This window comes from Oryza glaberrima, chromosome 10 (assembly GCF_000147395.1).
Source record: "Oryza glaberrima chromosome 10, OglaRS2, whole genome shotgun sequence".
Taxonomy (NCBI): Eukaryota; Viridiplantae; Streptophyta; class Magnoliopsida; order Poales; family Poaceae; genus Oryza; species Oryza glaberrima.
This window is the reverse complement of record NC_068335.1, coordinates 9,761,864-9,818,511: the sequence shown is the minus strand read 5'-3', so window position 1 is coordinate 9,818,511 and position 56,648 is coordinate 9,761,864. Positions and strand designations below refer to the sequence as shown.

Genomic DNA, 56,648 nt, shown 5'->3' with positions numbered 1-56,648 from the left:
AAATAAACTTATTTTAATGAAGGCACGATGGGCTACCCTTGCCTTCAGGCTAGCACGGCACAGCCCGAAGTGCTGACCGTGCCATGCTGGCTCGACGACCGTGGGCCATGCCTGGGCCGGGCCGTGCCGGGCAGGCCTTATAGCCATCTATACCTTAAACAATGATAATTTCAAAAAAAATATATTTATGAGGAGGGAAATTTCGAAGAGAAAAAAAGAGAAAATGAGGAGAAAAGAGAGTTGATTAGAAGAAGAGGGAGAGGCGCAGGACGATTTTTTTTCTTAGAAACACAGTACAGATGCAGGATCAGGATGATTGGGAGAAAAGAAAAGGAGAAAAAGAAACAAGAAAATGGATGAAAAAAAAAGACATCGATCAAGGGAGGGGGGTGAGGGACGGGGCGATGGGATAGTGTGGGCTGATTGGGTTGGGCTGAGAGTAGGAGTGGTTGGGTTGGAAGGGGTGTATAATAGTTATTCTAGACTTACATTGAATTGGATACATGCAAAATACCAAAGTATGACCAAATCAAACATGGACGGTGTACCAATATTCCGGCGAGAACACCTTCATTTTTTTTATAATAACAGAGATATTAGTACATGTGGTGTTGCCTCCATGGAAATGGATGAGCAACGGCTTTTTTCTTTGGGGGGGGGGGGGTTGTGGGGATCTCAAGGTGAATTAGAAGAGGCATTTGCAACAAATCGTCTTACATGGAGGAATATCAAATTCAGAGTGACATTTGGACTGAATTTTGCAATTTTCCTTTATTAGAAATTAGAAAAAAGCTCACACGTTGTTGTGGGAATTTGTATAAAACAAATAAATAAGTTGAGCAAATATCTAGAATAAATTACATTGGTGATACACAAACTCATCTTTATGTGTACGATCTAGTGTTTGAACATGTAAAATGCTCATTTTAGAGCACAAACTTATCCGGTGCATGTTAACCAAGGTCAAAATGGTAAAACAAGGTTAATCTTGCTGATTTTGTTGTTTTTGAACGCTGTGTAAACATGCCTACCTCCTTCCCATAATTTATTACGTTGGTTTGTCAAATTGAACTAACCAACATCGTAGAAAAAAGAACAGAGGGAGTATCTCAGAAGGATATCAAGTAGACATATTTATTCAGCAAAACATAGGCATAACAATCGCATAAAGAAAGAGATACAAAACTAAATTAGAAATTTGCATATGTGCCATTCTTTGAAACTGGCTTCGTAAAAATGCCATCGTTAAAATGAGATTCGCTACACCGCCACTCTTAAGCCATGGGCATTAGCTACAATGCCATTTTCGCTGTTTCATACAATTGTAAAATAATTTTCGTCCAAATAATTTTTTGTTGGATGTTTTTGCCCCTAGCTGTGGTTGAACCAAACCACATCTTCTTTCTTTTTCTGGTGACCGCGTTTTTCACGAACCGTGAGAGAAGCGGCGCCAGGGGTGACAATGCCGATGGCACCCACCATCTGCCGCGTGCTCGACGGGGAGGCGACGTGGCTCGGCAGCAGGTGACACCGGCGCAGTTGGGGAAGGCGGCTCGGCTCGGCAGGGGGCGGCTGGGGACAGCGTCATCGTCGTCTCTCTCGCTCTGCGCCACCGCCCGTGAACACATGCCGCTGCCTCTCCCCACCATCTGCGCCGCCTCCACCCGCCATCTGCGCCGCCACCTTCCCTGACCACGTCGCCTTCCCCCGCCATCTGCCGATCTTGTGCCCGTCGAAGAAGCGCTCGGTGGCGAGCTCGATGTTGTCGGTAGTGGAAGTCGTGGCTGGAGATGGCCTCCTGGACACGCACCTTCTCATCGGCCTACTTGCGGGCGCGCACCTTCCTGTCAGCCTCCCGGCGGGCGCGCACCTTCTTGTCGCCCTCCCGGCGGGTGCGCACCTCGGAACTTGGTCTTCTCCATCTCGGCGAGCGCTAGCGCCTCCTCCTCTGCATGTTGTGCCTCCTCCAGTTTCAGCAACTGCAGCTCCTTAGTCTGGCTCAGATGGCGGGGGGGGGGGGGGGGTGGGGGGGAAACGGCGGCGTGGAATTGGGGGCAAATGGATGGCATGCAAGGGCGGGGCGGATGGTGGGGAGAGGTGGCACAGCTCGGTTGGGGAAGGCGGCAGCGCGTCTGGCGAGTGGCGGCGCCGGAGTGGTCGCCCTTCTCTCCTCTCGCCTGGTCCTGAGAAGCTTGAGGTAGAAGATGTAGTTTGGTTCAACCATAGTCAGGGGCAAAAGTGTCTGAGAAAAAAAATATTTGGATGAAAAATGTTTTGCAAATGAAAGATACAACGAAAATGGCATTTTAGCGAATGCCCATGACTTGAGAATGGTATCCGAGCGAATCACATTTTAACGATGGCATATATTGTAGCGAAACCACCTTTTAAGTATCACACATATGCAAATTTCTCAAACTAAATAATAATGCAAGGGGTAGAAATAAAGAAGGATAAAGTAGAAACCAAAAGCATTCCACCTCATATAACATGTCATGTACTCCTTTGTGGTCAACTTATTATAATTTGCCTTATCATGCCATTATATGTCTTGGGTCGCACATACGAGACAAGTTCATACAACAAAATAAGCGTTTTACAAGTTCATGAACTAGCTTGCACTCTTTTATAAGTATATACCAGTAATGCATTTTACTTCAATATCTATAATATAGGTGGCAATGAAAAGGAACCATCGAAATAAAAAAAGTATTGGCTCAACTTCTTGACATGGAATCGCACACATATGCTCCCTTAGGGCAAGCGCAATGTTTGTTGCTGAGTTCGGCAATACCGTGGGCCCAGGGGTCAAGCGGTATTAAGCCATCGCACCCTCCACATTGTTTCTGCGCGTCGGAGGGGAATAAGGTGGGGCCAGCCAAAAAAAAAATCACCGTTAGTAAAATTCCGTGACTGCCGCGTGATTCCTTCCCACAAGTTCTCGACCCCCAATTTCTCTCTCGAGTCCGTCGCACTCTCTTGCCGCCGGCGACACGATTCTCGTCCCCATCCCGTCGCACTCTCTTAGCGTCGTCGACACCACCCCAATGTGTCTTACATTTCACGATTGTTCTTTTGCGATCATTACGACGTGTATTGTTGTTAGACTCTGCAGCTACAGCCCTCCAATAGTACTCTGACTTCTTGTCATTGCTATCTATTGGATCCACTGAATTGTTCAACCAAGAACTAAGGAGCCGTAGATTTTCTTCTTCAGTCCAGTTGACCCGTGTCCCTTTCCTCCAAGCTTCTTCATTGTTGCCACTAGACTCTTCAATGTTAACAACACTTTTGGCTTGCGATGTTGCAGGGCATGGAGAAGTTGATTCATATCCATGAGAAGAAGCAGATCCACCAACCTGATTTGGTGAGTGCATCCAACTTTCTTGAGGACAAAAACCTTGAAAGCTTAATGCTGCAGATTGTAACCAATTGCCTTGCTGCTGAAAACCATGAAAACTTGGAGGAGGATTGCCATATAGTTGATAGTTTGCTGGAGGACCAAAAGGGTGGAAGTTATGAAAATTTGGTGCTTGCGATTGTGGAAACTGTGGGGATTGGGGATACTGTGATTGGGTGAAGGTTGAGGGGAATTGAGTAGGAGGGGAGTTTTGGCTACTATTCCCAGAATATTGGCTTGGGGACCCTTGATTCAACAAGTTTGTGAAAACTCTGTTGGAGGGATCCATCTCAACTATCTGGTAGAATGTATCTGTGTTGTTCAACAATCTATATATATTGTGTGTTATTTCTGTAGTATGAGACTGAAGAATGGCACAATGCAGTGACTAAGCAACGGGTAGCAAGCAACGGTTGAAAAGCAACGGCAACTTTCATTTTTTTTTAAAGTACTGTCAGAAACACTGTACAAATAATATTCTTTATCTCTTCTTCATCGGTAGTAGAGGTATGACTGGGTTTTAACTCTGTGCCACTCTCACAATGCTTCCTACCCAGTAGGAAGAGAGCATTAAATGCTTCTTACCGGCTAAAAAGAACATTGTGGATGCCCTTACAAGAGCCGGTCTGTGGTTGCTGCTAGTGGGCTATAGAAACAGAAGACTTGGCACATGGAGCTTATAGAGCAGTGATCTAATATTGATCTTTGGCGTTGAAAGAATTCTAGGATTGGCATCACACCATGATCTGCCAATATAGATCAACTGGGCAGGACACTTCACCAATCTGGAATTAATAATTGAAAGGAGGTCCAAATCAGAGACCAAGTGATTTGCGTCTCAGCACGTCAACAGTAAACATACATATTACAATTGACTCCTGTTAATTCAGAGTAATTTTACAGTTCTTAGTAGATTATCTACAGATACCAAATTTTTTAGAATTTCAGAAAACTCCAAGTTTTGAGATACATCTAATGCAAAACCTTATGTATTATGTTTTGTTTCAATGAATCTCAGATTTTGGGGGTAAAGTGTTTCAATAAACCACATGTTTATCACATACTCATAATTTTATTATTATATATAATATTTTTAGTATATATTTACATTAGTAGGCTCAAAATACATACCCCTCTCGTGCATTTCATCTTTTTCCCTACTCTTACATTGCACGATTGAAAAACATAACACAACCTTACTAATAGTGATGTATTAATTGGTAATTACTTGTATAGATAAACATTAATCATACTACCAATAATTGATGCAAAGATAATCGTTTAAAAGAGGCTAAGGTATATATACTCCGGAATATCTCATATTATTTTTTACAAATATTATGCATAAATATATTAAAATATATATGCTTAAACGTGAGGTTTCTTGAAACATTTTGGCCCAAAACCTTGGGTTCTTTGAAACAAATTATAGTACCTGGGGTTTTATAAAATTTACTCAATTTTTCTGTAAAATGATGGTATCTCAAGATAGATAATTTCTGAAGATTTTATATAAACAATGTGGTACAAGGATAGTAAAATTACTATTACTTCATTCCGCAGTGACTAATTGCATATCTGCACTTTTATTTTGTTTGCCATGGACTGGATTATGCATCATTCTGATAGTGCCAAAATCAAAACCCATTTTAAGTTGCCATCAATTATCTCACATCGCTTGGTAATGCTTTGCCCAAATCTGTGATCATTATGACATTGATTTCCTGCTGGACAAGTAATATCAGATTGATCTCATCAGTAGTGAAACTGAGCTTTCATTTTGGCTAAAGTTTTCACTTTGGAAATTAATCCATGATTGGTCGACAAAAAAGGGGAAGAATCGAAAGAGTCTCCAACAAGCAGCGCCAATTGCATTGAGAAGTCAACCTAATTGCAATGTTTTAAAAAAAAGAGTCCTCTTAAAAGAATACCTCAACTGGAAGTTGCTGGAAGAGATGCCAAACAGATTTCTCTTGAATATGCACAAACCACAGATCATTACGCAGTCAAAACGCTCCATTTGTTGATGTCTGATCAATGAGGGAAGATTTATTAAGATCGAGGTCAACACACTATCAGTTGTTAATACAGACTGATTAGGACGTTTTACCCGCACCACCACGTTGACCTGAGATTCTGCGAGCTCTACAGACAACTGATCAGTGGTCTGGCTTCTAAACCATTGGACCTGATGTTTGCATTGCGTTCGTGAGCATCAATCGTTTTCCTTACAAATTCCACTCCTCCACTTAGCTTCTCTTCACTGTATTCTCTACATGTCTCTCCTTCTTTGCTTCCTCCTATTCTCCCTGTACCCTCCGAGAATCTCTGCCGCCACAGACACCGTGTCACCTGGCCATGCACTCACTGGAAGCGATAGGCTTGTCTCCAACAACAGCAAGTTCGTGCTCGGCTTCTTCAAGACGGAGAGTAAGAACTCCTCCTATGCCAGCCACAACTCTTACCTTTGCATATGGTACAGCAAGCTCCCTATGATAACTCCTCTGTGGTCCGCCAATGGCGAAAACCCGGTCGTGGACCCCGCTTCGCCGGAGCTGGCAATATCAAGTGATGGAAACATGGTCATCTTGGATCAGGTTACCAAGAACATCATATGGTCCACCCATGTGAACACCAGAACCAACCACACCATTGTAGTGTTGTTGAACAATGGGAATCTTGTACTGCAGAGCTCCTCAAACTCATCCAAGGTTTTCTGGCAGAGCTTTGACTACCCGACAGATAGCCTTTTCGCTGGCGCAAAGATTTTCAGGAACAAAGTGACTGGCCAGAAGAACCGTCTTGTTTCTAGGAAAAATTCGATTGACCAGGCTGCTGGTTTATACTCGGTGGAGTTTGATATCAATGGTACTGGTCATTTGTTATGGAACTCAACTGTAGTATATTGGTCCACTGGGGATTGGAATGGGCATTTCTTCGGCTTAGCGCCAGAGATGATTGGCGCAACCATACCCAATTTCACTTATGTCAACAATGACAGAGAGGTTTACCTCTCATATACCCTGACGAAGGAGAAGATTACACATGCTGGAATAGATGTCAATGGTCGAGGTTTGGCAGGTATATGGTTGGACAGCTTGCAGAATTGGTTGATCAACTACAGGATGCCCATACTTCACTGCGATGTTTACGCAATCTGTGGACCTTTCTCAGTCTGCAATGACAGTAACAATCCATTCTGTGACTGCTTGAAGGGTTTCTCTATAAGATCACCCAAGGATTGGGATCTAGAAGATCGATCAGGAGGTTGTATGAGGAATACTCCTTTAAATTGTGGCAGTACCATGAACAAGAAAGGGTTCACAGATAAGTTCTACTGTGTGCAAAACATTATATTGCCCCATAATGCCATGAGTGTGCAGACAGCTGGCAGTAAAGATCAATGCTCAGAAGTTTGCTTGAGCAATTGCTCCTGTACTGCATATTCCTATGGGAAAGGAGGATGCTCTGTTTGGCATGACGCGCTGTATAATGTAAGGCAACAATCTGATGGATCTGCTGATGGAAATGGGGAAACTCTTTACATTCGCGTTGCTGCAAATGAGGTGCAAAGTGTGGAAAGGAAGAAAAAGAGCGGAACCGTCATTGGTGTCACCATTGCTGCAAGCATGAGTGCTTTGTGTTTGATGATATTTGTACTGGTGTTTTGGATGAGAAAACAGAAATGGTTTTCTCGTGGAGTGGAAAATGCTCAGGAAGGCATTGGGATCAGGGCATTTCGATATACCGATTTGCAATGTGCAACCAAAAATTTTTCAGAGAAGTTGGGGGGAGGAAGTTTTGGTTCTGTGTTTAAGGGATACCTAAATGACTCAATTATCATTGCAGTGAAAAGGCTTGACGGTGCCTGCCAAGGAGTGAAGCAATTCAGAGCTGAAGTGAATTCAATTGGGATAATCCAGCATATCAATTTAGTTAAACTGATAGGGCTTTGCTGTGAAGATGGTAAGAAGTTACTTGTGTATGAATACATGACAAACCGCTCCCTCGATGTGCATCTATTTAAGGATAATAATAAAGTTTTGGAGTGGAATATTAGATACCAAATAGCTATTGGAGTTGCCAAAGGCCTTGCTTACTTGCACGATAGTTGTCGAGATTGCATTATACATTGTGATATCAAGCCAGAGAATATACTTCTTGATGCATCTTTTGTTCCCAAAATAGCAGATTTTGGAATGGCAAAGGTTTTGGGGAGAGAATTTAGTCATGCTCTTACTACAGTAAGAGGAACTATTGGATATCTTGCCCCTGAATGGATTAGTGGGACCGTTGTTACATCTAAAGTAGATGTTTACAGCTATGGGATGGTTTTGTTTGAAATAATATCAGGAAGGAGGAACTCAAATCAAGAATATTGTAGGGGTCATTCGGCCTATTTTCCTATGCAAGTTGCCCGCCAGCTTATCAATGGAGGGATTGAAAATTTGGTGGATGCAAAATTACATGGTGATGTGAATCTCGAGGAGGTTGAACGAGTTTGCAAAGTTGCTTGTTGGTGTATTCAAGACAGTGAGTTTGACCGCCCGACAATGGGCGAGGTGGTGCAATTCCTAGAGGGTCTACTAGAACTCAAAATGCCACCATTGCCAAGACTACTGAATGCTATCACGGGAGGTTCACATTCAACGTCACTGCTACCTATAGATTTACAATAAATTTGTTTGCTGGTTTGTAATTAACAGTACTCCATTAAAACATTATAACATATCATGCCTTCTAAGGAAGTAAGGCGCGGCATATATCATGTAAAATGTCTATGAATTTGGTGTTTCTGATATGTAATACTTACATACCACAGACTTGTCAAATTGTCAATTGAGATGCTTTTAAGCAACACAGGGATGATTGCCTTGTATGTTCAAAGATGTTGTAGAGGGTGGTAAATTGGAATCCTAGAGGTAGAGCCTGTTTGGGGAGCTTTAGATTCTGAGAAGCAGCTGTTTGGTAGCCAGCTTCTGAGAATTTGGAAAAGCTCTGAAACCCAGCTTCTCCAGCTTCTGGCTTCTTAGTTCATTTTTCAGAATCTGTAACTACAAATTCTCAGAAGCCATGGACTGTTTGGGGCAGCTTCTAGCAGAAGCAGCTTTTGAGAAAAGCTGCAGCTGGGACAAGCTTAAGTGTAAGCATACTAGCTTAAGTGTCTAGGTTTAAAGAGTGTAGCCCAAGTTTTACAACCTATAGCCTTTCCTTGCAATTCTACAAATTATAGTTGATGAAAAGCAAGAAGCAATAATAATAAGAACACAGTGGAGTTTTTTCCGAGGTATCGGAGATTGGTAATCTCCATTAATCCTCGCTGGAGCACTCATACAAGAAAAATCTTACATAGACGTACTTTTGTAGAGAATATTTAATTTGCCACTAAAATTAGGAGTTCTACAGTTTAGAGACACTTTCAAAATCTCCTAGAATACTTTTAGTCTATAAGCACTTCAAAGGCATTTATAACACATTTTGTTAAATTTATGCCGTAGAGACATTTTTTTTGGCACTTTAAATATTGCCTCATTTGTAAAGGCATTTTAACCTAGCTATGTAGAGGCACTTTTCCAAATCTTAATGTATGCTAAGAAACTAGATATAATTAATACAAGACATATATTCACAAATAATGATTTGAGGTTGAGATGGTTAGTATATTGAAGATAAAAGTTATAAACTCAAGAGGTCATGAGTTCCAAGATTGGCATGGTATGATATTTTTTTCTTTTTTTTTTTCACATTGATTTGCTATAGTTGCTGCACAACGAAGTGCATCTAGAAAGTGTCTCTATTTTCTTATAGATATAAAAATGTATGTACAAAAATGCCGCAAGGCATAGAGATATTATATAAAATGCCTTTTCGTTTATAGAGATAATTCACTAAAAAAAGTCACTTATGAGGCATTTTTTAAAATGTCTCTAAAACATCGTAAAGGCATTTTAAAAATGCCTCCAAAGTATTAGGAAAATTTCTCTATAAGGCAATTTGTAGTGACTCTACACAAATAGTGTTGCTCTCTCCTTTGGTCTGGAAGTCCAAACGCGCTCCCATAGTGGTGATTTTGTTGCATGCGGGAAAGGAAAAACTCAAACCACGCACAGCAACACCGGGTCTCTGGATCGAGGCAGAGGAAGCCTGCACTTCTCACTCTCCCGTCGCCCTCCACCAGGGGCAGCACGGGAGGAGACGAGCTCCGACCACACCCTCCCCCCATCTTCCTCCTTCGCCTCGTCGCCGCCTGAGTGGCCGCCGGCCAAGCCGCGTGGCCGCAAGGATAGCGGTGGCGGTGACCGCCAGATCCACGCCGCTCTGGCCGGATCTACCGGAGGGGGGTGGCGGCTGGCGGCGGGGATGGCGACGGCGACGGTAGAGGCGTGGCTGGGTCGACGGAGGCGGGGATGTAAACGGCGCGCCGGATCCGGCCCCCGGAGGCGGATTTGGCCACCCGGCGGTCAGATCGGGCGAGCTCGCAGCAGGGGCAGCGGAGCTCGCGGCGATGGGTCGGCGACAGCGGGCGAGCTCTCAGTAGGAGCGCCCATCGCGGCAGGTCGATGGCGGCGCGAGGCCCGCGGCGACAGCGGCCGGCCGGCCGTTGGTAGTAGCGGCTGGAGGCGCTGCTGGCGGCGGTTGTGGCTGGCGACGGCGGTGGCTGACGGCGGCAACGGCTGTGAACGCAGCGTCGGTTGCCGGTGGCAGCATGTAGAGGCGAGGAAGGTGTGGATGCAGTGTCGACGTCTGGAAACGGGCTACGACGACTGCGAGAGGAGGCAAGGACGGCCTCGAGCGGCTAGCCAGGGTGGTGTGGCAGATGACAGCATTTGGCCGGCGCGGCAGCGGCGGGAGGAGTGCTCAGAGGCCAGCTCAGTGCATAGAGGTACCGCCGGTGGCAGCGGAGGTCGGCACGGCGCAAGGAGGCGTAGCCAGCGGTGGTGCGGCCGGTGGCGGGAGACCAGCCTGGCGTGAAGAGGCGTGGCCGGCAGTGGACGAGGCCAGTGGTGACACAGGCGGGCACGGTGCAAGGAGAAGGAACTACCGGTGAGTGCGGTGCAGTCTTCGGCGCACGAAGGCTGGCCGGTGGGGGACGCTAGTGCAGTGGACCCACATGCCGGCAGAGGATGGATGGTGGTGGAGCATCAGGGCGCCAGCCGTGGACTCGCAGGTGGTGAGCGGTCGGTGAAAACCCAGCTCAGCCTCGGCCGGGCTGGCAACGATGACGCTCGAAGTGTCATTCCCCTCCCAAGGGCGTTGTCGTGCCGTCTCATCCCTTATGTGTAGATGTCGGGTGAAAGCCCAGTCTCGGTTCTCTTTGAGACCTTGACGGATGGCGGCGGCGGCGTTTTCCGTCGTTTCTCTCCTTGGAGACGTTGTTTAGGCATCCCCTAGTTGAAACCCCCAACCAATTAGTGCAAGCTCACTCTAGATTTCATTCTCTTGTGGCGGCGTCCTAGTCTCTACAAGTTGGCTGCGTCGGAGGGCCTAGGGGGGAGAGGAGTTCCGTTCTCTCTCTCACCCTCTCTCCCTAACTCCTGAAGACTGGATAGAGCAAGGCTTTGTGTTGATTGTAAGGGTTGGGTTTTGTGCGATCTGGGCTATGTTTCTTTGTTGGCCTACCGGTGGTTGGTCACGCTTAGCGGCGGTCGGTCGCGCTTAGCGGCGTCCGGTCCGTTGCTAGCCTTCTCCTAATGTTGAAGGTCGTTAGCGATCAGTTTTGTCCGTCAATACTACCAAAATAAAGGAGAACTAGTCATGCTTGCAAAGCATACTTATGTTAAAATAATAAATATTCCACTAGAACTAGGATTACTAACCTCTTGCAAAGAATGAACACAAAATGGAGGAGAATCGACATCAAAATAGGCGATCAATCAATCGGACGATGTCGAGAATCAGACTTATCAATGAACGGGCCAAGAACTCAAAAATGACACGACCAATTGTTCCAAATTTCACAAGTCTACGAAGAGAAGAAGTCCAGGAGGCCACCTGGCAAGTTGTGGGTTGGTTGGGCCAGCCTATGTTCAGCCGAACCAGCACCAGCTCCGTTGGATTCAGGGTTTGAAGGGAATGGTCGAGATTCACTCCCTATGGCGGTTGGAGGGTATTACTGACCTTTCCAACCACCATAACTGTCATTACCTGCTTATTTAAGGCCATCACTCTCTCTATTTCAAGACACACCTCAAGCAAGAAACTTCATACATCTCTCAAGTTTAGTATAGTTTATAGAGTATAGTGGAATAGAAATAGAATAGAATCTTCAGTCCTCGGAGTCTTCGGAAGAATTTGGGTATAGCTCTAGTAGCTTTTCCTTCTTTTGTAAGACTTGACTTTTATTAAAATATTTCTTTATACTATTTTGGTATTGTATTACTATCCGAGTATATGAATACCAACTTTATTATATGCCCGAGTTACATTTATTATGATGCTAGCTTATCTGGGAGATGCGATGGTGTGGGTATAATGATCGTATTTATGATGACTCTATGTCATGACGATGATATTAGAGTAGCATTTGGTAATTTAAGCATGGTGTTTAGATTACTACATATCATTATTTGAGGTTATATGCTGCAAAAGCGAGGTGGGCCGCTGATGGTGACGGCTCAGTACGAGTATTCCTCCGCGCGTGTATATAGTACTAAGTTAATTTCCTGGGGCGGGTACTCCTCCGTATTTAGCCACAGTTGGATGGTCATGACGGATTGTTGTAAGGAACTCGGCAATCAGGGGTGGCTTCTCGAAGCACCAGGAGGGCATCGGAAAGAGGGTATTAGTTAAGTAATAATATAACTAGGATGTATGTATAATATGTATGTATACTACAACCATTCACCCCCGTTTGGTTGGCTTAGTTCTTGTTGTTCGATCCTTCAGCCGGCGTCACCGACGAACCGGCCGGAGGCTATCAGAGTCACGGAGCACGAGGATGGAGCTGCGCATCAGCCGGGAGACCGGTGCCCGTCATAGCATGTGGCCATCTACTTCGGTGAGCACGAGCTGGCCGTCTACCGTGACGCTGAGCACGGAATGCATAGTGCCAACGGTCGTCTCGCCGGACAACGACTGCTTCGCGAACCACACCACGGACTGCATCACCGGCTGCGACGCATTGCTGCTGGCGCCGAAGGGGAACCACGTGGCGAGGATGAATTTAACTACGTTGTTGTCGGACAAGTTGAAGCCTCGAAGGCGGAGTCGCGGGATGGGCTGGTGATATAGAGAAGATCGTGCAACTTCCGCCACAGTCCACCCTACCCCCGCCGTTCGCTGCTAGAGAAGAGGAAGGCCGAGCGCCGTCCCTGCCCCGCCGTCCACCGCGCTAGAGAAGAGGAAGACCAGCACCGCCCCTAACACCGTCCACTGACATGTGGAGCCCAGGTAGGTCCCACTCACCATATCAGCCAAAACCGGCCGCTATACCGCCAGGATCAAAGTTGATACGGTATTATAAATTGGGGGATGAGTTATATCGTATTTCGGTTTAGGGATGAATTTCAAACTCGACGATAAATTAAGGGACCTAAAGTGAACTTATTTCTCTCCCAGCCGACAGAGGTGGAGACCTCTTCGCTGGGCTCAGGTGCTACGGTGTCCCCTGCTTGTTCCGATGTGGCTAGCTCGTGGGCCTCTCCCAAGTCCCCTGCGTCGCTACCCAGAGGAATAAGTTCATCTGAGGTCCCTTAACTTGTCAACAAATCCGATTTCATCCCTCAACCAGAAAACCAGACACAACGGGTCCCTCAACTATCAAAACCGGTGCAGATTAGGTCCCTCGACGATTTTGAGGGCGGTTTTGACTGACGTGGCGCCAACGTGGCTAATTTGACTCGGTCTTCATCTGACGTGGCATTGACGTGGCGCTTACGTGGTAATTCGAGCCGGAAAAATAATAAAATCTGCGGGACCCACATGTCAATCTCACACAAAAAATAATAAAAAAGTGGTGGGACCCACATGGGCCCCACAAGTTAGTCTCACACAGAAAATAATAAAAAAAATGGTGGGACCCACGTGGGCCCCACATGTCATCCAACTCACCCTCCTCTTCTTCCTCCTCTTTCTCCCCTCTTCTCTCTATCCCCTCTCTCTCCCCAGCCGATGGAGCGAGGCAAGTGGCAGCCGGCCGGCGAGCGAGTCTCTATCCCCTCTCCATCGACTCCTGTTCACCGCAGCATGCCAGCGTCCCCGGATCGAGCTCCCCACCGTGTCGAACCTTTCCCCTCCTCTCCATTCCCACCGCCACGCGGAGTCGGCCGACGCTCAGCCGAGCACGGCTGTGCCGGCGTCGCCCGCGGCAGCCTCTCCTCGTGTCGCCCTTCCCCACCACGCCGGTCCATCCTCTCCATCCCCACCTTCGCCGGCCATCCTCTCTATCCCCACCGCCGCCGGCCTCCTCTTCTCCACACCCCCGCGCCGACCTTCTCAATCCACCGCCACCCCGTGAAGCTCCCCTTCCCTCCCTCCTCTGCCCGGCACCGCCCGATTCCTTCCCAAAATCTTTCTTGAGTTTTGGGCCAAAAGCCTTCCTTACATTTCAATCCTATGCCAGTTCGCTACCTCCCTCTGTTTGGCCTTCTTGTTTCCACCCAGCCACGAGTGAAGCAGTTTTCAGCCCTAGGCTGGTCCGCTACCTCCCTCGTTTGGCATGTTTCGTTCGACCCATCAAATCCGGTCGAATCTTTCTTAATCACCCAAAATTGGTTGTTTTACCCAAAATCAGAGCGTAAAACTCAGGATAAAAACAATTGGGGAAGATCGCTGTCATCATCGGCAACCATTAGATTAAATCCGGCGAAATAAAGCCCAGAAAATCATGGAGAAAATGACGAGGGATGAGTGGGAATCGATTTCTTTTTGCAATCAAATTGAAGTGAAAACGCACGATTAATATGGCGCCAGCACAACGCCAAGGTTCAACTCGGTAGACGTGCCACGAATAAATCGGATTAAAAAATCGTACAAGAAAAACCAAAAGCGCATGGGATAAAAACCCGGTGATAAAAAAATTGATGAAAAAACAAAAGCACCAGGGAGACGCGTGGTGAACCGATCGGATTTAAAAAACCAGACGAAAAAACCAATAGCGCGTGCGTAGGGTAAAACTATTTCGCGTGAAAAAAGTCACCGGTGAAAAAAAAAACAAACGGACTTTTCTTTGTCTTTTTTTACTGGCGAGACCTTTTTTTACCTGAGTCGGACAATTTTTTTCACGACAGAAGTTTTTTTTATCGGTTTTTTGAGTCGGACTTTTTTTTCCCTTTTTTACCCCTTTTTAGTCGGACTTTTTTTCCTTTTTTACCGATTATGGAAATTTCTTGTTCTTTTTAGGTAGAGATAGAGATTAAAACTAAAACATAAAATTACAACCAATTCAAACACGGATGACGTACCAAAGTATCGGCAAAAACATCTTCAATTTTTATAATAGTAGATCCATCCAAGAAAATAAATTTGCACGGGACCGCTCCAATGCTTCTACTTTGAAGGATTCATGCATGCATACAGGCCGTACAATAAGAGGAAATCTACTATATATATGCCACTAAGATCAAGTTTGCACCGGTGGGACAACTTGCCATTGACGAGTAGATTCTCTCTTACAGTAAACAACCAGTTTTTGCTTCGAATTAGTCATTGAATTGTTCACTTTTCTAGAGCTTAGTCAACGTTTGCGGACATAATAATATGAAGATGAAACCTAGTGTTTGCATGCTCAAATAATAGTATGGACTAATTGTTGCTGCACACCAGCTGCAATTAATTTCTTTTGCAGAAGAGCAAGAATATAGCAACAAGCAAGCAGGCCTTCATCTTGATACTCCAAGGAATGCCATATCGACCACTTCCCACTAGACCTCTCAGCAATGGCATGAAGCACAGCACCAGCCACCCACAGGAGATGAATTCACTGATACCAGGGCCACCGGGCAAGCCTTCCGTTGTCACCAAAACCACCCTCCATGCTCCTACAGCGATTGCAATGACACTTAACATTGCAAGTGCTGTCACGGGAATGAACACCGTCGATTCGTCGAAGGTGAACCTCCCTGGCTCAGGCTCATCGGTGTTGGAATCACCATCTGATGTGCTCTTGTCTTTGCGGGTGACCTCGAACACAGTCTCGGAGAAGCCTAAGGTCTTGAGGATGACGGTAAGAAATGCCAGTAGCCAAGCAGAAGCTGAGGTGATCCGTTGCATCCTGTGGTTGTTCCAACATGCACGTGCAGACTGCCCACACTCTATGAACTCCATGAACATGTATGTGTTATAGGCAATGAATAGAGCTAATGCGATGTAGAAACCGTCTTCTGATGTCTGCAATAGTAGAGTTAATAGTTCATATATACCTCACTCTCTAGCCATTCAATTGGAAAGATTTTTTTATCTTTGAATATGCAAATGAGGTGCAACACTGTGTTAAGAAGGCAAGGAGAGTACAGAAGATTATAACCGATGCATTGGTTAGTGATGCAGTAGTACCTTTGGCAAGAAGGATTGGTTTGATAGTAAGCAATAAGGCCCCAACAATGCATAGCACAATTCGAAAGGTGCCCTCACAGGCCACACATAGCTGTGCAGGTATGCAAGGCATTGTCGGAATTGGAGACTCTTAAATGTGCTTGTGAGGATTGGGTTATTCCGACTGATGAGTATTTCCAAAAAACCTGATGCCCATCTCTTCAACTGGGTTAGGCAGGCGGGCCCTCTATTTGGTGCACAACCCATGAATGCTGGTGGTTCGATTTCCATCAGCGTGGATCTCCAACCCGCTGCATGGATCCGTTGTCCGGTCAACACGTCTTCTGTCAGTGATCCATAGACCCAACCAACCTGTGAATATATGGAATGACATTTTGAAACATATAGAATAGTAAATTAAACTGCATAGTAACATCCTATAGACATGTGGCAATGGCTGTACCTCCTGACCCCAACATGTGCCAATCTCGTAGTTGCAGGCAGCTACTTCTTTGGCAACATCAACGCAACTTGATATATCTACTATTGGCTCTGTGGACAAGTTCCCATAAATGACATCCCTGGCTGATTCCTTCAAATTATTTGAACTTCCGAATTTACTATGGAGCTCCTTGTTAGATGAATAACCTGAAGAATTAAATTTGAATTCTCTTACTAGTTTAGGCTGACATGAAAACTAATACTAATAATTGTTGTTGTTTGTGTTTACATACCAAATTATGATTAGATAATTATAATTATTATCATTTCTAACGTAGATAATTAAAAAGAAAAGCGGTTGGCCAACTGCCAAACGTCAAAAAACATTTGCAGCAAACGTGATTATTATGATCTACCGCAATACCAAATGGAGCCCTAATGTATGACAATCACATCAGTGTTTGCCCAATTTCACCTGTGGTGCCTTCTCGCCCTGTCCTCATGCCGTAAATGACTTTTCTGCGGTGAAAGCAGCCTGTTCCACAATAAAATATGCCCTGAAGCCCTGCAACCCCACGTCCAACTTTCTGAAAATCACACAAGATCATCAACCTAGTTTAGTTGGATCATCAACTAAATTAAATAAATTATCGTACAAGCAAGAGCTAGTTGTGTACCATCAAACTAACTTCCAGCTGGTTCCCGAAAGGATCATCCTTCAAGGCACCGTAGAATTTCTGCGGCGTCTGAACAAACGCGCAGCTGATCTCATCGTCAAAACCTAACAGAAGGCACATGGCATGGAGGACGACCCGGGGGTTGTTTACAAACATGTCGCAGTCTAGGTTTAGCATGAATGGGGCGTTGGTCATCAGTGCCGACACCCTTGTCTGACAAAAATTCATGGTAAGAACAATCAAATATCTGAACTTCCCCAATCATGAGTAACACAAACAGTGTCTGAACTTGCCGTGTTGGTGAGTAACAAACATTGTCTGAACTTTCCATGTTGTTTAGTAACAAATAGTGTACCGAGAAGTACCATATTTTCTGGTGTAAAACTTAGTACCTCGATGAATTAAAATTTGTGTTGCAAAATTTCGGTATCTACATATACTCTCTCAATAACCGTAAAATTTCTCTAGTAACAAAAAGAGCTATGTAGCACTGACCAGGGCATTCATGGCGCCAGCCTTGTAGTGATGGTGTAGGTTGGGGCTCTTCTCCCTTGAGACGTATATCAGACGAGGGAAGCCATCTCCTGTCCTGCTCCTGTTGTTATCCCACAGAACCTAAATCATCCAGCAGAGAACCAAACCAAGTTAAGCACAGAAGTTCAGGGTCATGGTGAGAAATGAGTTGAGAAACTCTGTGCAAGGGACACACTTTGGAGTTGGAGGGACCAGAATCCATATTTGAAAGTTTTTATATAGTCAGGTGGGGATCGATACCTTTATGATAGTAGGGTGGTTCCCCCTCTCAACATCCAGAAACTCTGCGAACTCACCACCGCCGTGCCGCAGAAGGGAAGGCTCATCGGCGTCCTCGATCCGGTGGACCAACTTCTCATACTCGCTCTGAAATGTTTGCACATAAACAAGATGGCCATGAACGAATTAAGATCAGGAACCATGACTACTCAATGATAACTTCGGGTCCATTCAGATCGATGCCAAAATAAATCTTATCAAAATTTGGCAATGCTAAAATTTTGATAAATTGGCAACGTTGCCAAAATTTTGGTAGGATTGGCTTAATAGTATTGCCAAAATTCTATACATATTGCCAATATTTGGTAACAAACTAAACGTAGCCACATAATTATACATTTTACCAAATAATGGTATGGTTAAAAATGCCATCAATCTGAATAGGCCCTTCCTTTCGCTTGTGCTGTTTTGGACTCTAAGATAAAAGCGTGCATCCTGTAACCACGGTTCTACATACCGGTTTGCATATATTTCTACCGGGGAACCGATAGAAACAAATTTCAGGAAATTGTCAAAATTTCAGACCGAAATAAGTTGAAATTTGAACAAATTTTGATTAAACTTAAATAAGATATGTGTAATTAAAAAACTATTTCTTTTGCCAACATAATATTCTATCAGGGACCAGTAGACCTGGAATTTCGGAAATTTTGGAAATTTTGCAGTGGAACATTAATAAATTAATCCCTACTAGCAACGAGATATGTGTATTTAAGGAGCAGCAGCTAAAAGATACTAAACTCCTCCTCAGAGGCAAGGGTGGTTAACACTGGTTTGGCTAAACAAGGAAGCTCACAGAATAGCTAAAGAAGACATATCGAAACGCTGCATTTCTGCTTTCGAAAAAGTGTGGAAAATGACGGCCGTTCCAATCGATTATAAGGCCAACTGTACTGGTACAGTGGTACACGGAAGACAAACCGATACGACTCTGCCATTTGTGACGAGTTGTGGCGACGTGGACGCCAAAATGGCCGGGCTGGCCCAATTAATCAGGCTGATTCGCGACTAATCGTCCGATCTACTAATTGACTCCAGCAGCAGCCGAACTAAAGCTCGTTACACTGAGCATATAAGGCAATGGCATTCAATTCTAGATCAATCGACGATTTAACTCTGGCAATGTGACCGGTTTACGTACTCCCTCGGTTACATAATTATTGACGTTACGAACGATCTCAAAAATATATATTTGATTATTTTTATTATAATATATATAATAAATAAATACATTTTTACACTTTGTAAAATAAATCTGTACATGTTGTTTTAGAAACTTTAAATTAAATATTTTAAAGTACTTAAGGGTACTAATGTGCTTAAATATCACCCAAGGTGGACGACCAAGCAAATATATTTATTTGTTTTATGAACGTTGAAATTCCGTATAATTCTGACTAATAATCCATATTAGGATTAATCACTTGACGGTATCCTACCCATTCGACGCTTCTTTTATAAGACTGACTTAAATATCGGTATCCCGGATTTCATCTAATCGATTTTAATTTAGAGCACGAGTCAAATCATGTTTCCTTATATTTTTAAATTTGTTAGTACTTCCAAATTGGAAAAAAAAAGGAAAGAAACTGAGACGTGTTGTGGTTATCATGTTTTCCTTATATTTTTAAATTTGTTAGTACTTCCAAAATGGATTAAAAAAAGAGAAAGAAACTGAGACGTGTTGTGGTTATCATGTTTCCTTATATTTTTAAATTCGTTAGTACTTCCAAAATGGAAAAAAAAAAGAGAGAGAGAAAGAAACTGAGAGGTGTTGCGGTTGCCATAGCTAACCTTCATGAATGTCCAGTCCTCCAAGAACTTGCCATCCGCCGAGCCGAACTCCGGCGTGGAGGAGAAGTACCGGAAGGGCGCCCTGACGGCGACGCCGTGCCGCCGGCAGAAGGGCACCCACGTCCTGGCGAACCGGGCGGCCTCCCGCAGCGCGTAGCACGTCAGCGGCGAGCACCCGTCGTCGGAGACGTAGCACGCCAGCTTCTCGCCGGCGGCCGGGTAGTCGAGGGCGAGCAGCGACAGCACCGTGTTCACGGTCACCAGCGGCGGCTCCAGCACCGGGTCCGCCGTCGTCACGAACATGTCCACCGCCGGGAGCTCGTCGATCCTAACAACAAGAAAGAGATGCAAAACCAACCAGCTCGTCAGAATCATCTTCTTTTTTCTGGATGTTGGCTTGAATCATTCCGGATTAATTCTTGGGCACCTTACCTTTCGGCGAGGTTCTCCGGGAACGTGTCGAAACGGACGGGGCTCCACTTGGCGTTCACGTTGAGCAGCCACATGAAGGTGAACCACGCCTCGCAGGCGAGCGCGGCGCGCCGCCATGGCGCGCCGCTGTCGTGGAGGACGCGGTGGAGGAGGAGGGCGAGGAGGAGGAAGAGGATGGCGAGGTCGGCGAGCCTCCACGCGGTGCGCCGGATGGGCACCCTCTCCTGCAGCTTCTTGTTGCCTCTAGCCGCCGCCTCCATTATTGCCGGCGCCAGAGCACTTGCCCCCACAGTTTTATCGCTCTCTGAAGTTCTGAACTGAAAAGATCACGGGCATAACAGACAGAACGATCCAAACGAAACACTGTAGTTGTCTCCCTCCCCATCCCAAAATAAATTATAACTTCCAAAGATAAAAACTTTATCTAAAAAAATATATTAATTCCTACCCTCCTATAGCTGTTTTTGTTGTACAAATCAAAGAAATTTAATCTATTTAATGCCGCTTAGTACCTACCAGTAAAAGATTATTTGTTTTAGGGACCAAAGTAGTAGTAATGAGAGATATTTTAGTCTTATGTCCTTCTCCCTGTCTTTTTATTGGGATATGATTTTTTTTTCTATGACAAAGAGAGCGACTGTAAAATTATTCACACATGTAAGTCACTTTTAGACAGACCAGATTACACAAAGAATTCTGATGCTATGATGTTAACCTTCTTCATGTTTTCTTCCTTCCACTCTCTTCCCTACTAACGCATAACGCCAGATCGACCGATCATATCGTCACTAAGTCATATCATCACGACCTTCCTGCCTAGGTCTCTCTTCCTCTCCCCATCCCTCCATCCCAATCTTAAACATCTATTCTTCTACTCCGCCCCCAAGCCGAGTGGTGGCAAGATACCCATGTCCCATAATCTTTCCCATCCTTCGAGGCTCAGGCAACGAGATATGCCACTATTGACTTCCATACCCTGTCCTAGACCCTGCTCACCCTCCTTCAACCCTACAATCATGTGCCACTACTACCTTCCTATCCGTTAATAGTGGCGGATTCAGAAAGAAATAGCAGTAGGTCTGAGCAAACTAGATAGAGTTACAGTCCCCCCTCCTATCTACATATGGTAAAAAATTTTAGTGGGGTCTTTGTGGGGCTCTCATAGTCTTCACGCTAGTAGTGGGGACCGTCAATGTCCGCCACTCACCATCATTCCTCCACCACCACCACTATATCTGTCTAAGTGGAGAGAATATCCCACCACCACCATATCCGTCTAAGCAGAGAGAATATCAAGTGCTACTGCACAATAATGTGCTACCGTGCTACCAACCTCAAAAAATACATCCAAAAAAGTCACAAAAAAATGTAAACAAATTATGATATGTGCAACACTTGGCATACACCACCACTAAAAAAAATCAGTTCACAATACGACGTACACAGTGAGAGAATAAAAAGATAAATCTCAGGTGAATAGTAACATAATCTGTTTGAACATTACTGGAGTACAAATTTGTTTTTTTTTCTCATTGGGTACATCATATTTTGAGCTGATTTTTTGTGTGGTGGTACATGTCATATTGTTGCATATCTCAGATTTCTTTTTTCACATTTGTTGCAACCTTTTGATGTTAATTCCAGACCGCCGGCGAGGGTCAAAGGAGGGATCTGGCCACCCCCCTTACTAGTTTAGTTAGGTCGGTTCTTTGTTGTGAAGTATTCACTGCAGCTTGGGTTCTTCCCGAGTTGGGCTTTTGCTAGCATGGTCTCATGGATGCTGGAGTAGATGGCGGTGGCAGCGGTTGGTGGCGATGGAGAAGTGGGAATCGATGATCTGCGGCGGAATCGGACATTGAAATTGTCTCCTCTAGGCAGCGCTGGCTTGCTCATCTAGATGGGTGGGGAGGGAACAGCTCCCCGTAGTTCTGATTTGATGTTCCGGCGCGACAACATCGTCTTCAGCTTGCTAGTTGACTGCCTCGTCTTCCGGACAGCATTTCATTCACCACCATTCATGTTCTTGGGTGTTTATGGGTGGCTAGATTTGGGTACCTTCTACCTTTTGTTTCCTTGCAGCAGTGTGCATGTAAGGTTTGTCATTCGGGTTGAGCTCAAGCTCCTCTGATTCAGCGGTGAACTCCGTGGCGAATTCCTATTGAGCCTGGTGAAACCCACACCAAAATTTACAGCTCAGCAACAAACCTCCAATTATGTCATTTCTGTGAAGGCAACCGAAGGTGATTACATGTTATCAAGCAGTGTGTACGTCAAAGGAGGCCTAAGGATACACAATCGTCATGGCAACGCCACAGTTCCCTATCGATTTGCACCTCTACATCTTGGTTTCAATAAAAAGTTTGCAACCTTGGTGCAGTTTCCCATTCTTTGGAATCGGATGGCTAGTTACTTTCGGCCAACCAATTTGGTGATGTACTAGGATTACCATTGAAAAAAAGGATTACCTGGTGATGTACTAGGATTTCCACATAATCATTGAAAAAAAAGTGGCTCCCAGAAATGAAATGTGGGGAAGCTTGTTTGTGACGATAAATAATTGAGTAGGATGGCGAAATCAAATCCGATTGGATTGTTGTGATCGTGATGTAGTACGGTGCTGACTGTTTAGGGGATTTTTAATTCATCAAGACAGGGGCTTCAAGGAAGAAAACAATTGGTTAATTAAACAACACTTGCTGATTTTTTTTTATTTTATTTTTGAACATACAACTCCACTGCATTAAATTTTGATCCCATGATTTGAATAAATCGTACTGTGCCGTCGCTATGCAGGTTCTCTTGAATTTGAGATTATTGGTGGCTCATGCAAGCTAGATAATGATACCATGGTACCTGCCACCTAATTTTCTGGACTAAAAAAACAATAGTTAGTAGGAACAAATGATATGAAAACAAATTGAAGTTTCGTTTTCTACCCATAGTGAGATAGTGAATGATTGAAAAAGAATCCATGGCTCAATATGTGATAAAAGAAAAAGACAAGAAAAAGCAGTATGGTACATTATTACTGGATAATCTGTTAGTGATATGCCCTAGAGCCAATCATAGAGATGATTATATTACACACTATGTTTACATATTTATCCGACTTTGTTCCTTGAAATAGATAAACTCATTATTTGTTAATGAATATGTGATTCTTTTGTGAGACTCTTTATGTTGTGTGTTGCTATTTCTAAAGGATCCCTGATCAAATATCATATGTGGAACAAATATGTTTAGATGATCAGCATATGTATTAATTGATGATCATGTCTCATGGATCATGGTATAGAGATACCAAATTAATAATATAGACACATGTTATTGAACAGGTTGTTGGATAGACCTAACATGAGACACTGCAAGAGCCATATGTGTTTGTGTCATCAGTGATCTCATTTAGTGTTGGTGTTGAATCCTTAGACCTGAGATTATCATGGTTCCCAACATGTGTAGTAGCTTACTTAGGGACTGCTAAACGCTACTCCATAATAGGGTAGCTATAAAAGTAGTTTTCGGGTATGCTATGAATTACATGTAGTGGGATATGAATAATCAAGATGGGATTTGCCCCTCCTATGGAGAGATATCTCTGGGCCCCTCGATGTTGTAGATTATGAAAGTGCATGGCCATGCCAAAGGTGATTGAGGAGTCAATCACAAGTTATATAATCTATCAACAGGTTCGAATGAATGATTGAGCTATTAGAGGATGGCACATATCTAGCCTTGAGCTTAATCGATATCGTGAGGCAAAGGGGTTCATACAAGTATACACTAGAGGTTCAGCCGATATGATCTTTATGTATGCCCGGTGGGTCAATACGTTCTGCTAGGGGCCGCTGTTGACGCGTGGACCGAAAGGAGTTTTCGGGTTACAACCGAGTATATATGAACCTATAGGGTCGCACGCTTAATGGGCCGAAATAAGGGGATTGCATGGAGATCCAATATGAACTTAATTCGGATAGGGATCCGAATAGGAGTCCTACGGGCCTTGGAGGCCCGAGTGATGGATCCTATATATTCGTGAGGGGTGTGACCGGCGGAGGTATTGTATCACGTGAGAAACCCTAGCCGTCACTTCCCTCCCCGAGCAAAACCCTAACCGCGCGCGGGTGATAGCATATCTGCGCGTGGCGTTCCGTCCCTTTATGTGTGGATACCGGTAGAGGCGCCACTAGTTTGCGGTGCTGATCGGCGTGGGAGTACGGCGAGGAGAACGCACGAGGAGGAGAAGGTCGAGCCGGTGCGATCGACTACTTTCTCTACATCGACGCGCGCTACTTCGCGAGAGTTCCTTCGACTTCTCAGCGTCTTCTTCCGCTGCGCAGCGTGTCGAGTGGTAACGATCTATGATCTAATACTTGCATGGTTCCTGGTTTACGTGATAGAAAATTTTGATTTATGCTATCGTAGCCTACGCGTATCCCAACATAATCCACTCAAAAAATGAACTCAAGTAATACACTAGTTTGAAACACATATATATGCCCTTTTAGATGTAAAGGGGCATACCTCTTGTGCCCAGTTTCTCGAAAAACAATATGCAGATTTCAGACGACTGAAATCATGTACAACACAAATATATGAAACTTTGATTAGAAAATGTGGAAATTCTTATGATTATGTCACTATATCAATGAGAAACCCATTAAAAAGAAACTGAATTAATTTCAAACTTTAAAAAACTGTAAAATCCACTAACAACAACACGCTTACCAGTGACAGCAAATTAGGTATGTGTCTATGTGAAGCTCTAGTTTTCTAAAAAAAACATGAATATGTCTTTACCACGTGATTTCATTAAACATGGCCACTAAAAAATCTTTATAGTAGATGAGATCTACTTAATTTATGTAACATCAAAATTTTGGTTCAAGTTATTAAGTGCCATAATATGGTGTGAGATTTGGGGTACCTGTAACACATTTTTAGCGGCAGCCTGGTCATATCATCAAGGCAAAATTTGCTACAGGGCATCGAAAAAACGTGTAATTAGCTTATGGACACCGTAAGAACGAGAATTTGCTGTCGGGTATAAAAAAAGGTGTAATTAGCTGGTGGACACTTGCGGCCTTATTTTATTATTCCGATGGATTTGGAGGGAGAAACACTAGTGAGAGTACGATTTTGCCCCTGCCATCGTTTCGCTTACAGTAGACTGTGTCTGGTTCGAACCAAGACCCAGTCCAGTCTCACTCCCCCGTAGCCGTCGTGCATGGCGAGGTGATGTTGCTCTGCCTGGACTTGTACCTTGTTCAAGAGGTGACGAGCACGGAGGAGAGCAAAGTCTTCACGAGCGGTCGCCGAAGCCACCGAATCCGACCCCAACTTGATGTCCGCGCTCGCACCGGCGGGCTGATCTGCCAAGGAGCGGGCTTTGCAGATATCCTGATTCCGACCATGCGTCGCCACCAGAGGCAGTGGTGATAGGTGACACCAGGTTCGTGCCGCCGACGCCGCAGTTGGAGAGCGCCTAGAGAAGGGACGACAACAGGATGGTGGTGGCCTGGCTTGCGCTGTGCGCGCCGGCGAGCATGACGAGGTCGCGGGGGTGAGGTGGGCACGCAGCCTTGCGACCGGCGAGGGAGAGTGCCCAGAGTAGAAACGACGGAAACATGCTTGTACGGTACGGCAACCGGCGGCGATCGAGTCAGAGATGAAGTGGGGGGATCAGCGTCTAAGGTTTGCGGGGATGAATCCAATCCAATCCACCACGCGGTGCTCGCCTTCTCGCTCCCTTGTTGTAAGTGGAACAATGACAGGGGCAAAATCATACTCTCACCAGTGTTTCTCTCTCCAAATCTACCGGAAATAATAAAATAAGTCCGCGAGTGTCCACCAGCTAATTACACGTTTTTTGTGATGCCCGACAACAAATTCTCGTTCTTTCGATGTCCACCAGCTAATTACACGTTTCTTCGATGCCCTGTAGCAAATTTTGCCTATCATCAAAACATCAATCTATTTGATTACATCTACATCAAATACATATATTCATGAACCTGCAAGGAAAATTGCTTTAGTTGGGTAGCAAGGCAAATATTTTTGAATATAACATTGATTTACTTGCTAACCACTATATGAAACATCATGCCATCTATCAATATCTTTTAGTTGGGTAGTATGACAGGCAGATTGTCAGTGATGGAGCTAATGAATACAATCGCAAAAATAAAATCACACTAACCAGGGACTGGACTTCGATCTGTTAGTTTCTTCACCCACAAATTTTGCTCGCTTCCCTTTCTCCTCTAAACAACCCTGATACAGAAGAAAGAAACTCCCGTACAAGGGAATTCCATTAATCACCTAAACAAAAAAATAATTACGTTGAACTTGCAAGCATGACATGACAAATCCACATACACTCCATAGGAATGGGCAGATGGGGGTTACGCCGCCCCACCCTTGCGAATCACATGGAAAAACGATTAGGAGAAGAGGACCTTGAATTAAGGAGTCAGTTATATACATTATCAAAATTCAAATTCTTTGGGGCACAGAAACTTCTCTCTCCCAAATACTTTGGGGTAATTGTTGTACAGGATAACCCAACAATGTGATTCGCAACAAATAGGACATCCCAACAAGATGAAAAGTACTTCTTTGTAGAACCATGCATAAGGACATCTTTGGCCATACTTCAAAGATGCGATTGAAGCAATAGATGGTTCACATATTCCAGTGGTAGTGCCAGTGGATGAAACTATTAGCCACGCATGCTGCCATGGATATACATCTCGGAATGTGCTAGCTATTTGTGACTTTGACATGAGGTTTACCTTTGCGGATGCTGGTTAGCCAGGTTCTACACATGACTCGCGCATCCTCAGTCATGCATTGGAAAATTTTCCTTCATTTCCCATCTCTCCTACAGGTTTAAATGGTTACTTCATTAATTTTGATATTTGTACACTAGTATTATTATTTGCATTACTAACTTAGTTTTATAGGAAAATATTATCTCGTCGACTCGGGTTATCCAAACCGAATAGGTATCTTGCACCTTACGAAGGAACCACATACCATATACCAGAATTTCGGCATCGTTCAGGACCTCCTCAAGGAAAGTACGAGGAGTTCAATTTCTTATATTCCTCCCTTCGAAATGTTATTGAAAGGTCTTTTGGAGTCTTGATGCAAAAGTGACGTATTTTGACGGGCATACCAAGTTTCTCACCTACTACTCAGAAGCATATCATCATGGCTTGTCTTGCTTCGCATAATTTCGTCCGTGATAGCAATTTACGTGATAAGGAGTTTGAGAGATGTGATACTGATGTAGACTACTTACTACAAGATACAAGTGACACAACAGCCGATGAGAGTGCAGATGTAGAGAATGATGATACCATGAATACTATTCGTACTAGGATAGCTGATGCTTTGGTTAGTTAGTGTTGATGGCCGTTATCGATCAGTTTTGACCGTCAATATTACCAAAATAGAGGAGAACTAGCGATGCTTGCAATGCATATATATGTTAGAATAATAATATTCCACTAGTATTAGGTTTACTAATCTTTTGCAGAGAATAACCATAAAGTGGAGGAGAATTGGCATCAACACAACGATAAATCAATCGGACGATATCGAGAACCAGACTTATATATGAATGGGCCAAGAACTCATAATTAACACGATAAATTGGGCCAAAATTCACAAGTCTAAGAAGTGAAGCAACGGAGGAGGCCACTTGCCGAATTTGGGTCAGGTTGGGCCGCCCCCGGTTCGGCCGAACCTCCCCTAGCGCCGTTGGATCCAGGTTTTGGCTGGACGGTGTGGATCACTTCCCGATGACGGTTGGAGGGAAATTCCGACCATTCCAACTGCCAGAACCGTCATTGGCAGCCTATATAAGGACTTCACTCTCTTCACTTCAACACACACCTCAAGCAAGAGTTCTCTGCTTGTGTGTCACTCTACCCTTGGATTATTAACCCCTTCTTAGCCTTTGATAATCACAAGTAATATATAAATTATTAGTCAAGTTCTCTCTACATGATCTTCCCACGGGATAAAATAAATACGATACCCTTAGAATACTCTCGGGTGAAATGCTACAATGGTATATCCGTGGGCTTACGGATGAACTCTGTAACCTACAATGGTATATCCGTGAGCTTACGGATGAACTCTGTAACCATAATATACCAGAAATATTTCTATGCCATTACTGGAAATTATATTTCTAGTAATGTCGTTAAGAAATACCAACAGTTAGTGCAAGAGGATGATTGTTATTTTGAGATATGGCATCATTGTATGAACCATTTATCTTTTGTTCTGTTTATGTTGACCATATTACTTTGATGTATGAAAAACTTATATATATTTTTCTTTCCAGATTAGCCATTAAAATACGTAATATTGAACGGGTTAGGTTTTCACGAGTAATTTGCATATAAATAGTTCCACATGCATTTAGGGGCATTACAGGTATTTCTTCTATAACCTATAGTTTCACAGCTGCTCTAACCAAACGGTCTTCTGCTTTTCCCACAGCTGATTTTTCACAGCTGCTTTTCCACAGTCCACAGCTCACATCAGCTTTTTCAAAAGCCACGGCTCAACCAAACACACCCATAATCTAAGAGAACTTTCACGTGACTTCAACATTAATTAAATGGAATAGCAAGAAATCATTTTGATTTAATTGGACAAGCCCAGATAGCTGCATGAATGCTTGCTTTCCACATCCTTGCCAGGCTCAAATACATATATCAATTAGGCCACCGTGATTAAAAATCTCACCTAGTACGTCAAGGAAAACATTTGGAATTGCACAAAATTTGTATTGCAGTTAAAAACCTTTGTTCTGCACCTTAAGATTCCAAAGTGAACAGTAATTTTATTGTGTTTTTAGAGGTAGGTGTTGTGGTATTCCAAATCTATTCAAACAGACCTGCAAAACCTATAGCTATTTTGAAACAAAGTGTAATAGCAGAGCAAATTGGAACTGCACGTACATCTCACCGATGAGGTGATCTAGCAGAGAAAAATGTATCCAATTGGTTTATAAAAAAAATCAAATATGTAATCAGTACCGACACTTTGCTAGGTGCGCGTGATATGCTCACAATCACCTGCAAATCATAATGCGCATGCTCATCATAATTCCAAACCTGCGACCAATCAAGAGAAACATGATATAAATTAGGATGGCTTTGCTCAAAGCAGGACGGGAACGCCTAACACAGTTGCACAAATTGAATAACAGTTGCACAATACTCACTTCTACTGGTCACCCCAATCAGGATCATTTACAGAACCTGAGGCTGGGGGCCTTGGTGTCCTGCAGAGCTGTCAAGAGCGGACTGCAGAGATATGAGGGGAAGACAAATCTGTAAACCTAGGATGAAAAAAGAATTTACCTATTTGGATGTGACAACCGACAAATTGATGAGGTTGGGGACAACCGCCAATTGAAATGTAAACGTAACATCAGTATGATAGAATAGATTTTGGCATTTTAATTAAAAATATTGCGAAGTGGAGTTATTCATATGAATATGAAAATACTTGTTGGGACTAATTGAGCAACCATATTAGCTATCAACAAAACAGATTTTGCCTCAACCTGTAATGGCTGAAGCGGAAGTAGACAAATTTGATGTCTTTACAAGTTTGCATAATTATTCGGAATGTGAGGTACATTTAGTACAAAAGCTGAATTGGATGTTTGAACGATATAAAAAATCAGTGAACTTTGGTGAGATCTCCTCGTACCAACTCTCACATTGCAAGGTAGTAAAAACAGATAATGAAACTGAAACTGCATATAGCTATACAAAGTGCAACATCAAACTAAATCCAAGCCAGACCTGTGATGCCTCCTCTGCCCTATGTGTTGCTTCAGCTGTAGCTCTTGTAGGTGTGGTTGTCGGCAGAGCTGGAAGAGTAGTGGGCGGCAGCAATGAAATAGCCTGCAATATGAAACAGAGGAACAAAAAAACAGCAAATTGAGTATTTAGACCATTGCAAATTAAAGCTGAGAAAGGTCTGAGTATTTACTCTCCTAACAATTCTTTTTGAAGATCCAATCGTAGGAGGAACAGATGTTGCTCCCTGAAAACCAAAACATCCATTCAGGATAAGAACCTAAGTAAGTAAATATGCAACAGTTAAGGTGGAACTGGGAAAAAAATATTATTAGAGCCTTAGAGGTTAGAAGCAGTACATTGCAACTAGCCTGAATTTACCACTAAGAGATTTACTCTTTTGAACAATTCTAATAGAAATATCACTAGTCCATTAAACCTGCATAACCATTAACAAACAAACACCAAACATTAATTTTCTGATTCATGGTGTAACTAGTACATTCTTTCATGGTGAATCTAACGTACACCCTAACAGACATATAAGATGATATAAAAGAGATTGGGAGGTATAGGCTTGCCTCCATGCGTGGCTGTCATGGCTTGCATCCCTGCCATTGCTATTGTTTGGCTAATTGCGTCATCCAGTCGAACCAAAAGTAGGTGCTAGAAAGAATCAAAAGCTCATGTCTCAGTGCGCCAGTAACGGAAGCAAAACAAACCTAATGGAGTATAAATAAAGGGGATTTTTCTTTTTCACCTGAGCAAAAGAAAGAAGGGAGGGAAGAAATCAACACAAACCTGTCCTCTAGTCTCCTCATCACCTCCAGTATACTGGCCGCAGTTGATGGCTTGGAGGCGATGCACCAGGAGGCGTCGTCCTTCACATGGGTTGCTCAGGCTTGTGAAGGGGATCAAAGTGACGTCAGGGGAGGAGAGTCGTTGACCAGAGCAGGGGCGGAGGTGGAGTCATCGCGACGGAAATGCGGGCGCTGGTGACAAGTGACAGATCGAACGCACGCGAGTTTGACTCGTTCCCAGCAGAGAAGCCAGAGAGAAAGGATGTTTGCCGGCTCGGCTCAAGGCGCAGCGCGACGAGGACACTTTTGCCTCTCGGCTCCACACGAGAAATGACACAGACACGACTCCCATAGTTCCATCTAGATCTCTGCCGCCGCTTTTGCCTCTCTCCTCCCCCATGGCCCCATCGTCGCTGGTGGGAGCGGCGGTGGAGGCTGCTCCTACCGCATCGATGGATCTCTTTCGAATGGTCCTCATCATGACGGATTTCAAAACCTACATATTGTCCGGTCTGTTGAGTTGTGATCCAAATTCATTTGCATATAATAAAGGCCAGCTTCCGCCGGAGCGAAGCGGAGACCCATCGCCAGAGTCTTGGACCGGAGCATTGAGACGGTTTCTGAAAGGCATATCTGTTGCCCTAATTAAAGAACAATCGTTCCTGATTCCTGTTCACACCACTGGGGTGTTGTTACCACTTACTAAACTCTGAGGAACTTCCAAGGATATAGAGTTCCATTAATCCTTATATGATGTCACTCTCAAATATTTTATCCATCATTTCATCCTCTTGGGGTTTTCTTGATACTGTCCTTCAGAGAGATCTCATCTTGTTGAGTGATACTGTGGCCTAACCATTTCTTACTTCGTTGGTTAGCCATCCCTTTCATGGGCTTGCAATCAGGTATTGTAGCTCAACATACTGTGATGAGCTAGAAAAGAAACTCCAGGTTTCTTGTGACATAGACAGATATACAAGTTAACTTGCTTTTGAATACTCAAGATGAATCATAGGAAAAGAAAAACAGCCTGACTCATACTTTAATCAACATTCCCTTTTCCTTACATAACTGCCATAAAACTTGTATGTACAAAGAAGAGTACTACAAATTTAAAAACTTGTGGACTGCTGCTGTACTTGATAAGTAAAGGTCCCAACTGGTACTGCAATTGCTTCCGTAATTCTGTCCTGGTTGACTTGTTCCTTCAGTTCCTACTAGCTGGAGTTTCACCGGAAACGTTGCTCTGCGTGTTAATCTTTGAAGGAAGAATGACGACCCTCTTGACAGCTGTAGCAGGTAAGATCTTCTTGCTCAGGGTGTCGCCAGGCTATAATTCACTGCTGGATTTCCGGATTGGAGCAATGCGAGGTGCATTCCTAGAGTCGGCGGCAGTCTTGTGACCTGGTGCTGGAGATAATTGTTGCGGGTGCTGTTGAAGGAATGAACTGTCTCTTTGTAGTTGTAGTGAGTAGTTGTTTTTTTCCTGGCATTGCTTACCCTGCTGGTGCTGGTGCTATAGGTTTGAAGCAGTTGCTACTGGAACAATGTGACCTGTGGTGGTACCCTTAACGATAATCCGTTGAGGTGGAGGTTGCACATTCAAGTGTCGATTCGGATCCTTTGCTTTTCCATTGTGCCTGATCTGGATTTGGCCACGTTGTGCTGAAGCTGCGACAACTTGAAGAGTCGGGGCATTGGGCAACCTTCGGATAAATGGTTTGTCTCCCCACAGTTTAAACAACGATCTCGGAAGTGGAATATCTCTAAAACAGTGTCCTGGCTTACGACAGCTGAGACAAAATAGACTTGGTTGGTCCCGAGGTGCATGCTTCTAGTTATGCATGTTTCAATTTCGTGGTTATTTGTCACGCCCCGATTTTTATTTGGGATTAAAAATTATTTAATAATGCATTTCTAGAAATTAAATTAAAATTTAAATCAACTTAATCAAGTTAAATAATGAGGGAACTAAAAATTTCCTTTAAAAATCATGGCCAGAAATATTATTGCAAAATTTTCCATGCTCTAACTTACTCTCTGAAATTTTCGGAGCTCAAGAAATAATTTTAATGATACAAACATCATTAAACCAATTAAATAAATTGAAAACCGATTTAAATCTCCTTCTTTGCACTTGGGCCGCTTTCGGCCTGAGTCTCCTTTCCTCCCTCCTTCTCTCCTAACGCAGGCCGGCTCGGCCCACTTGCCTACTCTTCCTCATAAAGTCTACTTCAATCCCTACCCAGTTTCCTCTCTCTCTTCGACAAGTGGGACCCTAGGCCCCACCTGTTAGCTCCTCCTCCTACCTGCAGCCGGCTGGCAACAGCCATGGCTGACGAATCCGCCCCATGTTGTGGCCGGTTCCGCGCCACCCCGAGCGCCCACACCTGACCGCGGGACTGCGTCGCCCCACAACCCCGCTCTCCTCCCCACTCCCTCCGCCGATTCTGCCACCACCCCGAGCCGCATTTCCCGCCCACGTCGCCGGCATCCCCGCCTCCCTCAGCCACTCCCGTGCTCACACCGGCCCAATAAATGCCGCCCTCGAGCTCCTCTCTCCCTTCTTCCAATTTCCCGAGCTCCCCGTACACGACCTCGAGCTCCGTCGCTCGCCGGCCCTCTCCAGCCGCGCGCCACCACCACTCCCGCCGTCACCGCGTCCTGTCGCTTGCGCCACCGTCTTCGCTAAGCCGCACCGCACCACGGCTTCACCGTCGGAACCACCACTCCGCTACTAACCCGAGCCGCCACCGCCTATACCGCCTCCGATCAACACTTGCCGCCGCTCCGAGCCATTTCCGGCCTCGCTCCTTCCTCCCTCGGCTTCGCAGCGACGAGGGGAGGTCCAGCGTTCGCTTCTTGTTGTCGGGAACCCACTGGAGCTCCATCCACCTCGCGCACCGGTGAGCTCCACCATTCGCCTCTACTCTAGGCGGTACTCCCCGCTGCTTCGAGCCACCCCTTCCTCCACCTTCTGCTGGTCTTGGAGGTGCTCAGCCGCCTTTCCGCATCCACCGGGCGTCGCCGGAGCTTCATCTACGCCATTTCCTCTCGGGGTGCCGCCGCCTCTCCTCGCTGTCGGCCGTCCTCCTGCGCCGCCTCCTTGCCTTGTGCGCTCGGTGAGCACCCCCTTCATCTCCCCTCCCTTTTCCCTCTCTCTATTGCCTCCCGCACGTTCCACCACGCCAGTGGTCGTCGCCGGCGACCATCGGGCCGGGTGCTGCTGACTCCCGGCCAGCCTCCCGGCGCCCGCTCGCCCGTGGCCGTCCGATTCACCCCGAGGTGTATCCGAGCCGTCCACGTGGCATCCCCTCTCAGCCCCGTGTCGGTGCCTTCGTGGTGCCATGTCAGCGCCACATCGTCCTCCCCGTCCGCCGTGGCCACCAAGTGGCTACCACGTGGTGCGCCCGTAGACCGGTGCGCGCGTGGACCCGGTCCACCATGTGCCCGCCTCCTTTGAGTCACCGCTAGGTGGGGCCCGCTTGCTGGCGCCACCTCTCCCCCCCCCCCCCATCGGGTAACGTCATAATTCATTTTAATTGCGCAATAAATCGATAATAATTCTAGAAATTCATTTAAATGGCTCAAAACTTGTAAAATTCATAACTAATTCATACAAACTCCAAATTGGGCCATTCAACTTGCAAAATTAATCTAAAATTAAGCTCATGTTTGTTTACTTTTATGTACTGTTCATTTGGCTTTTATTAGAGTTTTTCCTTGTTTTCCGTGCCAGTACGTAGATTCTGTCGTTTCGGATGATCACGATCGCGAGGAAAAGAGTTCAGAAGATCAAACTAAAGAAGCAAGGCAAGCCACATATTCCCTTTGAGCATGTTGAACCAAATTTACAAATGTTTTACCATTTACAAATAAAATTGCATGTTTTGCTAATTACATGGGAATAGAGTTTACCTATTTGCTTGCTTGTGCCATGTTTACTTAATATCCGTTCTTTATCAAACTTGGGAGATGATTTGACTAGCTTATGTCACTTATATTGACCTTGCTAGAATTATGTAATGCTTAGCCATGCGTAAATACCACTAGCTTGCATAATGGGATAATCACCTTGTATACAGTAGCATCTTGATGAGCTGCGAGCTCGAGATATCTGGCCATGTTTCATTGGTCGTAATTATTCAACTAAAATATGGCTTAATGGTGGGCTGTGGGTGCATGGTTTTGCTGGTCGCACCCATGGCAATTAAGGACCGGTTCTCGGAAAACCCTGGAAGACTAACAGTGCTTACCACAAGCAAGAATGGGCAACTGCTGGACTTGTAGTATAGCTTTCCTCTTTCTGACGTACCGAGACAATGATGAGCGTGGAGTATGGATGGGCCCTGCGATGGCCTTTGCTGCTTCCGGATTCACCTAGGCTCAAGAGGTGGCTGCCTACCTTGGTTATAAAGGTAGGGGCAAAACCTGAAGTGGGTATGATTGGTCAGGGATTATGCGAAGGGTCTTTTCACAATCACTCGACATGGTGACGTGTCTGGCCAGAAGCGGTAACATGGTGGATTGTGTCTTGTTGGTACAGCTGTGCACCTCTGGCTAGAGTAAAACTACTCGAATAGCTGTACCCGCGGTTATGGGCGATCGACTAGAATCACCATGATTAGTCCCACTTTATTAATTACTTGACGTAATGAACCGGTGTAGTTCAGGAGGTTTGGTTGGTCCTGTTCAACATGGTGTAGCGTTGTTCAGTGGAGATTTAATCTTGCCTTAGTTAATTAACAGTTTTACTATTTTAAACTAGAAAATGTTTTCAACCACCTTGATGCAAATAGTCGCAAACCCCTCATCTCCCCTTGCACGAATGCATCATTGGTATGGCTTGCTGAGTACGGTGGTTATATTCAGCCTTGCTATTATTCTCTTTTCAAAAATGTAGTGCTCTAAGCTAAAGACGAAGTTAGAGGACCAAGGCTCATACCCCAGTTGAGTTTTGCCTGTGGAGTGGAGCTGAAGCCCCGCTAGGATCCCCTTTTCCGCTGCTGCTGCTGCTTTCTTTTCGGTGTGAGGACTAAGTGTCTCTGCTATAAGTATTTACGCTTTATTTACGTTTGGATCTGTATATTTACTTGTTGTTTTGTATACCCTGGCTGATTCCTGGACAAGGACCTCATACACAAAATAGTCCAGAAATTTGGGCTAAATTTCTAGGCGTGACAACTATGCTTAGGCAGGAGCAGAGGTCTGATACAACCGGGATACCATGTGAGAAGGTGATGAGAGTCATGATTCTTAGAGGTCAACTTGGTCAACGGTGAATCGGGACTGCACTCAGGGAGGAGTTGTGGTCCAAACGGTCAAGAATGGCGGGTGACGAAGTTGGATACGAGATGACATACGGTGGATGGACACCATGTGAGAGAGATCTTTGCAATGGACTTTATGAGGTGTGCGTGTAAGCGTCGGTGTTCGCGAAGTAGATTGGAAGAATTTGGAATGGAGTATATGGTGCTACAATGCTTCGAGTTACTGTAGTATGCAGTAGGCATATATATATATATATATATATATATATATGTATGTGCGTGCGTGCGTGTGTGGGGGGGGGGGGGGGGGCGCGTGTGGTATATCTGTATCTATATATCTTAACTAATTAAAATATTCCGATTTTTCCGTTCGTCACAACACGCACGAACGCGCCTTCGTCCGTCGGCGGTGCGTCTTCACCCCCAGCCCCCGAATCCCAATCGCTCTCAGATTTCAAATCACTCTATGCACCCCAAAAAATCAACCACAATCATCACAAAATCTTCCCAAAATCGACACAACCAAATCACTCCCCCCCCCCCCCCCCACCAAAAAACATCAACCACAATCATCACAAAATCACAAAGTAATCATCAAAAAAACAACAAACCTACATCACAAAACTTTTCTCGCCTTCCGCCGGATCCGCCATTGGCCATCGCCACCGCGGCCCTCGGCCGTTGCCACCGCCGCCCTCGGTCGTTGCCACGCCATCCATCCGTGGTCGCCGCCACGTCATCCATCCGTGGCCGCCGCCGACACCATCCATCCGCAGCCGCCGCCAACGCCACCGCCGCCGCCACCGCCGACGCCACCACCGCCGCCACCACCGCCGCCGGAGGGAGAAGATAGATGGCGGAGGGAGCCACCGCTGCCCTGGGAGTGGCGAGTCGGAGAGTGGAGAAGACACGCCGCCGTCGCTGGGGCCGACGCCGCCGCCGCTGGGGCCGCGGCCCTCCCTCCCTCCAGCCAGATCTGTGAGGGAGGGAGGGAGGGAGAGGAGGGAAAGCCGCCTCCGCCACCATCACTCCCTCCTCCAGCCGGGTCTGGGAGCTAGGGAGGAGGAACGCCACCTCCGCCGCCTACGGTGGCCGCCTCCACCATCGCTCCCCTCCTGTGGCCTGATCCAGGAGCGGGGAGAAAGGAAGGGGAGGGGAGAGCCGCCTTCACGCCGCCGCCTGCCGTGGCAACCGCTGCCGCCCTCCCCTCATCCGGTCGGATGGCGCGCCGCCGTTGCTGGTTGTGGGAAAGCCGCGAGTGGCGGAGAGACGGGGAGACGGAGAGAGCGACGAGAGATAACTGAGGCGGAGAATTCTAGAGAAGGGGATAAGGTTCGAGAGAAGGTGGGGTCCACGCTGATTTTTTATGTACCGTGCGATCGGATTGATTGTTTTCATATTTTTAAAATGTAGCTACATCGCATGACGCAATCTTCATTATTCTCAATTGGTTAGCCCGACAAACATGTGACCGATAAGTCATGGGTTGAGTCCCATGATCTCTTTGGTTTTTTTGCTGGTTTTCTTCTACCTTTCCTAACCTTTTTTTTTGAAAAATTTCCTGCTGTATTTTTTTCAACACTTTATCACCTTTTCTTATTAACAAAACCGGCACATGCTACATCTGTTTTTTTAGATAGATCACGTCATTAACCGCTGGGCACACGTTTGATCATTCGTCTTATTAAAAAAATATATAACTATCATTTATGTTGTTTTGAGTTGTTTTATCGCTAAAAGTATTTTAAGCACGATTTATATCTTATGCATTTGCATAAGAAAAATGATCAAACATATGCCTAAAAGTCAACGACGTCATCTATTATATAATATAAGCCATTTTTTTTCATAAATCGTCACTTATAAACTGCTATAGGTGCCTTTTTTTAGACACAGGGTGTTCGAGTGAGAAAAAAATTACACAAATCCAAAACCCAGCCAAACGTCGATATAAATGCACCACCAACGTCTCCTACGCCTCAATATGTTTCACAAAACCGGAAGAAGCTCAATTCGAGCATGCTCTATCCAAATCATATATTGATGCCTAAATCAATACAGCAGAACATGCTAGATCGATGCCTAGGTCAACAAAGTCATCCTATCTAAAAATTGAATCAAACAGAAAAGATGTGAATTATTGATGTCCCAGTCCCACAAAAGAAAAACTAACTTCTCAAATCCACGACATGTTGAGGTCAAATATGCTGCCGTTGCTTGCCCGAGGCCGAGGACGCCACCGCTCCCGCTACCTGGCAAGGCCAAGGCCGCTGCACATCGAGGTCGTCGCCACCTGTGCCAATGCCGTTGCCTCTCCCGTCACCCGACGAGGTCGAGGTCGCTGCTTGCCGTGGTGAGGCCGTCGCCTCTCCCGCTGCTCGACGAGGCCACTGCTTGTCGCTCATGCAGAGGCCGCGCCTCTCCTGCTTCTCGACGAGGCTGATGTTTCTGCTCACCAGTCGGGGCCACCACCGCAATTGTTGCCGCTCGCACTGTGTTGCTCGCGTGTGGAAGTAGGAGAGATCGGTTGTGGGAGAGAGGAGAAAGAGATAAGGAGAGAAGTGGTGTGTGGCTATGGAAGAAAGAAGAATAGATAAGGGAGAAGAGAAAAAGATAAAGTTGGATCTGTCCGCCCCTGCTTGCCGCATCCATCTCTCGCCGTAAGGGAAGAGGGGGAGATAGAGCGGCGCGCCGGTTGGGGGATGGGAGGGGGAGAGGCACCGGGCGGTGGGGGTGGGAGAGAAGGGGCAGTGGAGGGGGAGAGGCGTCGCCGCCACCGTTGAGAGAGAGGGGGTGGGGAGGGGAAATGATTTTAGAGTTAGGGTTTAGGCTGTTGAACTTTTATATAGGTCGGAATCAATCAGGACCGTCCATCAGATCGTATGGCTACGGCTTCTCCCGCATCGGGCCGAACGCCATTCCCATGCCGCCCACACAGAATAAGTTCACTTTAGGTCCCTTAAGTTGTCCCCGATTCTGTTCCCATGCCGTCCACACTATTGGGCTATATCATGTAAAACTAAACCTTAATCATATAATATTTTTATATCTATTATATTTTTTTACAACGCACGGACATTTTTTTCTATGTCAAAAAAATTATTTTAATTTACAGAACTAGTTTGCTCTATTTAAGCTTTTTAAAAATTGCTAAAATTTGAGAATAACTTTTCCTACTTCATTTTGAATTATTTTTTGCTAACGGAATTAAAGGAAAATTAATTATATATTTTTATCTCTTGACCAAAGGTCACTGCAATTTCATTATTATTATTATTATTATTATTATTATTATTATTATTATTATTCCTTTATCATTTTTTTCCAACAGTATGCATGATTAAAATTACATTCACCCTTTGCAAAGCATGGGCATCATGGCTAGTGGCTAATATATATATATATATATATATATATATATATATATATATATATATATATATATAATACGTAAGGATTCCGGCTGTGTTTTTTCGTCCGTCATACCACACGCATCGCCAAAATCAGTTTTAATCCGCTTTATAGTTGGGTCGGGCCTTTTTCAATCTACACCGAAACCGAGCTTGATATACTATATGTATATTTCATGTCCTGTCGTCTCAGGTGTACCGATTTGACTACTTGGTTATGAAGGAAAGCTTTCACCCAGGCGACTTAGGTTCGATTCCCACCTTCCACTAATTTTTCACCTATCATTACTTGCACTGTAGCTATGGGCCTCCGGAATAAGTCTACTGTCCCTCCTCATATTTGGGCTCAAATTTTTGCACTGTAGCTATGGGCCTCTCCAGAATAAGTCTAGTGTTCCTCCCTCATGTCCATCATATCAATTTTGCTATATAATTTGTCGACAAATGTATAGGTGGTCCCAATCATATTTGGGCGCAAATTTTTTTCTGCACTGTGGCTATGGGCTTCTCCTGCAATAAGTCCACTGTCCCTCCCTCATGTCAAATCATATTTGAATAAGTCTACTGTCCCTCCCTGTCAAATTATATTTGGGCACAAATTTTTTTCTCACCACCGCTAGCACGGACCATGCACATCCGATTGCTGAAAAATCAAAAGTATTGCACCTCTTTCTTCAACAGATTTTTATTGATTATGAAATCTTATAATGAACCATTTTTTAATTCGAAAATTAATGATAATTATATTATACACACAAAAATCAGTGTAAATATGTGCTTACCGATATATAGATGTACTCCCTCCGGTTTTATTTTAATTGACGTTTTGGACAAGGACACGGACTACAAAATATATCTTTGACCTTATTTTTCTATTATAATATATACAATAAATAAATGCATGTTTACTTTTATTGTAGTGTTTTGAAAGACAAATCTATATATGTTGTTCTAGTTTCTTTAAACTAAATATTTTAAAAGTTATTAATGGTCAAAGTTATAAAAATTTGATCTCGACCTTGTACAAGACGTCAATTATTATGGAACTGGAGGGAGTAATACATATTCAAGTAAACAAAATTAATGCACCTTTTCTTCCGTGAAAGAAACAAAAGGTTACTTTGCATGCAAAGGGCCCACAAGTTTTGAATGGTGTTATTCTATACCTGATCTCTACTATATCTCTTCTCTACTATTATAAAAATTGAAGATGTTTTTGTCGGTATTTTGATATGTCATTCATGTATGAGTCGGTTTTTAAGTTCGTATGCTTTTGGAAATACATATCCATATTTGAGTCGGTTTCTAAGATCGTTCACTTTCCGTAATACAAAAGGAATAATATAAGAAATCTGTTTAGAAAAATTCGCATGCTAACTTGATACGATCGAACTCCTAACTGTCACAGTGAATTTTATCTTAACTAAACCATATAACAATAATAAGATTAAAATAGATTTTACCCATTGCAACGCACCGTTATTTTTTCTGGTCCGTATATATGCAGGTATGGATGCATGTACGTGTGTACATGTGTAATTCGGTGGCTGGCGGCTGCTCGCTTCGTGCGGCTGCAGGAGTGCAGGTTGGTGGCAGTGGGCTGCGCAGGCTCATGGAAAAAACAGATCGTGGAGGATTATATTAGGACACCGAGACCGAGCGGGCACAGGAGCGTGAAGGAGTCCGATGCGTCCGGCTGCAGTTTTGTTTTAAAAATTGTAATTTGATTTGGAATTTGAGGGATAGTGTCCTATTAAGAATAGTAATTATACTGACATTTTTGGTATAAATAGAGGGATGCTACGTCTTAAGAGTAGTCCAAGTTTGAGAGATTAATTAAGTAGGGTTTCGTGAGAAACTCGTGAGGGGCTGTGGCTGCGCCTTGTGAATAATACTTGAGCAATAAAGATCATATTCAATCATCAAGAAATCAACGATCTCTTTTAGTTTCGTAAGTTTTTTACATTTATGTTTTGTTTTGGTTTTAACTTTTGATTGTTCATTTTGCTATGATTTTGTTCAAGTTAATCCATCCAAAACCTTTCTAACACTGATCAATAGATCAGATCTGAAAATTTTAGGTTTTGTTAAATTCGAATTTACTGAAGTTTTAGGTTTTGTTCAGATTTGCTGAAATTTTAAGACAACTTACTTTCGAGGGTTTGTTCTCTTAAACCGTTTATTAGTTACAAATTTCTTAGATAGTGTTATTTCTTGGTTTGTCTAGTTTACTCTGTCAGGTTGGCAAGTCGGTCCAACTGTTGATTTAAAAGATTAGGTCGGATAGATCACATTACGTATGTTCTATTTGTTTTTTGGTTGGGGTGTGTTTTGATCTATCGAGGTTCAAAAAGTAATATATGATTCATCCCCTCTCTGTTCGATCCTACATGATCGCTGCATTACAGTATTATGATAGGAGGGCGAGGTAGGTTGTGCTTGGAACAAATGCTGACTAATTATGTAACAGGGGTCAAACAAGTAGGTGGAAGAAAAAACAAGACTAGGTTTCTTTTGAAGAAACGGACGGACGACGAGGGCCGAAAGATCGCAGCGACGCAGTACCTGTGCAAAAAAAAAAATTTGAGGTGTAGATAGAGTCATCATCAGTTGAGCATTTGATCGTAAGCCCCCTTTCTCGCTCAGTCTCTCCAGTATAAATTGAGGACGCCTCTAATCTACCAACCAGTCTAACCTTGCTCCCCTTTACTCTGCCGTTTTAGAAGAACGACAACATAAGCTAGCGGCTGCTCTGCATATACGCCATGGCAAAGGCAATGTGCAGCTTGGGCGCCTGCCTGGCGGTGATGCTGGTCGTCCTCGCGGCGGCGGTCGCCGGCGTCGGCTGCAGCACCGTCTCCTACGACGGCCGGAGCCTCATCCTCGACGGCGAGCGCCGCATCGTCATCTCTGGCTCCATTCACTACCCCAGGAGCACCCCCGAGGTCATTTCTTGGTCATTGCATATATTGTATAATATATATCTATCTATCCATCACGCAATGCGATCTTTGATTGATCGTTGTTATGATTTGGAGATGCTAATTTGGAATTTGAATCTGCGATCTTTGTTCCATCCGTGTGCAGATGTGGCCCGATTTGATCAAGAAGGCCAAGGAAGGCGGCCTCAATGCTATCGAGACATATGTGTTCTGGAATGGCCATGAGCCGCGCCGTCGTGAGGTTAGTTCGTTTGCAGAAAGACGAAGCTTTTTATGCTTCTTTTACTCCTGATGATGGACAATAGATGCAGGACGCTACATGTTAATTTCTAGTTTACAATTCGTTGTTGTTTCAATGTAGATTTGTACTGCTCATCAGTTTCTTAATTTAATGGTCAATTGTGCACAGATTCGTATTACGTTTGCTTAGCTTAATTCCAGACCATATGTTTGGCATGCATTCACAGTCCCAGATGTATTTTGCAGCCTTATAATTAGCATGGTGGTTTGAACTAATACGATTTCCTCTTTCTTATTACCTCAACTCTCGATGATTTATGGTTTTTTCTAACTAGCATGTGTAGATTATACATAGTCGCTCCATCAGGCCATTATGACTTTTTTTTTTGTTATTGTGAGAAAACATCTGTCGTTTTATATTTAATATCACAATTCAAAGAAGACGTACTATTCTTAGACCTAAGAAAGGGGATTCTAGGAAAGCCTTCAGTTAATAACATAAAAGTGAATCACCACCTTGCATAATGCATATGCATATACGACATCCGCATATGTATAACCACGTAGGTGTTCTGCTACTATTATATTATTGCTTAAGCCATAATTCTCTCGATCTGCAGTTCAATTTTGAGGGGAACTACGATGTCGTTAGGTTCTTCAAGGAGATCCAAAACGCCGGAACGTACGCTATTCTTCGTATCGGCCCATACATCTGTGGTGAATGGAACTACGGGTACATGCCTATGCTCTATTTGGACACGATCGTGTGCTTGTGAAACTGAAAACTATTTAGCTAGCAAAAATCAAATATTGCTACTCATTATTTATTCTAATCATTTTTCTGATATGTAGAGGTCTTCCCGTTTGGTTGCGTGATATCCCTGGAATAAAGTTTAGGCTGCATAACAAGCCTTTTGAGGTAATGGACAACAAGAACAAATTTAATTCACAGTGAATAATTCATAGATCTTTACATCAAGAAGAATTATGAGCAATTGTGGTGTTTCCATTAAACAGAATGAAATGGAGGCCTTCACTACACTTATAGTTAAGAAGATGAAGGATGCAAACATGTTCGCGGGGCAAGGAGGCCCAATCATCCTTGCTCAGGTACTGTAGTACAATTCAGAATTTTGGGGCCAATATGACCCGATTTTACCATTTGAATCCCTAACTGTGCTCTCTAATGCAAATACCAATGCATGTTTGGATCTTTACATATAGATTGAGAATGAGTATGGTTATACCATGTTGCAACCGGAAAATATCCAGTCTGCGCACGAATACATCCACTGGTGTGCGGATATGGCAAATAAGCAGAATGTTGGGGTCCCATGGATCATGTGCCAGCAAGACAATGATGTGCCACCGAATGTGGTAAGCAAGAGATTCAATTCGATTGCAATTCAAAATATTCTATATTTAAGTTTATTATTGCATTGGTTGGTTGAATGAAATGCATGTCATCATTTTTCTGACAAATTTAGGTCAACACCTGTAATGGATTCTATTGCCATGAGTGGTTTTCAAACAGGACAAGCATCCCTAAAATGTGGACAGAGAACTGGACTGGCTGGTAATATAAAATTTTCTTCCATCATTAATACATGTGTATTTTTAATTTACGGAATAATTTTCTGCTGTGGTATGGATTAATGTGTATCTTAAATTTGTAATAATATATATGTCATTAGGTACAGAGATTGGGATCAGCCTGAATTTCGTAGGCCTACTGAAGACATTGCTTTTGCAGTTGCGATGTTCTTTCAGATGCGTGGTTCACTACAGAACTACTACATGGTATGCTGCCCTTTAGATTCTTGTTGCTTATTCCCTGATGAATAAAAATTAAACTTTCCATTTCCATTTTATCGCAGTACCATGGTGGTACCAACTTTGGCCGCACTGCAGGAGGCCCATATATTACAACAAGCTATGATTATGATGCTCCCTTGGATGAGTATGGTGGGTCCATTTCACACAAGATATATCTAGCAATTTATTTTATCTATATATGATATGATGAGCACTGCACTAATTTTGCGATCTTGTTCTGATCTTTCAAATCGCCTGCCTTTTGATCACTAGGTAATCTTAGGCAGCCTAAATATGGCCACTTGAAGGAGCTCCACTCTGTGCTCATGTCTATAGAGAAGATTCTTCTCCATGGAGATTACATTGACACCAATTACGGCGATAATGTCACGGTGAGATCCATATCATGCCATTCTTTTGTATTTGAAATGTTATCAAACTTCGTATCGCGAGTCTTGAACCTATGCGCCTGCAGGGCCAGTAATGTAACACAACATATTCTCTATATTGTGGAAGTTGAAGTTAAATTTCATCAAGTTTAAAATATGTTTTAATGTTAATGCATGAATGGCTTTAACCCAAAGTAAAAGCATTTATCATATTTATGATAATTCCAAGCTAGAATACCTTATTCTTGGGAAATTCACACAATTAGTCTGATGCCACGACACTATAATTTGGGCATTGCAGGTCACCAAGTACACCTTAAATGCCACCTCTGCTTGTTTCATCAACAACCGGTTTGATGATAGGGATGTCAATGTTACTCTTGATGGAACCACTCACTTCTTGCCTGCTTGGTCTGTTAGCATCTTACCGGATTGCAAGACTGTTGCCTTTAATAGCGCAAAGGTATTTTTTTCCTCTTACCGTTGAATAAATTAATTTGATCGTTTTAGACCTCATGACCTACAATATAACTGAATTTCTATTGTAAATTATTTGTCAATTCTGACCTATTTTTTTCCTGCTCTAACCTTGGTACCATTAGATCAAGATGCAGACGACTGTGATGGTAAACAAGACAAGCATGGTGGAGCAGCAAACAGAGCACTTCAAATGGTCATGGATGCCAGAGAACTTGAGGCCCTTCATGACCGATGAAAAGGGCAACTTTAGAAAGAATGAGCTTTTGGAGCAGATCGTGACAACAACCGACCAGAGCGATTATTTGTGGTATAGAACAAGGTACTAGCCCAAAAAATAATTCTATCAAAATTTATGTATTGAAAATTTAGTACATTAGTGTAATTTATCAAGTGTGCTGCTGAATTCTAAACGTCGATCAAATTCAGCCTTGAACACAAGGGAGAGGGGAGCTACGTGCTATACGTGAACACAACTGGCCATGAACTCTACGCATTTGTGAATGGAAAGCTTGTCGGTAAGTAATGAGTTAAATTTGGTTCCATGTAAAAAAGATGATTTCTAGTTGCAATCTTCTTCTTGAATGGTCCAAACTATTCATTGCACCAACGTTTTTTTCTAAAATTAATGTTGTGCTCGTCAGGTCAACAATATTCTCCCAATGAGAATTTTACCTTCCAACTCAAGTCACCGGTAAAGCTTCATGATGGCAAGAACTATATTTCTCTTCTGAGCGGGACAGTTGGCCTAAGGGTTAATATTCTCTTTTCTTACTACTCAGCTCATCAGACAATTCGAGCAATACCCTCATCTCTTTCTTTGCAACCGTGTGTGATGAAAATATATTTATTTCATTCTTGTCAAACAGAACTATGGTGGCTCATTTGAGCTGCTTCCTGCTGGAATTGTTGGAGGCCCAGTTAAACTTATTGACAGCAGTGGTTCGGCGATTGATCTCTCCAACAACTCCTGGTCTTACAAGGTGAAGAACATTTTTATCCATTGCTAATTATTTGTCGAGCTGTGCTGGTATTGACGGTCACTTTGATTTTTGATTTTCTAGGCTGGTTTGGCTGGTGAGTACAGGAAGATCTATCTTGACAAGCCAGGCAACAAATGGCGCAGCCATAACAGCACCATTCCTATCAACAGGCCCTTCACCTGGTACAAGGTACTATTAATAATCAATATGCACATTATTTACTAATATGGTGTGTACTATGCTATTGGGTATAGCTAATACTCTGTTTTTGATACATATATTTTTTGTAGACCACGTTCCAAGCCCCTGCCGGCGAAGACTCTGTGGTGGTGGACCTCCATGGGCTAAACAAGGGTGTGGCATGGGTGAATGGAAACAGCCTCGGACGCTACTGGCCATCGTACGTTGCAGCAGACATGCCCGGCTGCCACCACTGCGACTACCGTGGCGTGTTCAAGGCAGAGGTTGAAGCCCAAAAGTGCCTCACGGGTTGCGGAGAACCCTCGCAACAGCTCTACCATGTGCCACGCTCCTTCCTCAACAAAGGGGAGCCCAACACACTCATCCTCTTCGAGGAAGCCGGCGGCGACCCGTCGGAGGTGGCGGTCCGCACCGTGGTGAAGGGTTCCGTGTGTGCGTCTGCCGAGGTTGGTGACACTGTCACGCTGTCGTGTGGCGCGCATGGCAGGACCATTTCGAGTGTTGATGTGGCTAGCTTCGGTGTGGCACGTGGCCGGTGCGGATCCTACGACGGCGGGTGCGAGTCGAAGGTGGCTTATGACGCATTTGCGGCCGCGTGCGTTGGGAAGGAGTCGTGCACGGTGCTTGTCACCGATGCGTTTGCCAATGCTGGTTGTGTCTCTGGTGTGCTCACTGTCCAGGCCACTTGCTGAGAAAAATCAGTGAATTGACCACGTCCTGGATAGTTGCTCAATAGGTTGGTTTGTTTAGGATAATAAGCTATAGGTTAACATTCTTATTGGTATCAGATCGTGGAAGACTTTTTTCCTTCATTTTACTTTTTATGTTGATTTTATGAGATACCGCACTGTCGATCCAATCAGTTAAACTTTATAAAATCCGCAATGAAAGGCTTTGTCCATCTTCACGTTATAGAAACAATGTATTAACCTGATTAAGCAGTATTGTCACCAGGAAAATCAGATTAAGTTGCACAGTGATCAATTGAAAATTTTATTTTGTCTAATCGTGTTCAGATATTTTCCGTTCCTTTTCTATTGATAATGCATGACTTATCTATCTATCTATCTACCTATTATATAAAAAAAATCCATTAAACTTCCTACAAACGCTCTTAAATAGCCACGTGGGACTCCTATAAACACTCCTATACCGCCACGTGGCACTATCTAATCTCACCGTCGATTTTCATTTAATTGGTGGACCGCTATTTTATATGTATCGTTGATTTTTATTTAAATTGATGGACCCATTACTTTAGAATAATCATTAGGTATGTGTATATAATACCTTCCCTGTACAAAAGTGAGAATACGTACCGTCGACAAAACAAAAAATACCGGTACGTATATGATTCAGAAAAAAAGAAAAGCTTCCGTTCGATTCGCCGGAATTAAAAAATTGCCCGTGTCAAATTGAGATAAAGGCAAAAAAAAGAAAAAAAATTAGTACAACGTATCATCGGAAGAAAATAAATATAAATATAATTTTCTACCATATAAAATAAAGTGAAAATCCATATGTAGTGCTATCTATCTATCTATTACCCCCTTCATTCCAAATTGATCTACATATAGTTTTTTTGAGGTTATTCCTAAATGATCTATATATATTTGTGTTCATTCATTAAGTCTATTCGTTATTGTGCATTGGAGTAAATAGACATTGATGCATGTATCCATGCATCACAAGTATTTATAACCCATATGCAATATCTTGATTTGCTATTAGCTAGGAAATAGTGGGGATGGTGCATGAATAGAGTTTGTTGTAAAAGTAAATATGGTATGATAGAGTTATTAGCTTTTCTTGGTCTTGGTGTACCTATGAAATATATGTAGATTAATTTGGAATGGAGGGAGTATATACTAAATAAAATCCATTAAATTTCCTACAAACACTTCCAAACCGTCACATGGCACCCTAATAAAATAGAGAAATCTAACCATCCACATTCATTTAAATCGGTGGACTTCGTTAGATCTATCTTAGAATACCAAAACCTCCCACGTCCCCATATCCGTGTACCACGCACGTATCAATTTATTTTTTATCCTTATCACAACTAAAATTAAAATTATCTTTATAGAAAATAATCTCATAAATAGGCGTTAAAGTCTATTAAACCTCTTATAAATATTTCTAAATCGTTGTATGACATTCTTAAATTATAAAAACATCCATTCATTGGCTTCCACTTAAATATGAACACATTATTTTACATCGTTATTGATATATTTTCTAATAAAAAAACATCTCAAACCATATTCCCTTCCTCTCCATCCCTATACGCGTTTTGCTAAGCGGCCACTTGTCTCAGTTAAATTAGAAAAAAATAATAAATCTGAGAAAAAAAAAACATCCAACCATCAGTTTTGACTTAAACATCAACACATTATATTTTAGGTCATCAGATCAATCAATTTTTTTTCTACAAAAAAGAAACATCCCAACCCTCCCTCCATCCCCATTCCCTTGTGGTGTGCGGCTTTACTTTTCTCTGTTTTTCTATCTCTATGATAATTAAAATTATTTTTATGGGCAAAGAAAAGACCACAAGCGAATCTCCATCTATTAGGTCTAGCTAGTTATTATTTTTTTAAGTGAAAACAATAACTTAATGCCCATATTGAATGTATTTAAGTGCTAACAAAAAATTACATTATGGACCCACATCCATACTGAATCCTCTACTTACTAATGGTAAAATTTACTACAAGACATAAAAAAAGTGTAATTAACTAAGAGATACTGCAAGAACGTATATCTGCTATGGGACACTGCAAAAAACTGGTCATTAGCTGTTGGATACCCGCGGCATTACTTTGTTATATCCAATGGAAAGGGGGAGAGAAACAATTGCGAAAGTATGATTTTGCCCCTTCCTGCCAAGTGTGGCTCACATATAGCTTAGACGTCGTGGTAGTCACGACATGGGAGGTGGAGGGTATGGCATCGTGGCGTGGCGCGGCCACGAGACTGACAGCAATAGCTTGTGCTTTGCGGCGCCCTGCTCGACATGAATCAGGAGGTGGTCCACGTTGTGCTAACCCCAAGCGCGGTGTGTGGCGGAGCATCGACACCGACATGGCCCTCGCACTGCAGCGGCGACAAGTGCAAGAACGACATGGAGCCACGGGCCCATGCGCATGGGCCCTTCTCGAAACCCCCTCCCCCCACTAGACAGCCACCTCACTGTTGGCGGGTGAGGTTGCTGTGTCGGAGGTGTTTGCGAGCCGAACTTGGTAGGCAAGGGGCAAAATCATACTTTCGTTATTGTTTCTCTCTCCATTTTCTTTGGATATTATAAAATAATGTCACGGGTGTCCAGCAACTAAATACCAGTTTTTTTGGTGTCCCATAACTGATACGCGTTCTTACGGTGTCCCTGGTTAAGTACATGTTTTTTAGATGTCCCTAGCAAATTTTACCCTAAATAAAATGAAATACTAAAATTTCTCACTAAAAATCAAAATATCCCAGCCGATTTTTTTATAAAACTGGTAGACCCATTATTTATATCCGTTAGACATCTAATGACTTTCTAACAACTTAATTAATTTTTTTCTCAGCGTGTATACAGAAGCTATTTACCCATACGTTTTGATATTGACCCATACGTTTTGATATTGATGCTTTTATCAATAAATGATCATTTTTGGAGATAAATAAATAATCTTAAGATGATCGTAGCGTCTAAATTATATATATGATCTATGAAGTCATGTGGCCAGTTGAACAACATACTGATCGTACCAAGCATGTTGGTTGCACCAAGGAATCTTAAGAGTGAAACAACCTAATGTCGCCTCAGCAATATATAAGTCAATTCCATATAGGAATTTAAAGACCGTATCCATTTACTTTTTGGTAAAACTTGCTACAGTACATCGTGAATTTGTGACATATAGCTTAGAACAATCTACAAACGTGTGATTCTTACCTGACGCTCCAGTTTAGTGGTAATTTGCTAAGAAAATACTATGGCCTCTATATTAAATTTTCTTACATAATTGGAGCGAGATAATTTAGAATGGATGCCTTCACGCCATGCCAGGTTGTAGGATCAACCCACTTATATTGAGATCAAAGTATTTCAAAGATGCTTCATATAATGGATTTGTCCAAAAAATGAAGATAAAATGAAATGAAAATTAAACAAAATCTATCTAATTTTAAAATTGTTTTTGTTAGATTTATAACCCATTCTAGATAGAAATATTCAAACATTTTAGCAGGACTAAAAAATGAAAATATTTAAAATTTCAAATAAAATCTAACAAAAGAATTGGACATTCATAGGAAACACATCAATTGTTTCGATACAAAATTTTCTCATGAATTAAAAACAACACGGTTTGAAGTAATTTTAGTTCACAATTTATATGTTGCAAGTAACCAACGTTCAAAGCATGTTAAATAAGCTCAATTTTAGTTTTTGATAAAGTAAAATAATATTTTGGATAGAAAACCATCTACACATGGACATTCGTAATAAAATTTTACGCACATGCCCGCGCATATGCGCGGGCTACCTTCCTAGTTTAAACTTAAAATGCCTAAACAATTTTTTATATGATTGGTCCCTGGAATGCTAAAACTACAATTAGAACCTCGAATAAAGAATACTACAGTTAGAGTTTCAGCTTTCACTAAATTTAACAATATAATTATAAAATTATAAGTAGTTTTTTTTTCATAGAAACCAACATGAATTTAAACAGATCATTTGAGATAGGGAAACACACACATGGGAGGAAATTTGAGACTGGAAAACACGTGGACATGAGTGGTGGAATCTAGTTGTTGGTCTGATTCCCCCAATCATCAAACATCTCATCCATGGGCTGTGGGCAAGAAACGCAAGACCAACACGCAAATGAAACTATCTAGTAAACACATAGTAGACAAGAAGATGTAGAATATTTTTATCATGTTGGTCACAAAGGGGGTAGTGATCGGGTGCTGAAGACCTTATCGTGCCGGAGATACGCTGTCCAACAATGGTAGTGTGCAACCAACCATATAAAGAAAAAATATTCTTGAAATAGACTTAGTAGTGTATTGTCTTAAATTTGAGAGCCACCAAGAGTTCATGATATAAAATCAAAAGTATTTTTGATTATTATTCTGTGATGAACAATTGGGCATTGAAGATTATTGGTTTTGTTATTTGAAATTTATTCACGAAGTGGTTTTGGAGATGATTGGATTTACAGGTGAATCGCAGGTTCATTATTTCATGTGGACCGGTCAGACCGGGCCGGTGCGGTCGGTCAGACCAGCGTGTATTGCGCGGTCAGACCGGCTAGCCCACGGTCTGACCGGCCGACGTTGAGTCGGTTTCGGTTTCGGGTTGTTTGTTTGGATATCCGAGTTTATTTCATAATTATGACTTCTAGATGAATACTACACGTATGTAATACTGTTGTTTGCTAATAATGAGTCAAGTTGGAGATAGCTTGGTCTCGGAATATGGTTTCTTTGTTTATTTCATGTGTAGGTGACTCGATGCCTCGGGAGAGTATTTGCGGTGATGGACCGGGAGTCGGCTTGGGGATAAGACGACGTCCATGGTGGTCAGAGATCATGCAGGATACTTAGGCTAGAGTTGATGCACATGGTTGATGGAGATTCCATATGGCATACGATGGAGGTATTGTGTGCGTATGGGATGCAGAGTCGAATTTGGAAGGAGTCCAAATTTGGTACGATTGGTTATGTAAAGTTTGTTTCTTGTACTAGAGGGTTTCCTAAGGTGTTTAGGACTCTTAGTATGAGTTTGGTTCGTGGCTTTAGGCTGCATACCTCATGTATAAATAGAGGGGGAGCGTGAGGCTTCCCGGTATCGCTTTTGAGAGCAATTGAGTTGCTAGTTTAGTTAGGGTTTTGAGTTTAGTCGAGATTTTTGTAAGGAGTGCTGTTGGTGCACTTTGTAAACACAGAGAGAATCAATAAAGTCGTCATCCACTTTAAGAGTTCTTCGATTTGTGTTTACCGGGTTTCGGCGGTCTAACCGGTGATCTACTGGCGGTCAGACCGACGGCATCGCGGCGGTCAGACCGGTGGGTACACAGCGGTTAGACCGGCGACGACAGGAGTCGGCGGCAGGCGATCTCGGTGGTTCGACCGATCAATCTACATCGGTCAGACCGACGTTCATCAGGCGGTCAGACCGGCACAACAACTTTGGTCAGACCGCGATCCATCGATTTCGAGGGTAACTTTTATTTCTGCTAAAAGTTCTCAGTTTTTGGGTATACCAACCATTCACCCTCCCTCTGGTTGGTTTAGTTCTTGTGATTCGATCCTACAAGTGGTATTAGAGCCTTGTTTTCTTATTTGGATTTTTATTGATCTAGAGTTTTTGCCATGGCTACTCCCGCTAGGTTTTCAACTAAGCCTCATGTTTTTGATTGAACGGATTTTTCTCATTGGTGTAGTAGGATGCAATCTTATATTATGGCTAAAGATTATGATATTTGGAGAAAAGTTTCTCATCCCTATGTGATTCCTGAAGCTATTAATACTGCTGCTGAAAAAACTGCTTTTGAACAAAACTGCAAAGCTCACAATATTCTTTTGAGTGGTATTTCTCGTTCGGATTATGATCATGTTGCTCATCTTCAAACTGCTCATGAAATTTGGACTGCTTTGAGTAATTTTCATCAAGGAACAAATAATATTAAAGAACTTCGTCGTGATCTTTTCAAAAAAGAGTATATTAAATTTGAGATGAAACCTGGAGAAGCTTTGGATGACTATCTTTCTCGGTTTAATAAAATTTTGAGTGATCTTAGATCTGTTGATTCTTCTTATGATACTAATTATCCACAATCTGAGATTTCTCGTCACTTTTTGAATGGTCTTGATATGTCTATTTGGGAGATGAAAGTTACATCTATTCAGGAGTCTGTTAACATGTCTACTTTGACTTTGGATTCACTTTATACAAAATTGAAAACGCATGAGATGAATGTTCTTTCTCGAAAAGTTGATTCTAAGTCGAGTGCTTTGGTTTCTTCTTCTTCTTCTTCGGATGTTGATACTTCTTCATCTAAGCCTTCTTTTCTTGCTGTTTTTAATGCCACATCCGATGATCAACTCGAACAGATCGAGGAGGAGGATTTGGCTTTGGTTGCTAACAGAATTGCTCGAGCTATGAATAATGCCAGGAACAGAAAAAGAGGTGGTCCAAATCGTTGCTTTGAATGTGGTTCAATTGATCATCTTCGTTCGCATTGTCCTAAGCTTGGGAGAGGCAAAAGAGAAGACAAAGATAGTGAGAAGACCAACAATCACAAGCCGAAGGGTTCATACCAAGGGAGGAAGATGGAGAATCTTAGGAGGCTTTTCAACAAGTTTGTGCCGTGTTCGAGCCACTAAGTGATGTAGATGGTGAAAGTGGAGATGATGATAAAGGAAAGAACATCTCCGATGGTTGTTTCATGGCGCGTGGTGAATCTGACACAGAGTATGAAAATAATGAGGTAAGTGCTTTTGAGGAAGCTATTAATATTTTGAGTGAAAAGAATAAGAAGTGTGAGAAGATGTATAGAAAACAGGAATTTATCATTGAATCTCTTAAATCTGAAATTGCTAGATTAAAATCTTTTATTCCTAATGATGATGATTGTGAAAATTGTGAGGTTTTAATGAATGAGATTTCAAAAATTAGAGATGTTAATGCTGCACATGATTTGAAAAATAGATCTTCTCTTGCTTGTAGTTTTGTTTTGCACACACGCACTTTGGATGAGTTGTTTTTAACTAAAAAGTTGTTGCAAAAATATCAAATTGCTTTTCATGCTAGTTTGATGTTTAACATGATTTCTGCTAAAAAGTTAAAACAACCTCATGATGTTTTGGATTGCTCAACATGTGATTTGAATAAGTTAAAATTGAAAGATGCTTTAGGTCGTGTTAAGTACATGGAAGATGTTGTGAAAAACAATGAAGTGCTTTCTTGCCCTAAATGTCGTAAAAGCAAAGGTGTCACGGTAGATTGTGAAAATTGTGCTAATTTGGAAAAAAGAGGTTTCTTATTTGAAAAATTCTTTGCTAAGATTTTCTGATGGTAAAAAGAACCTCAATATGACTTTGGATCAATCAAAGGTTAGCACACATAACCGTGGTTTAGGTTTTAATCCTTATGCTCATAATTCTAGACATCCTCCTGTTGTGTTAGGTGTTGTTGCTAGAAGTGGTGAGATTTTGGTTAAACCCGATACTAACAAAACTGTGTTTAAATCTGCTGGTATCATGTCTACCTTGAATGCATCTTCTTCAAAATCCAATGTTGTGCATGCAAAATCTCCTGTTGTTGCTAGTGTTGCTAAATCTTCTAATTCTACCAATGTGTCTAATCATCGTGAAAAATATACTTGTTCCTTTTGTGGCAAAGATGGACATATTGTTGGTTTTTGTTTCAGATTAGCTCACAAACAGAAAAAGGAGAGAGAGATTGCTTTTGCAAAATCAAAGTGACAAAAGTCGGGTTTTCCCTCGAGGAAATCGGTCAGACCGCAGTAGGTCCCTCGGTCAGACCGGCGACCGGTCAGACCGGCTACTGAGCGTCGGTCAGACCGGGCACCGGTCAGACCGGCGGTACAGAGGCGGTCAGACCGGCCATTGTACCTCGGTCAGACCGGCCTCGGAGGAATTTTTCTGAGAATTCTAAAATTGATTTTGCATGTGGATATATGCCTATTGGATCTTCTGGTCGTGTGTCTCAGTACTGGATTCCTAAATTTTTATTATCATCTAACCCCAGTACTGAGGCTTTGACTTCTGCTTGTGTGTAGGCTTTGGTGGCAAGGAAGGAGAACGTGTAGATTGTGGATTCCGGTTGTTCACGGCACATGACCGGTGATAAAAATTGGTTCTCCTCTCTCAAGAAGGCATCCAAGATTGAATCGATTATCTTTGGTGATGCTTTTACAAGTGCCGTTCTCGCTACAGGTTTGGTTAAGGTAAATGAAAAATTTGAATTGAAGAATGTAGCTTTGATTGAGGACTTAAAGTACAATTTGCTTTCAGTTTCACAAATTGTTGATGAAAATTTTGAGGTTCACTTTAAGAAAACTGGAAGTAAAGTTTTTGATTCTTGTGGTGATTCTATGCTGAATATTTCTCGCTATGGAAGAGTGTTTAAAGCTGATTTTGAAAATTCTGTTTCACCTGTGATAACATGTTTGGTTGCTAAGTTTGATAAAGATGTGATGTTTTGGCATCGTAGACTTGGACATGTTGGTTTTGATCATCTCACTAGGTTAAGTGGTTTGGATCTTGTTCGTGGTTTGCCTAAACTTAAGAAAGATCTTGATTTGGTTTCTACACCGTGTCATCATGCTAAGATGGTTTCTACTTCACATACTCCTATTGTTTCTGTGATGACGGATGCACCGGGACAGCTATTACATATGGACACTGTTGGTCCAGCTAGAGTGCAATCTGTTGGAGGAAAGTGATATGTGTTGGTTATTGTTGACGATTTTTCTCGATATTCTTGGGTTTTCTTTATGGCAACTAAGGACGAAGCTTTTCAACACTTTTGTGGTTTGTTTCTTCGATTGGAGCTTGAATTTCCTGGTTCATTGAAAAGAATTCGAAGTGATAATAGTGGTGAGTTTAAAAATGCTTCATTTGAACAATTTTGTAATGAAAGAGGTCTTGAACATGAATTTTCTTCTCCTCGTGTTCCTCAACAAAACGGTGTTGTTGAATGGGAAAATCGTGTTTTGGTTGAGATGGCTAGAACGATGTTGGATGAATATAAAACTCCTAGAAAATTTTGGGCTGAGGCAATTAACACTGCTTGTTATATTTCAAATCGGGTTTTCTTGAGATCAAAACTTGGAAAAACTTCTTATGAACTTCGATTTGGACATCAACCCAAAGTTTCACATTTGCGTGTTTTTGGTTGCAAGTGCTTTGTCTTGAAATCTAGAAATTTGGATAAGTTTGAGGCACGTTCTACCGATGGATTGTTTCTTGGTAACTCCGCACACACTCGTGGCTATCATGTACTTATTTTGGAGACTAACAAAATCGTTGAGACTTGCGAAGTTTCTTTTGATGAGGCTAGTACAGGTACTAGACCCGATATTGCAGGTACACTGTCACAGGTTCAGGGGGAGGATGGTCGTATTTTTGAAAACGAGAGCGACGAAAACGACGACAACGAGGTCGGCTCGACCGGTCAGACCGGGCGCCAGGCCGGTCAGACCGGGCGCCAGGCCGGTTAGACCGCCGGCACACCTC

General features: G+C 43.1%; 4 protein-coding genes across 13 annotated transcripts; 2 read left to right on the top strand and 2 right to left on the bottom strand.

Moving 5' to 3' along the window:
* The first annotated feature begins 5,676 nt into the window (after positions 1 to 5,676).
* On the top strand, positions 5,677 to 8,079 carry LOC127785820 (G-type lectin S-receptor-like serine/threonine-protein kinase At2g19130). The gene has a single exon (XM_052313202.1). The coding sequence runs from the start codon at positions 5,677 to 5,679 to the stop codon at positions 8,077 to 8,079; it is 2,403 nt and encodes an 800-aa protein (XP_052169162.1).
* A 6,773-nt stretch (positions 8,080 to 14,852) lies between these two features.
* Positions 14,853 to 20,361, bottom strand: LOC127752486 (cellulose synthase-like protein H1). 2 transcript variants are annotated; one of them, XM_052277879.1, is made up of 9 exons: positions 20,029 to 20,361; positions 19,597 to 19,924; positions 17,764 to 17,889; positions 17,485 to 17,604; positions 16,990 to 17,202; positions 16,788 to 16,899; positions 16,335 to 16,519; positions 15,893 to 16,243; positions 14,853 to 15,727 (listed from the first exon to the last, which is right to left on the bottom strand). In XM_052277879.1, the coding sequence occupies exons 1-9, from the start codon at positions 20,286 to 20,288 to the stop codon at positions 15,170 to 15,172; spliced, it is 2,253 nt and encodes a 750-aa protein (XP_052133839.1). In that variant the 5' UTR covers positions 20,289 to 20,361; the 3' UTR covers positions 14,853 to 15,169. The 2 variants fall into 2 exon arrangements, with proteins under 2 accessions (XP_052133839.1, XP_052133840.1); XM_052277880.1 differs by having other exon boundaries at positions 20,024 to 20,278.
* An 8,600-nt stretch (positions 20,362 to 28,961) lies between these two features.
* On the bottom strand, positions 28,962 to 37,273 carry LOC127753160 (uncharacterized). 9 transcript variants are annotated; one of them, XM_052278627.1, is made up of 5 exons: positions 36,544 to 37,273; positions 30,052 to 30,105; positions 29,862 to 29,963; positions 29,273 to 29,411; positions 28,962 to 29,162 (listed from the first exon to the last, which is right to left on the bottom strand). In XM_052278627.1, the coding sequence occupies exons 1-4, from the start codon at positions 36,952 to 36,954 to the stop codon at positions 29,301 to 29,303; spliced, it is 678 nt and encodes a 225-aa protein (XP_052134587.1). In that variant the 5' UTR covers positions 36,955 to 37,273; the 3' UTR covers positions 28,962 to 29,162; positions 29,273 to 29,300. The 9 variants fall into 9 exon arrangements, 5 of the variants coding, with proteins under 5 accessions (XP_052134587.1, XP_052134588.1, XP_052134589.1 ...); XM_052278628.1 differs by having other exon boundaries at positions 29,273 to 29,389; XM_052278629.1 differs by having other exon boundaries at positions 29,273 to 29,381; positions 36,544 to 36,683.
* Positions 37,274 to 42,103: 4,830 nt separating this feature from the next.
* Positions 42,104 to 47,174, top strand: LOC127785819 (beta-galactosidase 14). The gene is made up of 17 exons (XM_052313201.1): positions 42,104 to 42,283; positions 42,426 to 42,521; positions 43,141 to 43,253; positions 43,373 to 43,439; positions 43,538 to 43,630; positions 43,745 to 43,897; positions 44,008 to 44,096; positions 44,215 to 44,320; positions 44,398 to 44,485; positions 44,609 to 44,727; positions 45,026 to 45,187; positions 45,327 to 45,523; positions 45,631 to 45,719; positions 45,846 to 45,955; positions 46,071 to 46,184; positions 46,266 to 46,373; positions 46,475 to 47,174. Exons 1-17 carry the CDS (start codon positions 42,104 to 42,106, stop codon positions 47,075 to 47,077), a joined length of 2,487 nt encoding a protein of 828 aa, XP_052169161.1. The 3' UTR covers positions 47,078 to 47,174.
* The last annotated feature ends 9,474 nt before the right edge of the window (positions 47,175 to 56,648 follow it).

Coding starts and splice junctions, on each gene's coding strand:
- LOC127785819 (XM_052313201.1), top strand. CDS start 42,104: ATGGCAAAGGCAATGTGCAGCTTGGGCGCCTGCCTGGCGGTGATGCTG. Junction 42,284..42,425: donor ACCCCAGGAGCACCCCCGAG/GTCATTTCTTGG, acceptor ATCCGTGTGCAG/ATGTGGCCCGATTTGATCAA. Junction 43,254..43,372: donor TGTGGTGAATGGAACTACGG/GTACATGCCTAT, acceptor TCTGATATGTAG/AGGTCTTCCCGTTTGGTTGC.
- LOC127785820 (XM_052313202.1), top strand. CDS start 5,677: ATGTCTCTCCTTCTTTGCTTCCTCCTATTCTCCCTGTACCCTCCGAGA.
- LOC127753160 (XM_052278627.1), bottom strand. CDS start 36,954: ATGGTGGCGGAGGCGGCTTTCCCTCCTCTCCCTCCCTCCCTCCCTCAC. Junction 30,106..36,543: donor GGCGAGAAAAGTTTTGTGAT/GTAGGTTTGTTG, acceptor TTTGGTTTTCAG/GGAGCAACATCTGTTCCTCC. Junction 29,964..30,051: donor CAAAAAGAATTGTTAGGAGA/GTAAATACTCAG, acceptor TTCATATTGCAG/GCTATTTCATTGCTGCCGCC.
- LOC127752486 (XM_052277879.1), bottom strand. CDS start 20,288: ATGGAGGCGGCGGCTAGAGGCAACAAGAAGCTGCAGGAGAGGGTGCCC. Junction 17,203..17,484: donor CTGGCGCCATGAATGCCCTG/GTCAGTGCTACA, acceptor AATTTTTGTCAG/ACAAGGGTGTCGGCACTGAT. Junction 16,900..16,989: donor AGCTGGAAGTTAGTTTGATG/GTACACAACTAG, acceptor TGTGATTTTCAG/AAAGTTGGACGTGGGGTTGC.